Source organism: Callorhinchus milii, unplaced genomic scaffold, assembly GCF_018977255.1.
Source record: "Callorhinchus milii isolate IMCB2004 unplaced genomic scaffold, IMCB_Cmil_1.0 Scaffold6, whole genome shotgun sequence".
Classification (NCBI taxonomy): Eukaryota; Metazoa; Chordata; class Chondrichthyes; order Chimaeriformes; family Callorhinchidae; genus Callorhinchus; species Callorhinchus milii.
The window spans coordinates 12,352,053-12,413,000 of NW_024704747.1; the positions used below are offsets into that span (position 1 = coordinate 12,352,053).

The 60,948-nt window shown below is 48.7% G+C and overlaps 1 protein-coding gene across 1 annotated transcript; it reads right to left on the reverse strand.

Annotated features, from left to right (window-relative positions):
• Positions 1-5,194: 5,194 nt before the first annotated feature.
• On the reverse strand, positions 5,195-54,505 carry LOC103191164 (aryl hydrocarbon receptor). Its single transcript, XM_042336302.1, has 11 exons — positions 53,972-54,505; positions 53,378-53,565; positions 23,655-23,764; positions 21,890-21,979; positions 18,106-18,229; positions 16,441-16,575; positions 15,184-15,385; positions 14,541-14,650; positions 12,981-13,122; positions 9,316-11,323; positions 5,195-6,144 (listed from the first exon to the last, which is right to left on the reverse strand). The coding sequence occupies exons 1-11, from the start codon at positions 54,028-54,030 to the stop codon at positions 6,034-6,036; spliced, it is 3,279 nt and encodes a 1,092-aa protein (XP_042192236.1). The 5' UTR covers positions 54,031-54,505; the 3' UTR covers positions 5,195-6,033.
• Between the last annotated feature and the right edge of the window lie 6,443 nt (positions 54,506-60,948).

The window sequence follows — 60,948 nt, forward strand, 5'->3', positions numbered from 1 at the left end:
TCTCTCTCTCACTGTGTCACACACTGTCTCTCTCTCACTGTGTCACACACTGTCTCTCTCTCACTGTGTCACACACTGTCTCTCTCTCACTGTGTCACACACTGTCTCTCTCACTGTGTCACACACTGTCTCTCTCTCACTGTGTCACACACTGTCTCTCTCTCACTGTGTCACACACTGTCTCTCTCACTGTGTCACACACTGTCTCTCTCTCACTGTGTCACACACTTCTCTCTCTCTCACTGTGTCACACACTGTCTCTCTCTCACTGTGTCACACACTGTCTCTCTCTCACTGTGTCACACACTGTCTCTCCTCACTGTGTCCACACTATCTCTCTCTCACTGTGTCACACACTGTCTCTCTCTCACTGTGTCACACACTGTCTCTCTCTCACTGTGTCACACACTGTCTCTCTCTCACTGTGTCACACACTGTCTCTCTCTCACTGTGTCACACACTGTCTCTCTCACTGTGTCACACACTGTCTCTCTCTCTCACTGTGTCACACACTGTCTCTCTCTCACTGTGTCACACACTGTCTCTCTCTCACTGTGTCACACACTGTCTCTCTCACTGTGTCACACACTGTCTCTCCTCACTGTGTCACACACTGTCTCTCTCTCACTGTGTCACACACTGTCTCTCTCTCATTGTGTCACACACTGTCTCTCACTGCACACTGTCTCTCTCTCACTGTGTCACACACTGTCTCTCTCTCACTGTGTCACACACTGTCTCTCTCTCACTGTGTCACACACTGTCTCTCTCTCACTGTGTCACACACTGTCTCTCTCTCACTGTGTCACACTGTCTCTCTCTCACTGTGTCACACACTGTCTCTCCTCAATGTGTCACACACTGTCTCTCTCTCACTGTGTCACACACTGTCTCTCTCTCACTGTGTCACACACTGTCTCTCTCTCACTGTGTCACACACTGTCTCTCTCTCACTGTGTCACACACTGTCTCTCTCTCACTGTGTCACACACTGTCTCTCTCTCACTGTATCACACACTGTCTCTCTCTCACTGTGTCGCACACTGTCTCCCTCACTGTGTCGCACACTGTCTCTCTCCCTCACTGTGTCACACACTGTCTCTCTCTCTCACTGTGTCACACACTGTCTCTCTCTCACTGTGTCACACACTGTCTCTCTCTCACTGTGTCACACACTGTCTCTCTCTCACTGTGTCACACACTGTCTCCCTCACTGTGTCACACACTGTCTCTCTCTCACTGTGTCACACACTGTCTCTCTCTCACTGTGTCACACACTGTCTCTCTCTCACTGTGTCACACACTGTCTCTCTCTCACTGTGTCACACACTGTCTCTCTCACTGTGTCACACACTGTCTCTCTCTCACTGTGTCACACACTGTCTCTCTCTCACTGTGTCACACACTGTCTCTCTCTCACTGTGTCACACACTGTCTCTCTCTCACTGTGTCACACACTGTCTCTCTCTCACTGTGTCACACACTGTCTCTCTCTCACTGTGTCACACACTGTCTCTCTCTCACTGTGTCACACACTGTCTCTCTCTCACTGTGTCACACACTGTCTCTCTCTCACTGTGTCACACACTGTCACACACTGTCTCTCTCTCACTGTGTCACACACTGTCTCTCTCTCACTGTGTCACACACTGTCTCTCTCTCACTGTGTCACACACTGTCTCCCTCACTGTGTCACACACTGTCTCTCTCTCACTGTGTCACACACTGTCTCTCTCTCACTGTGTCACACACTGTCTCTCTCTCACTGTGTCACACACTCTCCTCACTGTGTCACACTTCTCTCTCACTGTGTCACACACTGTCTCTCTCTCACTGTGTCACACACTGTCTCTCTCTCACTGTGTCACACACTGTCTCTCTCTCACTGTGTCACACACTGTCTCTCTCTCACTGTGTCACACACTGTCTCTCTCTCACTGTGTCACACACTGTCTCTCTCTCACTGTGTCACACACTGTCTCTCTCCCACTGTGTCACACACTGTCTCTCTCACTCACTGTGTCACACACTGTCTCTCTCTCACTGTGTCACACACTGTCTCTCTCTCACTGTGTCACACACTGTCTCTCTCTCACTGTGTCACACACTGTCTCTCTCTCACTGTGTCACACACTGTCTCTCCTCACTGTGTCACACACTGTCTCTCTCACTGTGTCACACACTGTCTCTCTCTCACTGTGTCACACACTGTCTCTCTCACTGTGTCCACTCTCTTCACTGTGTCACACACTGTCTCTCTCTCACTGTGTCACACACTGTCTCTCTCTCACTGTGTCACACACTGTCTCTCTCTCACTGTGTCACACACTGTCTCTCTCTCACTGTGTCACACACTGTCTCTCTCTCACTGTGTCACACACTGTCTCTCCATCACTGTGTCACACACTGTCTCTCTCTCACTGTGTCACACACTGTCTCTCTCCTCACTGTGTCACACACTGTCTCTCTCTCACTGTGTCACACACTGTCTCTCTCTCACTGTGTCACACACTGTCTCTCTCTCACTGTGTCACACACTCTCTCTCTCTCACTGTGTCACACACTGTCTCTCTCTCTGTGTCACACACTGTCTCTCTTTCACTGTGTCCACACTATCTCTCTCTCACTGTGTCACACACTGTCTCTCTCTCACTGTGTCACACACTGTCTCTCTCTCACTGTGTCACACACTGTCTCTCTCTCACTGTGTCACACACTGTCTCTCTCTCACTGTGTCACACACTGTCTCTCTCTCACTGTGTCACACACTGTCTCTCTCTCACTGTGTCACACACTGTCTCTCTCTCACTGTGTCACACACTGTCTCTCTCACTGTGTCACACACTGTCTCTCTCTCACTGTGTCACACACTGTCTCTCTCTCACTGTGTCACACACTGTCTCTCACTGTGTCACACACTGTCTCTCTCTCACTGTGTCACACACTGTCTCTCTCTCACTGTGTCACACACTGTCTCTCTCTCACTGTGTCACACACTGTCTCTCTCTCACTGTGTCACACACTGTCTCTCTCTCACTGTGTCACACACTGTCTCTCTCACTGTGTCACACACTGTCTCTCTCTCACTGTGTCACACACTGTCTCTCTCTCACTGTGTCACACACTGTCTCTCTCTCACTGTGTCACACACTGTCTCTCTCTCACTGTGTCACACACTGTCTCTCTCTCACTGTGTCACACACTGTCTCTCTCTCACTGTGTCACACACTGTCTCTCTCTCACTGTGTCACACACTGTCTCTCTCTCACTGTGTCACACACTGTCTCTCTCACTGTCACACACTCTCTCTCTCTCACTGTGTCACACACTGTCTCTCTCTCACTGTGTCACACACTGTCTCTCTCTCACTGTGTCACACTGTCTCTCTCACTGTGTCACACACTGTCTCTCTCCACTGTGTCACACGTCTCTCTCTCACTGTGTCACACACTGTCTCTCTCTCACTGTGTCACACACTGTCTCTCTCTCACTGTGTCCACAGTCTCCACTGTGTCACACACTGTTCCTCTCACACTGTGTCACAACTGTCTCTCTCTCACTGTGTCACACACTGTCTCTCTCTCACTGTGTCACACACTGTCTCTCTCTCACTGTGTCACACACTGTCTCTCTCTCACTGTGTCACACACTGTCTCTCTCTCACTGTGTCACACACTGTCTCTCTCTCACTGTGTCACACACTGTCTCTCTCTCACTGTGTCACACACTGTCTCTCTCTCACTGTGTCACACACTGTCTCTCTCTCACTGTGTCACACACTGTCTCTCTCTCACTGTGTCACACACTGTCTCTCTCTCACTGTGTCACACACTGTCTCTCTCTCACTGTGTCACACACTGTCTCTCTCTCACTGTGTCACACACTGTCTCTCTCTCACTGTGTCACACACTGTCTCTCTCTCACTGTGTCACACACTGTCTCTCTCTCACTGTGTCACACACTGTCTCTCTCACTGTGTCACACACTGTCTCTCTCTCACTGTGTCACACACTGTCTCTCTCTCACTGTGTCACACACTGTCTCTCTCTCACTGTGTCACACACTGTCTCTCTCTCACTGTGTCACACACTGTCTCTCTCTCACTGTGTCACACACTGTCTCTCTCTCACTGTGTCACACACTGTCTCTCTCTCACTGTGTCACACACTGTCTCTCTCTCACTGTGTCACACACTGTCTCTCTCTCACTGTGTCACACACTGTCTCTCTCTCACTGTGTCACACACTGTCTCTCTCTCACTGTGTCACACACTGTCTCTCTCTCACTGTGTCACACACTGTCTCTCTCTCACTGTGTCACACACTGTCTCTCTCTCACTGTGTCACACACTGTCTCTCTCTCACTGTGTCACACACTGTCTCTCTCTCACTGTGTCACACACTGTCTCTCTCTCACTGTGTCACACACTGTCTCTCTCACTGTGTCACACACTGTCTCTCTCTCACTGTGTCACACACTGTCTCTCCCTCACTGTGTCACACACTGTCTCTCTCTCACTGTGTCACACACTGTCTCTCTCTCACTGTGTCACACACTGTCTCTCTCTCACTGTGTCACACACTGTCTCTCTCTCACTGTGTCACACACTGTCTCTCTCTCACTGTGTCACACACTGTCTCTCTCTCACTGTGTCACACACTGTCTCTCTCACTGTGTCACACACTGTCTCTCTCTCACTGTGTCACACACTGTCTCTCTCTCTCACTGTGTCACACACTGTCTCCTTCACTGTGTCACACACTGTCTCTCTCTCTCACTGTGTCACACACTGTCTCTCTCTCACTGTGTCACACACTGTCTCCCTCACTGTGTCACACACTGTCTCTCTCTCACTGTGTCACACACTGTCTCTCTCTCACTGTGTCACACACTGTCTCTCTCTCACTGTGTCACACACTGTCTCTCTCTCACTGTGTCACACACTGTCTCTCCTCACTGTGTCCACACTGTCTCTCCTCTCACTGTATCACACACTGTCTCTCTCTCACTGTCTCACACTGTCTCTCTCTCACTGTGTCACACACTGTCTCTCTCTCACTGTGTCACACACTGTCTCTCTCTCACTGTGTCACACACTGTCTCTCTCTCACTGTGTCACACACTGTCTCTCTCTCACTGTGTCACACACTGTCTCTCTCTCACTGTGTCACACACTGTCTCTTCTCTACATAGTTTGCCATTGATATCACTGTCTGGCAAGTTTCCCGCTGCTTGTTCAACTTGGACCACCGCATTCATTGGGGCTTTGGCTTGCAGGGTTAACAGTAGCTGAGTGGGAAGCGTCCCTGCCCCCAAGTGCTGCCGATGAGCCAGGCTGGGCTGTCATCAGCAGTGCCCTGGAATACCCCACCGAGCTCAGGAACCAGACCAGAGACTACCAGAGTGTAGGCTCAATTGTGACATTCTGTTACCAAACATGTGACCCTACTTCCCTCACTCCCAAGGAGGATAGGAGGGAGGGAGGAAGGGATACACATTTAAAGGGTAAAGCTTTGACAGTGTGATTCACTGTGATGTAGACACAGACAGCTTGGGGCTGCGTTGATGGTATACCAATTGACTTTTGCAACAACTAGCATAACACAGTATCAGAGTGCTTTACTGTCACTTGCTGAACAATGGTGATTTGGGCGCTGGCGTGGGAAGTGAAAGTCTCTCTATTACCACTTTGCAATGGCTGGATCCCCCCCACAGATGGTCTCTTGCCGATGTAGTCCACCTGACAAAGTGAGAACTGCGATTACTTGGTAAAAAACACACTAAATAATGGCTCATGCATATACCAGTCATAGTGCATAGTGAAAATTATGCTGCATTTGTCTATACAGAAATATAAAGTTGATATATTTTGTACAAATTCAGTTCATGGAAGACCCCCAGCTCGTTTACAATCAGTGCTGTGGTCACGGTTATTTCACAGATGTCCGTGGTTCTGGGTTAGATTTATCCTCCCAGGACACGTGATCGAGACAGTCAGTTCCGGGGCACCTCTGGGTCCATTCTCCAACATTCCTAATATTCATAACAGTTTGCTGTGGCCACAGTCTCAAGAAACAATCCGGCTCTTTTGGGGAGGGTGGAATAGGCCAACAATCCAGTCTCGTCAATCAGAGTATCGGGCTGCTGGAAGAACAGAACGTCAGAGATTGGGGCTCACCAAAATACAATCCGTCCATGTTAAAAGATCCCGCGGCACTATTTGAAATGAGAAGGGAGCTTCTCTCTCTCTCTCCTGGTGTGCTGGACAACAATCTCCCAAATAAAATTGGTTATGTTGTATTGATTGGATTGTGGTTTCCATGATACAAAGATGTGTATGACTTTGTTCAGTGTCTCAAGATACTGAAAGAAGTAAGTCATTCACATCTTCGCTCATATCACGGAAACTATAATGCAATCAATACAACACAATTTACATTTACACAGCTCTTTCATGTTGGGAGGCGTCTCAAAGTACCTAATACTGCTGGCTGGGCACCCGAACTGGGGGTGGGAGTTGAGGGGGAGAAAATGACAGAAAGTGTGGTCAAGGAGGATATAGGTCTTGAGATGGACCTTGAATGCACTCCGGATGCTAGCCCATGTAAAGGGCATTATATAAATGCAAGTTGTATAGTGAAGTCCTGTAGCTCAGTGTCTGTTAGGGCGCTCGCCTCGCATGCGAGAGGGTTCAATTCCCAACAGGGCGAGACCTTGGGCAAGTTTCCTTACTCCACATGCCTGAAGTATTTTTTTGAATTCCTCAAAAGAAAAAATAATTTGGTCACTTAATCCACAACTGTTTGTAGGACACTGCCGTGGGCAATTGGCTGCCGCGTTTTTCACTTTGCAGTATATTCTGTGAAGCATTTTGAGACATCACAAAGACGTGAAAAGCGCTTCATCAAATGCAAGGATTATTATTTATTATGTTGTCACATAGGCATCTTGTTTGACCCTCAACTCTCTTTTCTCCCCCACATCCATGCTATGATCTGCGCTACCTTCCCGCACCTAACACAACTCCGCCACTGCCTCACCCCTCAGGCCGCTGAAACCCTCATTCACGCGGTCATCACATCTAGGCTAAACTACGCCAACTCCCTGCAGCTTCTTCCCTCCATAAGCTACAGATCATCCAGAACTCTTTAGCTCGTGTCCTTTCCCACACCAGGCACTGTGACCCCATCATCCCCACCCTCGCCCGGCTCCCATCCCTCAGAGGATAGAGTTCAAAATCCTCGGCCTCACCTGCAAGGCCCGCCATGGCCTCGCCCTTTCCTACCTCTCTGGCTTGCTAACTCTTTATCAACCCGTCTGCTCCATCTGCTCAGCAGGCTCTGGCGTGCTCCACTTCCCCACCTGGCCCACCCTACCATCAGCAATCGGCCCTTCAGCCTCTCTGCTCCCACCCTCTGGAACTCCATCCCACATTCTCTCCACCTCACTCCCTCCCTTGCCTCCCTCAAGGTATGTCTCAAGACCCTCCTCTTCGACCATGCCTTCAGCCATCCTCCTACTCTCCCTGCCCTCCACCTTCCACCCTCCCTTATCCCAACCCCACCACACCCCCCCCCCAGCTCAGGTCCAAACCCCCTGACTGTCCAGCGCTTTGGGACATCCTCCTGACGTGAAAAGCATTTTACAAATGTAATTTCGTATTGTATTCTTGTTGAATGAGGGGAGAAAGGGAGGGAGGTGGTCAGAGGGACTCCAGGATGAAGATCCAGACGATGGGGGCAGAATGGATGAAAGCCTGACTGACGACGATGAGGTGGGCAGGGCGGAAAACGTGAAGCAGGCAGGTTCGTCAAGTATAGGGTGCGGGGGGGAGGGGGAAGGGAGAGTTGGGGGAGGTAGGGTTTGAGGAAGTTGTTGTGTGGGGCCAGATTGTGAAAGGATTTAAAGGTGAGAACAAGGCAATGATAACAGGAGATGATGGCACTGTTTCAGTGCACCAATGTGCACTGAAACAGTGCCTTTCACATAAAGGGAACATCTTAGAGCGCTTTACACAGTCAGAGTTTGGTGTGAGATCAGCGGGGGTGGGGGGGGAGAAGAGTAAGATTTTGAGGTACTTTTTAATAGATTTCTTAAGTAGGGAATCTGATTGGGGATTTATCTCTCTCTGGATGCATGCCACACATGTGACTCCAATAGGAAATGTTCATGTTTCAGTGGCATGCGTGTGCCAAATTCTCAAACATGGTGATGGGTATATGTGGTGATGGGTCAGTCACCCAGCGGACGACAATAGAATCTCTGTCCAGCTAACAGTAGATCCCTTCAAAAATAAATCAAAGTGGAGTGGCTTCGTCCTTGAGCACCGTAACGCTCAGTGACAGTCATTGTTAATCAATTTGTAGATTGTGACCAATTCCCCATTTATTTAGTGTCTTGTAGTGTATTGGTAAGAGTACTTGCCTTGCAAGTGAGAGGACCCAAGGTCAATTCCCAGGCGAGGCAGAGGGAGGGAGGGAGGGAGGGAGGGAATTTGGTCAAAGTAATGTCCTACAAACAGCCATGGAGTGAGCGACCAATTTTATCTGGGGATTGGTGGCCAGGACACTGGAAAAGAGAAACTGCCTTCTTTTTTCAAACAGTGCGGTGGGATCTTTAACATCCACTGAACGGGCAGACGTCCCTTGGTTTAACGTCTCATCCGAAGAGCGGCACCCCCGATAATGCAACACTCCACCCAGCACTCCATTGGAATCTCACCCTAAGCTGAGCTCAAAGTCCAGACGTGGGTCTTGAACCCACAATCTCTGATTGAGAGGCTAGAGTGCTACTGACCTAGCTGGTTATGTTACTAAAGTAAAACTCACATAAGGCATATCAGTCAGGACCATAACATTTAATATGATTTACGCAAAGTCCAAGTTGCAGACAAATTGTAGAAGTTGTATAAAATCCAATTTAATCAATAATCTTCAATGTGCATGTGTAATTTAATGCAGCCAGTAAGTGCGGATGTTGTGATGGGTCAAGACTACATTTCCTGCAATTCAAAGCATTTTGACCCCTTCGTCGAATGCGCACTTACCGACAGACGGAATCACTTCGACTTGCGGGAAAATAAGTTCTTCTGCACATGGGTCAACAGATCAAGACAGTTTCCCGCGATTGAATGCAGCCGGTAAGTGCAGCAGTAATGGAAGGTAGGGGAGCAGCATTATGAGCTAATACGACTAGTGCAAAGAAAGCTAAGTGGTTTTGATTGTAAACTGAATAGTGACTACGATGAAAGGAATTATAAAGATAAGACTAATGCAAGTTTTACTGTATATAACTGACAGGTTGTGGTCTCCTTACCCTTTCGTTGTACTGTCCATTGTAATCCCACGATACTGGGTCGGTCGCATTCCCACAGGCAGACTCTGCGGTGAAAGGTAAGGGCGGGAAACCTGTCTTGAACTGGCAGGAAGGCTGCTGCGCATTGACCTCACCGTTGGGGAAAGGCGAGGAGTGCAACAAAAGGTTGACGGCGTTCTTCTCAAAATAGCAGGACGCCTTCAGGGGGCTGTGATCAGGTGACTGTTTCATTTTGGAGCACCGGGGCAGAGCAGCAATGGGGCTGGTGTCCGGGAACGACAACCCATTCCTGGGGAGAGACCCACCCCTCACGTACTTGCATGACGGCAGCTGGAAGCCGTTGCTCACCGAGGGGCACTGCCCTGCCTGAGGCTGGCCTGCCACAGCACTGTGCGGAGATGCCATGCTACAACTGTACTGCAGGCATGATCCATTGCCCTGAGAGGCAGTGGACAAGTGTTCCTGGACCGACCTGCACGGTGCCTGGGGGATGTGAAGCTGCCGGCACCCTTGGCCTTGGAGAGGCTGTGTGAGATCGGGCTGCCCGTTCTGCCAGGTCGGCATGCGCTGAAGCTGCATTGGCTGCAAGTCGGCTGCGGAATGCAACCTCGCCTGTCCCTTCTCCCCCAGGTGCCAAGGTCCCTGCGGATCATCACTGAGTGCTTGTTGTGACGGAGTTGGCTGTGTGTTGAGTTGCTCCGTCTGTGGAGCAGGTCTGGCTCGGTTCTGAGACATATGCAACGGATTATGCGGGCTGTGAGACAATGGGATTTGTGGATCAGTCCAAGAGCCAAGTGGATTATGAACCCTAGCTTCCATGCTGTTCTGTGGTCTGGCTTCCGTTGTGCCCTGGAGTCTAAGTGCTATTTGCTTCTGTTGTACATCCATCATCGAGTTCATTGGGGCAAAGACCATTGAGTCCTGTGGACCAAGTATCATTACAGTGTGTAGACTAGGCATTACTTTGCTCTGGTCTCGAAACACAGTTGGATTCTGGAGACAAGATGACATAGAGTGGCAGAGACCAGATGTCATTGAGTTCTGTAGATTACATGCTGTTGGGTTCTGGAGCCCAGATTCCATTGGGGTCTGGAGATTAGGTGTCACTGGGGTCTGGAGACAGGATGACATTGGAGATTGGAGACCAGGGGTTATAATGGCTTTGGATCCAGACTTCATTGAAGTTTGATGGCAGAGCAGCATTGCATTCTGTTGACCCATCATTGAGTTCTGGGCACTATGTGCTATTGAGTTTTGACAGCTTGGCCTCATTGGTTTCTGCCGGTTGAATCCCAGCCCATTTTGTGTATGTCCAAACCAGTTCTGCTGGGGAGTTTCTGGTAAGTTTTCTTCTCCAGAATCCAACCTGCCCTGCTGGAAAGTACCAACACTTGGACCATCCTTTGTGGCCAGCACGTCCTCAACATAGGACAATAGAAAATCATTGCTGATAATGTTGTTCAGGTCATCTGGGAGGTTTGGGCCGATATCCATTTTAAGTAAAGTCTCTTCCCATTGTTCCAACTCCATGTTCTCCACATCAACATCCAGTTTTTGGAGCGTTTTGCAGAGCTCTTTCTCATCATCATTCTTTTGGGATAGAATATCCATTAGAGCCGACAGCGAATCATCTTGATCCAGGTCTGACTCCTGTTTAGGTGCAGTCACTCCATTGCTAGCCGACTGCCAGCAATCTTCCTGTAAACCGAAAACCTCAATGTCATTTTCAAGAGTGTTACTGAGTGAAGGATTGGAGTGTGAATCCGCTTGAGACGCATATATATGAGACGCACTCTGAGAAATGATGGCACCCAGGATCGAATTGGGATCAACACCGTTTATCTCCAGTGAAGTGTTCTTGATCTTCACCCCTTTCCCTTTGGCCTGGAACAGATCCTGAAGTCCAGAGGTGAACAAATTATTCTCGTACAGAACCGCTTCACCCGTGGCAAAGTTGAACGGCAGCTGCATTGTTCTCTTCCGCAAATGTTCTTCACCTTCCTCATTCCTGAGAGAGATGGGTAGGGAGACCATTGGTTAACTTGGGTGTTGTTCATACATGCTCATATAAAGCACACTTTGTGGCCACGGACAAGCAATCACACAATTTTGACACTGGGACGAGAGACATAAGTACTTATATCGGAGATAGCGGTAGAGTCATAGGAGGTCGCAGAGGTAAGGTGAGGCGAGACTTTGGAGGGATTTCTAATAGTAATACTCATGCATTTGGTATTGCTCCTTATCTCATCACCAAGACATTCCAAAGTGCTTACAGGATTTACTGTGAAATGGAGTGACTGTGTATTTGTAGGCAAACATGTCAGCACAATTGTGCATAGTAATGTCCCACAAACACCCATGCAATGAGTGACCAATTTTATTTGGGGGTTTGTTGGCCAGGACACTGGAGAGAGAAACTCCCTTCTCTTTTCCAAATAGTGCCATGGGATCTTTATTGTCCACCTGAACAGGCAGACGGGACAGGACCTTGGTTTAATATCTCATCCAAAGGATAGTACCTCCGATAATGCAAAACCCCACCCACTGCTGCATTGGAGTGCCAGCTTAGACTATGCAAGTTCAAGTGCTGATGTGGGATATAGGCAAGAACGAGGATTTTAAATTTGAGATATTCAGTACAAAACAAAGTCTGGTTGAGGTCAGGATGCTGGACGTGTTTAAATAAACTACTAAATACTGTATTTTTGGGGGGATAGTCAGCCGGGTGTCTGACACATGCGCAAACCCATCATCGTGCTTGAGGCTGGACTTTGCAATGGCTTCCTCTGACCCATTTGATGCTGTTCTGGGACAGTGGAATGAGTATTTAGGAAGGTGCAATCAGATGAGCTGAAGGCTTTCTTCATCGCTGCTATTAGAATCCTATATGAAATGGGACATTGACACACAGCTCTCAGTGAGTGCAAACCACTTTTAGTGACTTGTCCTGACCCAACTGTACAGCGCCTTGGGACGTCCTCCCGACGTGAAAGGCGCTCAATAAATGGAATCTTGTTGTTGTTGTTGTCCTTAATTTAACGCCAAATTGTTTTTTTCCATGTAACAGTTTACATCTAGCTCATACAGTAAAATTTTCATAAGTATTTGTAAGTAAAATAAGTAAAATTTGCCTAAGTCATAAATGTTTAAAGCGCTTCACAGGGATACAGTAAAGTGGAGTGACTGTTTTTTTGGTGAACTTGGCAGCCAATTTGTACTCAGCAATGTCCCACAAGCAGCCAATTGGTCAATTGACCAATATTTTTATCAAGGATTGTTGGTCAGGGACAAGGAGAGACTATGCTCTCTTTCACCTTGGGATCTTTAACGTCCACCTGAACAAGAAGATGGGACCTTGGTTTAACGTCTCATTCGAACGACCGCATCTTCAACGACATCCCAATTGGGACTGTGTCCAATATTGGAGTTAGCTTATATTATATGGGTCCCATGTCCCAAGTTGGTTTGAGTCCACAACCTTATGACTCACTAATAAGAGTGCTACCAACCAAGCTGGGCTGACCCACTCCAAGCCGGGCTGACCCACTCCGAGCCGGGCTGACCCACTCCGAGCCGGGCTGACCCACTCCGAGCCGGGCTGACACATACTGCGCTGGGCTGACCCCACGAGATACGGTAAGTAAATGAGCAGCTTTACTTACGTTAAGGCTCTTTGCCTGGCAATGATGCAGTCAGGTTGGCCACCCTTGTAAACCAAGCGAGCGTTAGCCTGGACCCAGACCCAGCCACTCTGCTTGGTCAGCAATCTGAAGACAGTCATCCCAGTCTCCCCAGTCTTAATCACTGAAAGCAAACAAGTTCCCATTGAGCACGGAAGAGCCTGACATGAGAAGGAGTCATTGGCAACCCATCCAGCTCATCGCTTCTACTGACCATGTCCACCCACCCATTGATTCTATCCAACCCACTCTGAGCTTTTTCAAGGCAAAGTTCCGTGACGATTCCAGTGAAGTCTCCCTTGGGCAAATATCAATGATTAATCCTTGCCTTTCATATAGCCTCTTATCACGTCGTCACAACATCTCAAAGATCTTACCATGATTTATTGTAACATGCAGTGACTGTGTGTTTTGTAGAACGTGGCAGTCAATTTGCACACAATAACCTCCCACATACAGCTATGAAGCGAATGACCGATTTTAACTGGATAGCCAGGACTCCGGGAAAGAGAAACTTCCTTCTCTTTTCGATAAGTGCCACGCGACCTTTAACGTCCACCTAAACAGGCAGACGGGACCTCGTGCTAATGTCTCGCCTGAAGAATAGTACGTTTCTGTTTTAGAAGATCCTCAGTGAGCCTTAACAGCCTCAGCCTTGATAGCATGGCTGCTAAATGTCACCAATTTAACAAAAGATAATAGAGTGGACTTTGGAGTGCCAAACCAGAGACCAGAAGGACCCAGGGATATGTCCAATCTCCATTCACCACTTATTCTCAATCTGATTGAAAGGGAAATGCAGAGTGGAGGGCAGTTCTCTCTTTCAGCCTAGAAAAAAGACACAAAGATGTGTCAGCTCCTGCCTCTGAGTCAGAAGGTTGCGGGTTCAAGCCTCATGTCAGGACTTGGTATCACATAGTCTAAAATGACAGCCCAGTGCAGTGCTGGGGGTGTTGCATTGTTGGAGGTGTTGTCCTTCAGATGAGACATTAAACCAAGGTCCCATCTGTCTGTTTAGGTGGATGTTAAAGATCCCATGGCACTAGTAAAGAGAAGAGAGTTTCACTCTCCTGATGTCCTGGCCAACAATCCCCAAATAAAATTGGTCACTCACTCCATAACTGTTTGTTGTTGTTGTGCACATTGTTGTGCACAAACTGTCTGCCGCATTTCACCCACAAAACAGTCACTATACTTTACAGTATAATCTGTAAGGAGCTTTGAAATGTTTCAACGACGTGATAAGCCATAGCGAGGATTATTATTATAAGATGTCACCAATTTATATCTGGCTAAAAGGGCCAGAGTCATTCCTTTCACCCCTTGCCATGGTGTAAGATACCTGGAGCATGAAAGACACTATATTACTTGTAAGGATTATTATGACTGTTATTTAACTGCTCAGAGTTTCGAATCAAGTGTAAGACTGGCTTTGTGACATAAAGGGATCTGAATTGCACACAGCATTAAAATGCTAACATGTCAGTTTAATCTGCTGCAGTCTTTGTTGAAGATGTTACCCCAGTGTTCGGTTCTACTCACTCCTGACGTGATTGTCAGCGCAGTTCATCATATCCGCGGCGTGGATGAACTGGTAGCCTGACCCTCGCATACACAGTTCTGAATCCGTGTAGCCCAGCACAAACTTCCCTCTGTAACAGGGAACACACCCAGTCACTAAAAAATCCCAATATTTCCCAATCACCGGAAATTCCCTACATTCCTGAGTCTTTGGAAAATCCCGATGATTCCCAGTTACTGGACAGTTCCAACAATTCCAAGCTATAGGATATTCTTAAGTTTCCCAGCAACCCTCCACGCACACACCTTCACACACACACATCCACACACACCCCTCCACAAACATCCCTCACACACATCCCTCACGCACACCCATCTTCACACATACACCCACCCCTCCACACACACACACATGCACACACACACGCGCGCCCACACCCCTCTGCGCGAGCGCCCACCGACAGCCCTCGTGCAAACACAACCCTCCGCACTCGCACACACACACCACTCCACGCGCATACAACCTCTCCACACGCCTGCGGCACACACACCCCTCCACGCGGGTACACACCCCTCCACGCGCACACACCCCTCGCGCACTTGCACACACACACACCCCTCTGCACTCACGCACACACATACATCTCCACACAGACGTACATACTTGTTGTCACAGGCCGTGGGGGTGAAGTCCAACTTGTGCTTTGTCTGAAAGATGAGGGTCTTGGTGCGGATCTCCAGGATGGATGGGGGCTGGAGAGGTGTAGCCACCGCGAACAGTGCCAGCTGGGGTGGTATGGCGCTGCCGTCATCAGCCTTCTTATTCTGCCCGTGCAGGAACTTCAGACGCCCCTGGAACTCAGTGTCTGCAGAGAGACCATAGGCAGTCAATGGTGAGCAATCGTGGCCAACTTGTGACCCGCGTGGGCATCAGGGAGTGCTTCCTCAAACATTTGCATTGATGGCGTACAGCAAGAAATATTCAATCAAGAACGTTTATTTTGTTGGCCGACCACAAAGGTTGACAAAGGCTGGTGTAGAGTGTACACACAACGCTATGGTGTACTCATGCTCTTCACATACAGGAACGCACACGCTCATTTTCATTGTGAGGTGCTTACAGAGATGGCGGTAATTATTTGAGAATATCAACTTATAAACATATGAAAAACCCACACCTCAAAGCTCCTTACACATTACACTATAAAGTGCAGTGACTATGTGTTTTGTGGGTGACACTGCTGTTAATGGTTATAATAATTATCCTTGCATTTGATATAGCGCATTATCACGTCGTTAAACTGTTTCAAAGGGCTTCACAAAATATATTATAACGCAGATTGACTGTATTTTGTGGCCGAAACACGGAAGCCAATTGCACGCAGCAGTATCCCACAAACCATCGTGGATTGAGTGACCATATTTTTTTGGAAGGATTATTACCCCAGAAATTGATCTGCCAATCGACTGCCACCCAAGTTCTTACTTACTGTTAGGTAAACAAGAGGCATATGGAGTAAGGAAACTTGCCTACGGTTGCGCCCCACCCGGAATCAAACCTGGGTCCTCTTGCTTGTGAGGCAAGCGCACTAACCACTATGCTATAGGACTCCCAAGGTCGGGTCCATGTCTCAGACCCTTCCCAGAGAGAAACATCCCCCATTCCCAGCTTGCCTCCCAGTCGACTCTGGGAAGCGCTCTTGAGACACCATAAGCTTCGGAACCTGGTTGAACTTACAACAGCAACAACGGAAGGGAGGCTCTGGACATCAGTCAGGGAAAGTGGGGGCATGACAAACAACAACAACAACAAGATTCCATTTATCTTGTTGTTGTTGTTTGTCATGCCCCCACTTTCCCTGGCTGATGTCCAGAGCCTCCCCTCCGTTGTTGCTGTTGTAAGTTCAACCAGCTGAGGAACTCACCAGGAAGCCAGAGGAGTTGTCCAACAGGCACCGAAAGCGGCATATGAAGCTTCGTTCCATAAAGGAAGAATTCTCGAGGGGCAGCCGTTGGGGATCGTACGTGATCATGTTACAGGGGCTGTCTGAGGACCCTGAGCCAGAGACAGTGAGGCAGATGGTGAGATAGAGGCGGACAGAGATAACAATTTACACAGACTGTGAAACTCAGAAACCAGACTATCTTATGCCCCCTGGCTATGGACTCCCCAAGCAGTGGAAACAGCCTATTTTTGTTAATCATATTATAACTCTTTATAATTTAAAACACCTGTAATAGGTCCCCCACTTAAACATCTCTTCTCTAGTAAAAAAAGACGCAACCTATACAGTCTGTCTGGATAGCAGCACCTATCAGCCGTGGTATCATCCTCGTACATAGTTGCTATATCCTTTATAATGTGAAGACCAGAACTGGGCACAATATGGCCGCAGGGTGAGAGGAGGGAGCAGTGATCCATTGTTGATTGATAGATTGTCCCTTGATTAGTCAGCTATCATAGAACATTTACAGTTTAGGAGGAAACCATTCACCCCATCGTGACTGTGCTCGCTCCCTACTGGAGCTCTCTAATCTCATTCCCTCCTCTCTCCCGATTCTGTCTATTCTGGTGCTTGTTTCCTACTGGAGCTCTCTCCTCCAATCCCCATTGTGTCTGTGCTGGTGCTCACTTTCCTACTGGTGTGCACTGCTCTGATCAGGCTCTTTCTCCTTTTATCTAATTGTCTTTTTAATGCTGTTGAGGTATCTGTACACTAAATCTTGATGCCTAAAGACTGTGACCTTTCCCTGACATCTCCTCCTGTATTGCAGGCCAGTCACTGACTCTAGAGAATGTCATTCTCTGCAGTGGTCAGGTGGCATACACACACCACACACATTGACCAGCAAGGTGCTCTGTGCAATGTTGAGAAGCAATGAGGCCAAAGGAGGCCCCTTAAACCAGACGCACTCAAGCCAACTTAAGTGTCTCCATGCCTCGTCTGAGGACGGGAGTGGTCTTCATCGGGACAATAAATAAAAGGACACTGGGATAGCACTTTCTGGACACCTCTCATACACTTCCTGTTAGCTTCCTTCAGGCTGCTGACCACATTACAACTTCTGATAGCCTTGGAGCCCAGGGTCTCCTTGGAACTGAACTTACTCTAAGGTGATGTGCCTGGCAATAGAATGATGGGAGTCGATTCCACCATCTGTCACTGTCTAAACCAGTTCCTGAGCAAGGTGGGTCTGCAGTACTCCAGGACACTGCTGTTGTCAGCCCAGACAGCCTGGCTCATCAGCAGGATAGACCAGTCACTAAAGGCAGGGTCTCTTCCCATTCAGCACCCATTAAACCTGCAAGCCAAAGCCCTAACACGTAGGAAAGTCCTAGCCAGACAAGCAGCGAGAAAGCTTGCCATACAGTGCTCTCAATGGCAAACTTTGCAGGTTTGGCTGATTAGACTCAATTTGATTTGGATACTCTTAAGCATGATGATGGGTTTTCGCTTTGACAAGACACCTGGCTGACCAAAATAAAAATACTCAGTGACAGATGGATTTAGTGGAGTGCCCATCCCACCCACCAGGGGAGCTATGCAGAGCAGTGTTTTGATGTGAAATTGCCCAGTTGACTTACCATCCCCCAGTGGATTGGATTCATGGAAGGCAGGCGGATTGAGGGCCCAGTGGAGCTGCTGATGAAACATTGGACGGTCGTCCGTGTGGATCAACTGAAACACACTCTGGTGCACCACATCCGACTACAAACAAACACAACAATAAATTACATTTGTATGGCACCTTTGGACAGCCCAAGCCACTGGACAGTCAAGGATTTGGACCCAAGCTGTGAGATCAAGAGGGTAGGGATAGGAGGGTGACCAAAAGCATGGACAAAGAGAAGGGTCTTGAGATGGGCCTTGAAGGAGACAAGGGACCGGGCAAGGCAAAGGGACTGTGGGATGGAGTTCCAAAAGTTGGGGGCAGGCCCGACCAGCGATGGTGGGGCAGGCAGAGCATGAAGCAGGCTGGAGGCCCCTGAGCGGAGGGAGCAGACAGGAAGGTTTTGAGCAAAGAGTCAACAGATACCAAAGAACCAAGTGCTAGGGAATGAGTGCGGCAACTACAGGACATCCCTTTATGAAGTAAAGGCAATTAAGAAAGAGCCAATGAGATGAAGACTGGAAGTACAAAAGCGGGCCAAATGGTGTGGTTATGGTTTGGAGTGTACCAAGTTGAGAATAAAAAATATTACTGAAACACATAGGCCTTTGGAATGGAGAATTGACAACAACAATTGCATTTATGCAGTGCCTTTCATGTCAGGAAGACATCTCAAGGTGCTGGAGTTCTTTGAGGATGTAACTAACAGGTTAGACTGCGGGAAACAAATAGATGTAGTGTATTTAGATTTTCAGAAGGCATTTGACAAGGTGCCACATAAAAGGCTTTTACACAAGATTAGAGCCCATGGAATTAAAGGCAATATATTAGCATGGATCGAAGAGTGGCTAACGGGAAGAAAATAAGAGAGTAGGAATAAACGGGTCCTTCTCAGATTGGCAAGATGTGACTAGTGAAGTACCACAAGGATCAGTGCTTGTGCCTCAACTATTTACAATCTATATCAATGATCTAGATGAGGACCTAGAACTTAAAATATCTAAATTCACTGATGATACTATGCTAGGTGTGAGAGTAACCTCTGAGGTACACCAGTCACAAAAAGTTAATATGCAGGTACAGCAAGCAACTCGGAAGGCTAATGGCATGTTGGCATTTATTGCAAAAGGGTCAGAATACAAGAGTAGGGAAGTCTTGCTGCAATTGTATAGGGCCTTGGTGAGACGGCACCTAGAATATTGTATGCAGTTTTGGTCTCCTTATTTAAGAAAGGACATACGCGCCCTAGAGGGGGTGCAACATAGATAAGTTGGTTCCTGGGATGAGTGGGGTTGACCTACGAGACGAGGTTGAGTAGACTAGACCTATATTCTCTAGAACATAGAAGAATTAGGGGTGATCTTATAGAAATATATAAGATTGTTATGTGGCTTGACAGGGTAGACAGTGGGAGACTGTTTTTCCTGGTAGGAGAATCTATAACTAGGGGTCACAGTCTTAAGATTAAGGGTCAGCCTTTTTGAACAGAGTTGAGGTCACTCAGAGGGTAGTGAATTTATGGAATTCTCTACCCCAGAAGGCTGTAGATGCTCAGTCCTTGAACATATTCAAGACTGAGATTGATAGACTTCTAAAAAATAGAGGGATTAAGGGATATGGGGATATGGCGGGCAGATGGAGTTAGGTTAGAAGATCAGCCATGATCTTATTGAATGGAGGGGCAGGCTCGAGGGGCTGAATGGCCTACTCCTGTTCCTATGTTCCTATGTTTCTAGAATGAAGACTGAAGGCCCAACCACCAATGGCAGAGCAGACATGGCGTGGGATTTGGAGCAGGCCAGTCAGTGCCTGCAGAGCAAAAGGAACAGACATGTTGGTAAGAGTTTTGTAGGTCGCAGCGGTAGGGAGGAGCAATAGCATGAAAGACTTTAAAGGCGAGGACAAAGATCTTGAACTTGATCCTTTGTGCGACAGAGAGCCAATGAAGTGTATGACTAACTAAATATGTTTTAGGAAAAAACAGCACGGCAGCCACCTGTAAGTGCTGATGGCAACTCACCAAAAAAAATTGCTTATCCATATACTATTTGACTGCTATAAACTGTACAGCCTGTGTGCTAGATGAGGGTTGGGGGTGATCAGCTCACGGAGTTTAATGCAGGAGGATACAAGCTACAGTGTTCTACTATATCTGGCGGGTGGGTCAGTAACCTGAGGACACCGATTTAAAATAGTTGTTAAAAGAAACAGAGGGAAGGTGAGAAGAAATGTTTTCACACAGCGAGTTGTTCGGATCTGGAATGCGTTGCCTGAAAAGGTGGTGGAAGCCAATTCCATAACAAAGTTATTCCATCTGAATAGCTCTTTTCAAAGATCCAGCACAGACATGATGGGCTGAATGGCCTCCTTCTGTGCTATATAATTCTATGATATTGTCAATCCTCAATCACAACTGTACTGCCAATTCCGTCCCTATTAACAATAATTTTATGCACATCTCAAATGCTTTTCATTTACTGTGCCTTTTGAATCTTGTTATTGTGCAAGGTTTTGTGCAAAAAATGTGTTTTCTCAAATGTGGTTTGTCAACTGTACAGAAATAAATTAAAACCATTTCAGATGTGCATTTATTTTTTGTAACTAAGTATTTTTTTACGAAAAGCTAGCACAGCAGCCACCAGTAATTGTTATAATAATATATTGAAATGTTTTTATTTGAGAACCACTGCTAACAGACTGTGATTCCAAGTCCCGATATGGGGCTCGAACCTACAATCTTCTGACTCTGAGGAGAGAGTGGCCAGGCTGACACAATTTCCACGGGTTGCTGAGATCAGACTGCTTCAGTCTTCCCAAAATCTGGAATGTTAAGCAGTCTGAAAACAACAGACTTGCCAGAGTGTGGAACAGACCTGGCACTGAGGGAACATCTCCCACAGAGAGCACAAATTCCCAACCAAGTTCTTGTGACCCTATGAATTCCCCCGCCCTCAATCTACATGGCTGCTGACCTGTCACACAGAATGCTAAGCACCCGTTTCTCCATTAACAATGGATTCACTGATGGTTGACCCAACAGCGAGCAGACCTCATTTCCTGTTTTGGTCACAGTTTTGAAGGTGTTGTGGAGAAGAGCATGTGGCAACAGCAGGTAGCTGGGCAGTCTGATCACGGCACACGCTAGACACAGCTTTCAGCCAACGCTCGCTCAGTGTTTGATTTCACCACCTCTGCAATGTCCTTCCTCCCTAATAGGCAATCCCCCCATAATCCAGTAAGATTGTTCCTCAGTTTTTTTAAAAAATGGGATGGAATTTGAGTTTTAAGATTGGCCTGGCCTTTGGTGGCATTAAGTTGGCAGTAGACCAATCCTAGTGATAGTTTTCACCACAAATAAGATAGAAGTGAGATCCAGTTGATGCTCTGGACACAGCAGACTAATGCTCCTTCCTCTATCTCCGTTTCTCTTCTTGCTTGGCAATCCTAGCTTGTTCAAAATCATTAACTCCCTACCTGCATCGGATCACCACAGTTTGTGGTCTTTGGAGGTTTCCTCCAAAGATTTGTGTAACAAACACTATGTATTAGTGTCAATATGGCTCCTCCCAGCCGAGCCAGCCTGTTTCACTGGCCTGTTGTTCAGCCATTCTACCTCCACTTGCTCGAACTCTGTCCATGAGGCCCTCCACACCCCCACCCCTCCTCTGAGTCCCTCTGTCTCACCCCCTCCACAGGTTAGGGCCGCGGGGAGTGGGAGTCATTGATTGCCACCATACCTTGGGTGCACTGACACTGACCTGCTGAAAGCCAAGGTAGTCCAGGATGGTTGGGGAGGCATAGAAGACAAATCCCTCAGCCGTCACCACCAGGATAAATCCGTTCAGAGCCTGAAACACACGAGAGGCCTCCTGTAACCCCAGCTCCGAAACACACCACCCACACGTCAGCAACACACTACCCACAGGCTACCCACATGCCACCAACATACCAGCAACACGCGCTAGCAGCATGCCATCCATACGATAGCAGCATGCCCCCCCCCCACACACACTAGCAACACACTAACCACACACCAGCAACATGCCACCCACACACCAGCCACACGTCACCTATACAACTACAACACACCAACCACACTCCAGCAACAACCCACAAACACAGAAAACATCAGAATTAGATCCCACCCCCCACCGAGCTCTATCAGTCACCGTCTCTCCCCCTCCAACCATCTCCTATGGTGTCTATCTTTGCCTTATGCTGGTAGATTCTCCAAACACTGTCTTTTAATTTAGTGTTAAGAGCTCTGAGACGCTACCGTGTGGAGGGCGCTATATAAGTGCAAGTTGTTTTTGTTGTTAATCTGGCACCACCTCACTGATGCTGACACGTGTTATAACAGGCTGTTTGGGATACATAAACTACCAGCCCAGGTTACAGTCAGGGCACAGCAGGGACTTTGAGCTCACAGATTATTAATGATAATAATTCTTGCATTTGATATTGCACCTTATTTAGTCGTTAAGCGTCTCAAAACACTTCACAGAATATACTGTAAAGAGGATTGACTATATATTTTTGGGGCAAAGTGCGACAGCCAATTGCACACAGTAGTGTCCCATAAACAGCCGTGGAATGAGACACACCACTGCATCTAATACAAGGACAATTATTGTAATTATTATTCATAATAAAGAACATTCCTTTCACATCTTATCTTTTTGGACCTACAACCACCCCTGCAGTCTCTCGTTCTCTCATATTAAGGATTAAAAATAATGATAATGATCCTTACATTTGTAATAGCACCTTATCACGTTGTTGAGACATCTCAAAGCGTTTCACAGAATAATAAATGACTGTATTTTGTTCTGGCGAAATATGACAGGCAATTGCTCACAGCAATACCCAAAATCAGCTATGGGTTGAGTGACCAAATTATTATTATTTTTGAAGGGATTGTGATCTGCCAATTGACTGACAACTAGGTTCATAAGTACTGCTGGGTAAACAAAGGTACGTGGAGTAAGGAAACTTGCCTAAGGTTTCAGCTTCAGGATTTCTCTAAAAGCTGAATACTTTTAGGGTAATGTGGAGGGGGGGGGTGGGGGTTGTGGAGGGCGTGTTGGAGGAGAGAGGCGAGGATTTAAATACTGAGGCCAGTATTGCCTGTAAATAATAGGTTCCAAGCTCTGTGTGAGGCCCCACCCACACAAACCTGACTCATGCCAAGATCCCTAGCCTCTCTGGAGCCCGATTTGGATTACATTACATTACAGGCTGCTCTCAGCTCAGCAATGGACTCCAACACTGACCTCAGGCTCCTGCTTCCCCCACCCATCCACTCTTCCTCGATGACTCAGGTCTGCCACAAGAGGTTCCCCCCCGTTGTACTCTCTTCCCCCCTCTCCTCCCAGGGTGCTCTATCTCCCCTCTTTCGGGGGGCTCTCCAGTCTTGTTCACTCGGCCTCCCCCATTCTCAGGCCCCCGCCTTTTTGGAGTCCCGCTGCTCTCTACAAAGCTCTGCAATGCTGCCCTCATAGCTCTCTTTCGCCCCCTCCTGACCTGCAGCAGTAAGTCCCCCTCAGGAAACGTGGTTGGGTTGCAGATCCCGTTACTGCGGAAACCCTCCGCTTTCTCCGCCAACCAGGAAGAGCGCTTCTTCTTCATGGTCGCTGTGAGAGAAAGGAGCAAAGGAAAAAGGTCACAGGGCATCCAGCACACAGGAACCTACCACCGTGCTCAAACTGTCCAAACCAAACTATGTTCATCACCTACACACAGGAATACACTTCTCGCTCTCTCTCTAGAGGGACACATCATCCTTACCCAATTGCAGAAAGTATTAGGCACATCTTGGCAAGATCCAAGGCTTGGAGACCCCAGTGTGTACCTTGGGGTAACTGCTGGGAGTCTAACCAGATAAAACCACGTAGCCTAACGGGTAGAGTGGTCCTCGCTGGACAAGGAGCAGGAAAGCTTGCCAGCAGTAGTCACAATGGCAAGCTTGCAGGGTTAACAGGAACTGAATGGGAAGAGTCCCTGTCCCCAGTGATTAGTTTACAATATTCTGCAGTACACAACTCCTGCCTCGTACTGCTCCACCCAGTAGTACTCTGCCTTCCCCTGTGCCCCTCCCCAAGTGCGCCTTTGAGATGTTGCTTTGGATGAAACGGGAATTTTTATTTCTGAACTCTTTCTCCCTGTGTCGGGGGGAGCAGGGGGAGCTGAGCAGGGGGGAGCCTTTGTCAAGGGGGGCGGGGGAGGCTGAGCGGTAGGGACCTGTGTCAGGGTGGGGGAGGCTGAGCAGAGGGGCCTGTGTCTGGGATGGGTGGTAGGTTGAGCAGGAGGGCCTTTGGCGGTGAGGGAGGCTGAGCGGGGGGCCTGTATCTGTGGGTGGGGCGGGGGTGGCTGAGCAGGGGGGCCTGGTTGGGGCGGAAGTTGTGAATAGGCAGACGGGACCCCAGCTCAACATCTCATTTAAAGGATGGCACCTCCAACAATGCAGCACCCCCGGCCCCAGTATCGCACTGGAGGGTCAGCCTAGACTGTAGTACCAAAGTACCAACTTGGAGCTTGAACCCAACCTCCTGACTCGGAGGCAAGAGCGCTATCAACTGAGCTGGGTTGACTGCAAGTTAAAGTAAAGATATACCTCCAGTGAATGAGGTGCTCAGAGCATAAGGTTGCAGCAGATCCCGGAACATCACATTCACCTGAAAGTTTCAGCTACCAGCTATAATAATAATAATAATAATAATCCTTGCATTTGATATAGCGCTTTTCACATCGGGAGGACGACCCAAAGCGCTTCACAGAACACACTGTAAAGTGAATTGACTGTATATTTGTGGGCGAACGCGGTAGCCAATTGCGCACAACAATGTCCCACAAAGAGTCGTAGATTGAAAATGACCAATTTATTATTGTTTTTTGTTTTGGAGGGATTATTATTAGGCTCTGTGTGGAGTAAGGAAACTTGCCCAAGGTTTCGCCCTCTGCGGGAATTGAACTCAGGTCTCTCACTTGCAAAGCGAGTGCTCTAACCACTGAGCTACAGGACTCCACAATGGTTGAGGTGAAGAAAAGAGTCCGATTGTGGATTGAGACTAAGGCCCTCCCTCCCTGGCCTGAGTGACTCGACCTCACACACACTCAGCAAATCGTCACTCAATGTCAGGGAAGGGGTTAAAATTGGGCAAGAGAATGGAGCACCGGTGGGGGGAGGGGATGGGCGGTGTACGAATGTAGGAAGTGAGACAAACCTCTCTCCACCCCCTCGCCAACCACCTCCAGCCCTGATCAATGGAGTATTCCACTCAAAATTAACATCCGCTTTGAATCAGTGGATGCAGCGGCCCTGAGGCAGAACAGGTGTGACCGTGAGGCAGATCCTGACAATGGAGATCAGTCTGTGTGTAGGAATGGGGGGGGTTCGAGGCAAGATCAAACACACCACAGCTATAAATGAAGAGCTTTTATCTTCACACAATGACGCTGCTGAGGTCTGACAGCAGCACCCCTGCACACAAACCAGACACAGTGAGGGGTGGGGAGCTCTACCCAGTGATGTGCCTACGGTCACCTCCCTTCCCCTAGCTCTGAGTCTCTACCCCACGTGAAGCCTCGTGCAATGGTAGCACTTATGCCTCTGAGTCAGAAGGTTGTGGGTTCGAGCCCCATGTCGGGAATTGGAATCACATAGTCTAAACTGACTATGTGATTCCAATTCCCGATGCAATGCTGGGGGAGCGCTGAATTGTCGGAGGTGCCGTCCTTCAGTTCAGGTGGATGTTAAATAGCCCATGGCACTATTTGAAAATAGAAGGGAATTTCTCTTTCCCGGGGTTCTGGTCAACAATCCCTCAGATAAAATTGGTCACTCATTCCTTGATTGTTTGTGGAACATTGTTGTGTGTAACTGGCTGCCGTGTTTCGCCCACAAAATAGTCACTTCACTTTACAGGATATCCTGTGAAGCACTTTGAGACGTCTCAATGACGTGATTAGGCACTATTTCAAATGTAAGTATTATTATAATAATGGAATCTACTTTAGCTGGATGCTGGTTAACCCCGGTCACTAGGTAAAGGATTATAATTATTATTATATAAACACAAGCTGTTGTTGATGTGAGGCTGTGCCAATATTCCCCACAAAATGGACCTCCCTATACTGCGCGGCGTTTTGAGACTTCCTCATGCGTACTATCAAATGCAAATTATCTGTTCGATTGGATGTTAAAAGAACCTTTGGTGCTGTTCGAAAAGAGAAGGGAGTTTCTCTCTGCCGATGTCCTGGCCAACAATCTCCCAAATAAAATCGGTCACTCACTCCATGGCTGTTGTGCGCAAACAGGCTTCTGAGTTCGCCCACAAAATGCAGTGCTTTGAGACATCTCAATGACCTGATAAGGCACTATATGAAATCAGAGATTATTTATTACTATTATTTTAAAGTATCGTCACTATATTCAAGAGCACAAGAGCCAATTTGCACATAGCAGCCACGGAGTGTGTGACCAAATTTATTTAGGGATCTTTCCCCATTCTCTATTCGAATAGTGATGTCAGGCTCCACCACTGTAAAGCGCTATGAGACACTATCCTGCTTGAAGGCCGTATAAACACAAGGTGTTGTTGTGTTGGTGAAAGGGGGGTCTCTAAATGTGAAAACATGGGGAGGTGAGAGCTTGGCCAAGAAGGAGGCGAGGGCGATGAGAGAGGAGTCTCTCTTCCTGCCCTCACAGTGCTCATCATGCTCATCTCAGCAACAGGTCCAGTCATGAGTCTAGACTTCCCCCTGGTGGAGTCCTGTGGTGTAGTGGTTAGTGCACTTGCCTCACGAACCCGGTTGTTAGTTGATTGGCTGATTGCTTTCTGGGGGTAATAATCTCTTCAAAAAACAATTTTGGTCACTGAATCCCTAACTGTACACAATTGGCAGCCACATTTCGCCCACAAAATACACAGCCAATCCACTTTACAGTATATCTTTGAGATGTCTCAAACAATATAAGAGCTATATCAAATCCAAGGATTATTATTATTGTTGTTGTTGTTGTTGCAATGCTGTGTGGAAATCCTAACATGTTTAACCAGAGAATATCAGGTGGCAGCAGCCAGTCTCCTTGTGTGCAAAGCTCACTGCGGCCTTGGAGCTATGGCCTGGACATCCATAGTAGGGCTGTTTGTTTCAGAATGGGGCTGTTTCAGAGTGTGTGGTGGGGGTGGGGCGGGTTGGAAGGAGGGTAGCATAGTTGAGGGTGGAGGGGGGTTATCTCATCAGTGATAGGAACATGCTCAAAACACTGAGCAACGAGCGAGGTAGGTTTGATTAGAATTACTATGACAGCAGGAAGGTCTATAACCTGGGGAGTTGCAGAGAGAGAGAGGTCGGAATAATGGAGGGTTTGCTGTTTAACACAGTTTAGCAATCGCACACTGAGGTAAGGTTAAAGCTGTAACCATGTTAGTGATGCTTCGTAGAGCCCCTCATGCGCTCCTCTCACACAGCATAGTCAGGGCTCTCAGCTCACGCTCTAGGTGACGCCCCAATGTCGTGCTGGGGGAGCGCTGCATTATCAGAGATGCGTCATCTTTAAACTTTGCATTTGTTACCCCCCCTTATCATGTCGAAATGTATCAAAGGGCTTCACAGGATTAACTGTAAAGTGCAGGGTTGTGTATTTTGTGGATGAACGCAGCAGCACAATAGCACACAGCAATGTCCCACAAACAGCTATAGAATGAGTGATCATTCTTATTTTGGGAATGGTTGGCCAGGACACCAGGAAAGAGAAACTCCCTTCAACACGATCTTTAATAACCCCTGAATAGGCAGACGGGACCCCAGCTCAACATCTCATTTAAAGGATGGCACCTCCAACAATGCAGCACCCCCGGCCCCAGTATCGCACTGGAGGGTCAGCCTAGACTGTGAGCTCAAAGTACCAACTTGGAGCTTGAACCCAACCTCCTGACTCGGAGGCAAGAGCGCTATCAACTGAGCTGGGTTGACTGCAAGTTAAAGTAAAGATAAACCTCCAGTGAATGAGGTGCTCAGAGCATAAGGTTGCAGCAGATCCCAGAACATCACATTCACCTGAAAGTTTCAGCTACCAGCTATAATAATAATAATAATAATAATAATAATAATCCTTGCATTTGATATAGCGCTTTTCACGTCGGGAGGACGACCCAAAGCGCTTCACAGAACACACTGTAAAGTGAATTGACTGTATATTTGTGGGCGAACGCGGCAGCCAATTGCGCACAGCAATGTCCCACAAACAGTCGTAGATTGAAAATGACCAATTTAATTATTGTTTTTTGATTTTTGGAGGCATTATTATTATTATTAGGCTCTGTGTGGAGTAAGGAAACTTGCCCAAGGTTTCGCCCTCTGCCTGGAATTGAACTCAGGTCTCTCACTTGCAAAGCGAGTGCTCTAACCACTGAGCTACAGGACTCCACAACGAGCTATGGGCTCATTGCAATCCACACCCCTCCCCTCTCTCTCTCCTCCACCCCCGTTTTGATATCTGTTGCCAAAGTCAAAGTTCACAAATTCGACCAAGGGCAAACTCAGTCTGTCAGTCAATCTCACACACACTCCCGACAGGCTCCTGAACGTCAAGGTAATAACACAGCCAAACCAGAGGGGAGATAAAGTGGCCTATTGTGCTGAAGCTTGTGTGTGCACTCTGTACAAAAAAACTGTTGTCCTTGTTGGAAAGCTGCACGAAATGAGCTCGTCAACAGGCCTGCTCCGCCCAGCGAAATACCAATAAACAATCGCTCGGCTCCAGAAGGGGCCCCACAGTATATAAAAAAGGAAGGCGTGACTTCCCTCTCCTTGAAATGACTCAAGTTATCTGCCCCCAGAGGAAATTTACATGGCTTGTATAATTTGCTTGAGGCACGCATAGCCCCTGCTTGGAGCTGCTGCCCAAGAGTCCCACAGTCAGGTTTTCCTGCACCTCACAGGCCTCGCTGGGAATCAATACACCTCATTGAAGTGCATTTCGCCTGTCACTCCGACAGATCGCTATCTCAGAATGCAGTTTAGTGGCTTTAGCAGACAGTTTCTCCCCCTCACCCCTTCCTTTCCTCTCTCGGGGTCTGTACACAAATAGCACACGCTAGCCAGGCCCGCATGCATGTTAAAAGATTACAACCTATTTCTCAATAAGGGCTTCACACACAATACATTGGCAGGAGGAGAGATTCCGAGCCACATCTGTCAAGAGCTTGAAGCCAACATTTAGAGGGGGTGGGGAATGGTTGTGTTAGCACACAGGGCTCCGAAACTTTGGAAGGAAAAGTTCTGTTTATGAAAGGTTTTGGCATTAACCCTGTGACTGCTGGTCAGGGGGAAACTAAGAGGAAGAGCAGACACATGCACACATAAACACACGCACACCTAAATACACAAAGCACAACTTGCATTTATATAGCGTCCCGCATGCAGGGTAGTGTCCCAGAGCGCTTGACAGTGACGGAGCACAACAGCAAGCCGGGTGGAAGGGGAGGTTATCTTAGGCAAGATCGAAGAAGAAGATCATCGGGCACTATCTGCAGATGGGGCAGGAAGGGGCAAGGCGGAGGGATAGAGGAAGAGTGTTAAGAGTTTCTGGTGTAGTGGCTGAAAACGCAACCACCTATAGTGGAATGGAGGACACAAGAGACATGCAGGAGGCCGGGGCCAGTCGAGCGTAGGCAGTGGGTAGCAGGTTGGGGGGTAAGCAGGTCGGAGAGGTAGGGCATGAATGGATTTCAAAACGAGTGTGAGGATCTTGAAATTGATCCATTCGGTGATAGGAAGCCAAGGGAGCCTGGCGAGAACTGGTATGATAGGGGTACGGAGTTAAATGCGGGTGAGTATGTGGCCAGCGGAGTTTTGGATCAGCTGGATCTTGTGGATGGTGGAGTTGGGGAGACCGGTGAGGAGGGCATTTGAAAAGTTGTATCTGGAGGTAACAAATGCATGGATATTTCAGCTGCGTCCAGGGTAAGGTAAGACCAAACACCGCACACATGTACAGGCACACCCACGTGCACATACACACAAATACAGACAAACACACAGCACACAAACAACAGTACACATACACACACCACACTTTTATAACAAACACCAATAAATGTGCTGAGGAGAGGACTGACTGACAACACCAGAGTGTGCAGCCTAGAGGGCAGGATATCAACAATCAGACCATTATTGTCAGTAATCAGTCAGAAGATAAGGAGAGCTCTGACCACAGACCTAGACAGCTGATTCATATACTGCCACATTCCTTGGCTCTTGCTGACACAACATTGCTCTCTTAAACAGCCCATTGCATTCATCAGTAATTCCCTGGGCTTCAGTGACATTACAAGCCTGGGGGAGGCTGACACTGAGCTGCGGCCTGCGTGAGAGTTTGAGGGGGAGGGGAACATGTCTATCAAGGTTATGATTTGCATCGTAATCTTACTCACATCAAAGCGCAGCTCAGACACCGGGGCGCTGTCTGAACACGCAGCGGCTTGGCAGCTCCCAGCAAGAAGCCTCTCTATCAGCAGAGAGGAGGCCTTGCTGAGAGCTCGCTCCACACTGCCGGCCCTGCTGAGGGAGGGAAGAGGAGGACATTGAGGTTCAGGCCCCAGACAGTGTTGTCCCCCCCCACCCCAGACCAAAGACAAGCATAGCACATACCAGTGCTGCCCAAGAAGTGGCCCCCCTGAACATTCACACAAGCCTGAGTAATTGGTCATGTGTTTTCAGTTTTTTCTTAATTTGCGTATTTCTTGATTGATGGCACAAATCAAGAAATATTCAATTCAGAACATGTATTTTGTTAGCTAACCATAAAGGTTGGGCGTGGAGAGGGGCAGTGTGGGCAGGATGAGAGCTGGTGTGGATGTGTTGATGGGGGAGGTGGGGGGGGGAGAAGAGAGCTGGGTAAGGGAGAAGAGACTGAACCATAAGATTATTGCATGTGAACTGCTCATCTGGCGTCCGGGCGGGAGTCAGAGCCAGATGTTATCACGGGCAAATTCATTTTAGTCGGGGAAAGGAAATCTGAATGTCGAGCGATGTTATCTGAACGTGAAAACATTTAGTTCCAGCAAATCATGCAAGTTGAGTCCAGCTCACACGCGGTGCCCACCGTGCTCACACGCGGTGCCCATCCTGCTCACGTGCAGTAACCCTCCCAAGAGTCAAATGATCACTGTCAACACATGGACAACATGTTAAAAACCCTTCTCATTTCTGCTCATCCTCCCCCAGCACTCACTGGCTGGGTTGCACTCCTGGCGTCACTATGTATCAGCTCAAACACAGAATGCAGAGGCTATTTTTTCCTATTGCGATTGGTGTTGTGCCTTTCATGTCAGGAGGACATCTCAAAGAGCTTCCTTCACAGGATATACTATAGGTTGTGGATGCACACGGCATCCAATTTGTGCACAGCAATATCCTACGAATAGCCTCAGAGTGAGTGACTAATCTTATTGTATTATTAATAACATAATATTAATAATATCCTCCTTCAACCTCCAATCTCAAGCTCGAGGGCCCTTTGATGCGAAGGGGAACCCTGGCTGATTCTCTCCTAAAAACTGGGACTGACTGTAACCACCCACTGGACAGAGATGCAAGTAAGCTCAACTGATCTGACAATATTGCCCAGCAACATGTTTGCCTTGTTTATTGCTGTCTCGCACTGTTTTGACATAGTGAATGATAAGTCAACTAACAGCCTTAAATCTCGTTCAGCTTGCCCCTTGGCAAGTTCTGTGACAACCTGCGTTTCCTATTCTAACTCCTTCCATGCAGTACTTTTACTGCATGTTTTACTGTATTTACTGCAAAAGGCATCAGTCTGGCTCAGTCGGTAGCGCTCTTGCCTTGAGTCAGAAGGTTGTCGGTTCAAGCCCTATATCAGGACTTTGAACTCACAGCCTAAACTGACACTCCAATGCAGTGTTGTGGGTAGCGCTTCATTGTCAGAGGTTTCGTCCTTTGGATGAGACGTTAAACCGAGGCTCGGTCTGCCTGTGCAGGTGGACATTACAGAACCCGTGGCACTATTCAAAAAGTGAAGGGAGTTTCTCTCACCCGATGTCCTGGCCAACAATCCCCCAAATAAAATTGGACACTCACTTCATCACTGTTAGGTGGGACATTGCTGTGCGCAAAACAGTCACTACAGTTTACAGTAAATGCTATGATGTGCTAGAGACATCTAGAGGATAAGGCTTTGCTGCATCACTTGCAAGGATTATTATTATTATTCATGAAGTGAATCTTAGCTGGTGGCCTGTTTGGTCAGTCCCTTGGCCACAAGTGGCTAGAGTTCTGTGTGCGTTCTATCCAGAGCCAATGTAAAAAGGAACATGTGTTTTTATAGCAGGTTATATCAGAACATCTCAAAGTTCTTTATTGTAATTAACATCAACTGTAGTGGCTGTATTTTAATGTTCCCCAAATAGCTATACCCAATCGTATTTGGGGAACTGTTGGCCAGGACATAGGGCGAACCTCTCATCTCTTTTCGATTTTTTAATGTCCACCTGAACAGGCAGATGGGAGCTCAGTTTAACATCTTATCTGAAGGATGGCACCGCTGCCAATTCAACAACTATAACAATAACAAGATTCCTTTTATAGAGCGCCTTTCACGTCAGGAGGACGTCCCAAGGCGCTGTACAGTTGGGTCAGGACCCGAGCAGGGGGGAAATGGTCAGGGTGAGGGGACGGAAGGGAGGGAGCAAGCGAGGAGGGGGTAGAGAGTCGAGAGGTGAGCCGAAGGCACGGTCAAAGAGAAAGGTCTTGAGACCGGCCTTGAAGGAGGAAAGGGAGGAGGCGGCGAAGGCACTGGGGGATAGAGTTCCAAAGCCTAGGGACTGAGTGGCTGAAGGTCCGACCACCGATGGTAGGGCGGTTGGGGCGGGGGATGTGGAGCAGACCGGAGCCAGAGGAACGGAGGGTACGGGCAGGTAAGTAGGGGGATAGTAGTCAGAGAGGTAGGAGGGAGCAAGGCCATGAATGGCCTTGTAGGTGAGGATGAGGATCTTGAATTCGATCCTCTGGGGGATGGGGAGCCAGTGGAGGTGAGCGAGGGTGGGAGTGATGTGGTCGCGGTGTCTGGTGCGGGACAGTACACGAGCTGCAGAGTTCTGAATGACCTGCAGCTTGTGGAGGGAGGTGCCGGGAAGGCCGGCGAGGAGAGAGTTTCCATAGTCCAGCCTTGAGGTGATAAAGGCGTGGACCAGAGTTTCAGCAGCGTGAGGGGTGAGGTAGTGCCGTAGTCTGGCGATATTCCGGAGGTGATGGAAGGCAGTGCCAGTTGTGGCGCGGATATGAGGGAGAAAGGACAGCTCAGGGTTGAAAAGAACACCGAGGTTCCTGATGGCTTTGAGAGGTGGAGAGTGCAGCCTTGGATGCTGATGGTGTCAGCGCCTGAGGTGCGGAGGCGCTGACGTGAGCCAATCAGGAGGGCCTCAGTTTTGCGCACGTTGAGCTGAAGAAAGTTGTCTCTCGTCCAGGACTCGATGTCGGACAGGCAGCTGTCAGGACATCGGTGGTCGTGGAGTTGAGGGTAGAGGAGGAAAGGTAGAGTTGGGTGTCATCCGCATACATGTGGAAGTTAACCCCATGTCTGCGGATGATGTCACCAAGGGGGAGCATATAGAGGGTGAAGAGGAGGGGACCGAGGACAGAGCCCTGAGGGACACCGCACGAGACAGTGCGGGGGGTGGAGGAAAAGCCATTTGTGGAAGCATAGTGAAGACGGTGGGAGAGGTACGACTTAAACCACTCAAGGAAGGGGTTCGAATAGTGAATGGGTGGAGAGGAAAGAGCGCAGCTGGGAGGCGACAACTCGTTCCAGGACCTTGGACAAAAAGGGGAGGTTGGAGATGGGCCGGTAGCTTGATAGCTGCGACGCATCAAGGGAGGGTTTTTTCAAGGTGGGAGTGATGGTGGCAGTTTTTAAGGGAATGGGAAGAGCCAGAGGAGAGGGACAGGTTGACGATGTCTGTGATATGTGGGGCAAGGAGGTGGAGCTGGGAGATAAGGAGTGGAGTGGGGATGGGGTCAAGGGAGCAGGTGGTGGGTTTCAGGGATAGGATGAGTTTGGTGACAGAGGGTGGGGAAACGGGTACAAAGTGTGTAGGGGAGGATGGGTAGGAGTCGGAGTGTGGGAGGGAGGGGGTGGGGGGGTGGGTGGATATTGGAGGGGAAGTGACCGCGGAGCGAATTCCCTTGATTTTGGATTCAAGGAAATCCAGCATCTCCTCGCAGTGAAGGTTGGAGGAGATGACCTGCGCGGGGTGGTGGGGGGGACGGAGGAGTCGGGATGTGGTAGAAAACAGTAGCCTGTTCTTCGCCTCCAGGATTATCCTGGAGTAGAAGGACGACTTGGCCGAGGCTAGAGTGGAGCAGTAGATTTTGAGGAGGTCCAGCCAGATTTGTCTGTGGACCGTTAGGCCAGATTTGACGCAGGTGCGTTCAGCGGCCCGCACCTGGCTTTTCAGTGAGCGGAGGTGGGTGGTGAACCAGGGGGAGGAGCGAGAGTAGGAGACAGTATGGGAGGTGATGGGGGCAAGAGTATCAAGTGTGGAGGAGAAGGTGTTGTGGAGGAGGGTGAGAGGAGAAGAGGGGTCAGTGAGGGTTGAAGGCCAGAGGGAGAGGAGTTCAGAGGACTCCAAGGCAGCGGTTAGGGATTGTGGGGGTAACTTCTTCCAGGGGCGGTAGAAGATGGTGGTGGGTCTGGTGGAGGTGGGGAGGGGGTGGAGGTGGTGAAGGAGATGAAGTGGTGGTCGGAGACGGCCTTGTCGGTAATAGTGACATCCGAGACACTGAGGCCCCGGGTGATCACCAAGTCGAGTGGGTGGCCGTGACTGTGAGTGGGGGAGTTGATGTGGAGGGAGAGGTTGAGCGAGGAGAGCAGGGAAGAGAAGTCTGAGGAGATGGAGGAGGAGGGGGTGAAGTGCAGGTTAAAGTCGCCCAGGATGATGAGGCGATCAGAGCAGAGGCAGAGTGGGAGAGGTTTTAGGGGGCCGGTAGAGGAGGAGGATTTTAAGTGAGAGGAAGGAGGGGTGGGAGAGGGTGAGGTGCTCAAAAGAGGGGAAAGAGCCAGAGGAGTAGGGGGATAGGGCAAGTGGTGTCCTTGAGATAAGGGCTACACCACCGCCACGGCGGTTGGGGCGAGGGATGTGGTGGGAGGTGTAGCCGGGTGGTGTGGCCTCCGTGAGGGGGAAGGTGTCGCCTGGGGTGAGCCAGGTTTCCGTTAAGGCCATGATGTCAACGCTCTCATCAAGGATGAGATCGTTGATGACCAGGGCCTTGTTACAGAGGGAGCGGACGTTTTGTAGTCCGATGTGGAGGGAGCGGTTGACAGAAGGGTGTGTGGGAGGGGAGGGGGGTCCAGGTTGTGAAGCAGGGGTGGGGGAGATGGGGATAAGGGAGGAGAGGTTGGCTCCCCGGGTCTGTGTCCGGGGTGGCTGGCGAGTGTGGTGGGGAATGGGGCAGTCGGTGTGGCTGCTGCTGGACAGCCAACGCCGAGTGCCACGGTGAGCCCGGCGGAGGATTCCCAGGCTGGAACAGAGGGAGGTTGTGGGAGGGTCAAGTGGGGATAGAAGGCGAGAGGGACGGAGAAAGAGGAGGACAGAGCGGGAGAGATGCAGAGGGGGGAGGTTTTGGGGGAAGAGAGGAGGGGGGAGGGAGGGAGGGGGTGAGGGGGCTCGGGTCAAAGCGGCAGCCATAGTGCGCACGCGGGGACCGGGAGCGAGCGGTCAGGTTGATGGCATTATCCTGTAGGCTGGGGCTGGGGCTGCCAACCCAACAGGACAATGGTGGGCTCTGAGCGCTCAGCGCTCAGCACTCCCCCAGCACTGCACTGGGACCATGAGCTCCCGACGTTAGGCTTGAACACTCAACCTTGTGACCTAGAGGCGACTCCTGAGAGCAGCGAGTCTGTGCCCTCCTTTCAATGTAATACACTAATTTCCCACCTTCCTCTCGGACATCTCCACCCTCCTAACTTCCCTCTCTCTCTGCTCCAAACACCTCCTCATCCTAGGCGACTTCAACCTCAGGTTCACTCCCTCTTGCTCTACCTCTGCTGACTTCTCCCTCCTCTCCTCCCACAATCTCTCCCTCCACATCAACTCTGCCACTCACATCCACGGTCACTCCCTTGATCTAGTGATCATGTGGGACCTCACCATCTCAAATATCACTATCACTGACAAAGCCATTTTGGATCACTGCTTCAACTCCCTTAACTCCTCCACCCCCCCTTCCCCCTACTCAACCCAAGTCTATCTCCTACTACCCTTGGAAAAATATCTCCACCCACTCCCTATACCCTTGAATCATAGAATCGTACAGCACAAAAAGAGGCCATTCGGCCCATCGAGTGTGTGCTGGCTCTTTGAAAAGAGCAATGTAACTTCAATCCCACTCCCCAGCCCTTTCCCCATAACTCTGCAAACCCGTCCTCCTCAAATACCCATCCACCGCGTTTTTAAAAGTTGTTATTCAATCGGCCTCCACTACCCTTTCAGATTCCCGATTTGAACAACTCGCGGCTTGAAAAAAAAAATTCTCACCTCCCCTCTGCTTCTTTTAGAGATTATTTTAAATCTGTGACCTCGAGTCACCGACACACCCACCAATGGGAACAGTTTTTCCCTTTCTAACCTATCAAATCCCCTCATGATTTTGAAAACCTCTATTAGGTCTCCTCATAACCTTCTCTGCTCCAATGAGAATAATCCTAACCTCTCTTGCCTTTCCTCATAATCAAGGTCCCTCATTCCTGGTACCATCCTCGTAAATCTCCTCTGTACCCTTTCCAATGCCTTAATATCCTTCCGATAGTGTGGGGCCCAGAACTGGGCGCAGTATTCTAACTGAGGCCTAACCAGTGTTTTATATAGGTTAATCATAACCTCCTGACTCTTGTACTCTATGACCCTATTTATAAAGCCTAGTATCCCATATGGCCTTTTTACAGCTTTATGTACCTGTCCTGCCACCTTCAAGGATTCATTTACCTGAACCCCCAGGTCTCTCTGTTCCTTCACTCCCCTTAAGATTGTATTACCAGCCTATATTGCCTCCCCTCATTCTTCCAAAATGCAATACCTCACATTGCTCCACATTGAAACTCATCTCCATGTGTCTGCCCATTTTACCATTCTGTCTATGTCTTCCTGCAGTTGGCTACTATCCTTCTCACTGTTTACTACCCTATCTAACTTTGTGTCATCCGCAAACTTGGAAATGGTACTTGCTATACCCAAGTCCAGACCATTTATGTATATTAAGAGTCATCCAAACTCCTCCCTCTCTGGGCTTCCTCTCACAACAATCTACGCTTCTTGCTCTCTCTTCTCCACACCTCCCTCTCCTCCATCCTTGACTCCCTTGTCTCCCTCACCTCCCGAACCGCCTCCTACTCCCATAAATCCGCCTCGTACACAAGCCACATCCGATCCCTCAAGGCACAAGTGTGTGCCTCTAAACACACCCAGCTCAAAACAAACCTAACAGTCCATCTGGCTGCAGCATACCGACCCTATCGCTCCGCCCCCGCCTCCACCAAATCATCCTTTTACTCCAAGATAATCTTTGAGGTCAAGGACAACCCCAGGCTCCACTTCTCCACCACTAACCGCTTCCTCAGTGCATCTTCCTGCACCTCACCCATCCTCTCCTCAAATTCCAACTGCGAGGAGATGTTGGACTTCCTCGAGTCATTGTGTCCATCTACGACCCGGGCTCTCTCTGCTTCCTCATCCTCCTTGATCTATCTACTGCTTTCGACACTGTCGACCATTCTATCCTCCTCCACCGCCTCTCCTCTCAGCTCAACCTTCATGGAACTGCCCTTGCCTGGTTCAAACCCTACCTTTCCCACCGTCTGTACTTTGTCTCCACTAACAGCTTCTCCTCCAGCCCCCGAATAGTCATATGTGGCATCTCTCAGGGCTCTGTCTTCTTTTTCAACATCTACATGCTCCCCCTTGGTGATATCATCCGTAGACATGGGGTCAACTTCCACATGTTACTTCCACAGGTGATATCGATAGTGATGGGAAGGTTTTTTGAGGATGGTGGTGACAGCTGTTTTTAGAGGGGTAGGAACAGTGTGGATGACACCCTTGACTCCAGGATCACTGCTGTCCTCACAGACTGCCTGTCAGACATCAAGTCCTGGATGAGAGCTAACTTTCTCCAGTTGAATGTCAACAAGACCGAGGGCTTCCTGCTTAGCTCCCATCAGGGCCTCCGTACCTCGGGCGCTGACAGCATTACCCTTCATGGATCCACTATACCTCAAGAAGCCAATATGGAACCTCGGCATTCTGTTCGACCTCAACTGTCCTTCATATCCCACATTCGTGCCATGACCCGCTCCGCCTTTCCCCACCTCCGCAACATTGCTTGGCTCCACCATTTTCTCTCACCAAAGGACGCTGAGACTCTCATCCATGCATTCATCACATCCAGGCTCGACTACACAAACTCCCTGCTTGTCAGCCTCCCCAGCTCCTTCCTCTGATCCCCAAACCAGCTTGGGTGCGAATCCTTGATTGTCCAGCGCCTTGGGACGTCCTCCTGACGTGAAAGGCGCTATACAAATGTAATTTGTTGTTTGAATCACATGCACGTAGATTTCCTCCTAACAATCTAAGGCTGTGTGGGGAACAAGTCTCTGTTAAGGCCCATTTTGCCCACAAATTATACAGTCAATTCACTTTACAGTATATTCTGTGAACTGCTTTGAGACATCTCGAAGACGTGATAAGATGCTATATCAAATGCAAGGATTATTATTATTAAGAGTTGACAACAAACCAAGAGGCCACATAGAGAGGGGCAGCAGAGGAAGAGAGTCAGATATGAGCATTCAATTCTGGGTGAGGCCAAAATTATTAAACGTTATTGAGGGTGGGGGGAGGGGAGGTTGGGCAGGTGACTCGCAACTGTTCATTGTAGGTATATTTACATAAACAAACATTAGTAGGAACTGCACCTAAAGCATTTATCAGCTGCCCAGAGATCATCTGAGGGAACTAAGTATAACCTGCAATAGTAATAATAATCCTTACATTCAATACAGCACCTTATAATGTCGTTGAGACGCCTCAAAGCACTTCACAGGATTTTCACAAACAACACTTGTAATTGCAAAGTGTACTTCACGCGGAGCACAGTCCAACTACGCTACACAATGGCATAGTTTGACCCCGAGCCAGGGAGAGAGGAGGTGAGCATAGACAGGAAACAGAAAAATCTTTCAGATTTTACTGTAGAGTGTGTGCTAGTCTGGCGCAGATGTAGCTCTCCCGCCTCTGAGTCAAAAGATTGTGCGTTTCAGTGCCACGTCAGGACTTGGAATTACATCGTCTAAACTGACATTCCAGTGCAGAGCTGAGGGTGTTGCATTGTTGGAGGTGCCATCCTTCAGATGAGACATTAAACCAAGGTCCCATCGGGCTATTTGAAGCTCGCAGTGTAAACAGACTCTGAAGCCTTCTATAAAATCAGTGCCTTCTGCACACGCATATGGGCCCACTTTACAGCGATGTTGTAATCAGCCATTAAAACAAATCCTTAAGGCACTGAATCATTTCTTTAAAATGTTCAGAGGGTTTTTTTTATTATTGAAGGAAACTTTGACAAAAGCAACCTTGTGTCATCTGCTCAGCTAGTGAACAGTAGCAGAGCCCATTAATGCCACCCTCTCCAGTCAGGTTGGTCATTAACAGTATTAATAATCCTTGCATTTGATATAGTGCCTTATCATGTCGTTGAGATGAATAAAGAGCTTCATAGAATATGCTGTAAAGTGCAGTGACTGTGTATTTTGTGGGCAAAACATGGCAACCAGTTGTGCACAGCAATGTCCCACTAACACCCTTGGAGTGAGTGAGTGATCAATTTTATTTGGGGATTCTTGGCCAGGACACCGGGAGGAAGAAACTCCCTTCCCTTTTCATGGGATTTTTAATGACTCAGACTCAGCGAACCAGTGCGCAAACTGGGAGTCCAGTTCAACCCTCAGCTGTCCTTCCTCCCCCACATCCAGTCTCTGACCTGGACTGCCTTCTTCCACCTCAGCCACATTGCCCACCTCTGACCGTACCTTACCCCAAATGCAGCCGAAACCTTTGTGCATGTGTTTGTCACCTCCCGCTTGGATTACTCCATCGCAATCCTTGCTGGTCTCCCCAGCTCCACTCGTCAAAAGATCCAGTTCATTCAAAACTCTGCCGCCTGCATAGTGACCCAGACCAAACTCCATACCCACCAGTTCTCATCTCACCAGTTCTGGCCAGGCTCCACTGGCCCCCCATCACCGAATGGATCGACTTCAAGATCCTCACACTTGTGTTCAAATCCATTCACTCTCTGGCACTTCCTTAACTCGAAAACCTCCTTGCTCCCCAATTCATCACCCGCGTCTCCACTTGACTGGCACCAGCCTCCTGCTCGTCCATCGCACCCTCTAACCCACCATCGGAGGTCGCGCTTTCAGCCACTGAGTCCCAAAACTGTGGAACACTCTCCCTCAATCCCTCCGCCTTGCCCCCTCTCTGCCCTCTTTCTAGTCCCACCTGAAACTTTCCTCTTCGACTGTGCTTACTGCCACGTCTCCCCTTCCCCTGGCTCGGAGTCAGTCTCCACCGCTGCTAAGCGCTCTGATACGCTACCCTGCATGGAGGGTGCTATATAAGTGCAAGTCCAAACGGGACCTCAGTTTAATGTCTCATTGAAGGATCGCACTTCCGACAATGCAACCACCCCCATTGAAGTGTCATGTGATTCCAGGTCCCCATTTGGGGCTTGAACCCACAACCTTCTGACTCAGAAGTGAGAGCGCTACCACTGGGCCAGGCTGATTGTGGACTGAGGGAGCTCTTGCCAACCTTTGCAGCCCAGGAGAAGGGTGGGATGAAAGTGGCTAAATTTTCAATGCACATTGCTATTCAGGGGCTTGTGTTGGAATGTGTGTTTTTTGGGATAGCGACGGAGAGGTGGATTAGCTAGGGCCGCTGGTTATCCTCCACACCCGCACTATTACCCAACAAGGTATTTGGGCAAACCAAGAAATTGATTCCCAAAATTTAACATCTCTCGCAGTCTCTCTCTCTCACACACACATACACACAGTCTCTCACTCACTCTCACAGTCTCTTGTTCTCTCTCTCTCTCACACACACACACACACAGTCTCTCATTTCTTCTCACTCACTCTCAGTCTCTCTCTCTCACACACACACACACACAGTCTCTCACTCACTCTCACAATCTCTCACTCTCAGTCTCTGTCTCTCACTCACTCTCGCAGTCTCTCACTCGCTCTCACTTTCACAGTTTCTCTGTCTCTAACTCACTCACTGACTTAGAGTCTCTCACAATCTCACTCTCACAATCTCATTCACTCTCACTCTCTCACTCTCAGACTCTCACTCACTCTCACAGTCTCACTCACTCTCACAGTCTCACTCAACCTCAGTTTCTCACTCACTCTCAGTCTCTCACTTACTCACTCTCACAAACACACACACAGTCTCCACACTCTCTCTTTCTCTCAGACACATACAATCGTTCCATTGTTCTCCAGTCCATACATCGCAACCATCTGAACCCAAGAGATCTGTAATCTCGATCTCACTGCACACACCGACCCTGAGGCTCAGACACTCACAGGCTGATGCTGTGCTTAGCACCAGATCCCAGAGACTGTTACTGAAGGGAGGGAGAGGAAAGGCAGAGAGAGGGAGCGAGGGGAGGGTCCCTGGCCATTGGGATAGGGAGATGGATGTAAAAAACTGTCTCACTGAGAGATTGCTGCCAGTGTGGTTGGTCGAAGGGAAATTAATAAAAATAATAATCCTTGCATTTGATACAGCGTTTCATCACGTCGTTGAGACGTCTCAAAGCGCTTCATGGAATATACTGTAAAGTGGATTGACTGTGTACTTTGAGGATGGAAATAAATAAAAATAATAATCCTCATATTTTGTGTATCATCGTTCATGCTAGGAAGGCACTCCCCTCCTTCACCCAGAATAGTGCACGCCAGCTATACATTCAACTGTGTCACTCAGTGTAAGCTTGGCTCAGCTGGTCACACTTATGCCTCTGACGCAGAAGGTGGTGGGTTCAAGCCCCATGTCAGGACTTGGAAACACATAATCTACATTGACACTCCAATGCAGGGCTGGGGGGGTGGGGAGTGGGTGTTGCATTGTTGGAGGTTCCAACCTTCAGATGAGACATTAAACCAAGGCCCCGTCTGCCTGTTCAGGTGGATGTTAAGGTTCCCATGGCACGATTCGAAAAGAGAAGGGACTTTCTCTCTCCTGATATCTTGGCAAACAAACCCCCAAATAAAATTGATCAATGACTTCATGGATGTTTGTTGGACATTGCTGTGTGCAAACTGGCTGCCAAATTTCACCCATAAAACACAACAGTAAAACACACACTTTACAGTAAATCCTATGAAGCACATTGAAATGCGCACCTGACATAAAAAGTGCTACAACAAATTCAAGTATTATTATTTATGTTATAAAATAGAGACTATCACTATGCAAAATAGACCTTCAGCTCCCCCCACCCCCGTCCCCCCATCTCATCATATAATCAATAATCAATAATCTACAATGCGCATTCGTAATTCAATGCACATGTGATGACAGGTCAAGACTATGTTTCCTGCAATTCAATGCACCTGGTAAGTGCAGGAGTAATGGAGAGTAGGGGAGTGGCATTATGATTAAAACAACTGGTGCAAAGAAATCTAAGCGGTTTGATAGGAAACTGAATGGGACTCGGGTGAATGTACGATTTGGGTGATTATATGATTTATAAAGATGAGACTTATGTATCTTTTACTGTATAAAAAATATAGAGACTGTCATTGAGTAAAACAGAGATGGGATGAGTGCCTATTGATCCTTCCCATTGATGACTCAGACACACCCACGATACTCAGACTCAGTACATGTTAATGCAAAGCCAACATTTAAAATTTAATGCTCCCCAACGTGAGCTCATTAAATATTCATCACGGGGCCACTCCTATTCACTCTCTGGGTAAGCAGAACATTTAAAGAGCAGTGACGAGGCCGAGATAACAGATGATACACAAGACCTATACCTCCCACCCACCCCACCCCCTCCCCAAGCTGTCTCAGTGTCGTTCCAATCCAAGGCCAATACAAATACTCAATCTAATAAATTCTAGATTTCCGCTAAGCAAAGCGCCATATCGGTCATTCAGTTCATGGCTGCATGCTAATTGGTCACTGCGTCTGCCCACAAAATACACAGTCATTACACTTTGGATTGCTGCCCACCCACCCTGGAGATAGAGCATACCTATGCCCAGTACAGTCACCACCTCCAGGACTGTTCCCCCCCACAAACACACTTAGCACCTCCCACACTATATCAAATGTCAGGGTTATTACAGCAACAACTAATAAACAACAAATTGCATTTAAATAGCGACTTTCACGTTTGGAGGATGCCCCAAGGTGCTGGACACTGAGGGAGTAGCACCCAAGTTTCAGATTGGGATCAGAGAGGCATGGAGGGCAAGGGGGTGGGGGTAGTAGGATGACCGAAGCAGTTGAAGAGGAAGGCCTTGAAGGAGGCAAGGGAGCAGGTGAGGTGGAGGAGCTCTGGGAAAGAGTTCCAGAGAGTGGGGGCAGAAAGGCTGAATGCCTGACCGCCAATGGTTGAGTGGGCAGGCAGGAATGTGGAACAGGCAAGTGCCCACCGAAGCGGAGGGAAGAGACAGATTGGTAAAGCTTAAGGAGGTTGCAAAGGTAAGGGGGAGCAAGGCCTTGTGGGGGTGGGGGGTGGAGGGGCTTTAAAGTTGAGGATGAGGATCTTGAACAAACTGGATCCTCTAGGGGATGGGGAGCCAGTGAAGCCGGGCGAAGATTGGAGTGATTGGCTCACGAAGCTTAGTGTGAATAATCTGCAGCTTGTGGAGGGAAAAGCTGGGAAATCCGGCGATATTATTATTTCTGTGATATAATTTATTCTTCTCAGATTTTGAAGCATTTCACAGAGACACTGTGAGAGGTGGGGGTGTGGTGGGCGGTGAATGAAGGCAAGATGCCAGAGTGGGAGGGTTGAGGGTTGGAGTTTTTTGGGGGGGAACCTGCACCGGGCAGAGTCTGAGAAGGGGAAGGCGCAGTGAAGAGACCGACCTGGCTTCTCGTTACAAGGAAACCTTCTCTGTAATTTCCTTCCTTGTAAATCTTTCTGGGAGTTTGTTAACATCAGTGTGACAAGAACTCTGGTGTCTCAGATGGGCTCCGGCCTTCAACAAAATGGCAGCAGTGGAGAGCCTTAGGCCCGAGCCTCAGCCACTGAAACTCACCCCTGCCCCCACCCACAGAGATAAACAGAAAACAATTTAACCCGGCACACTAGGAATTCTTTAGGTATGAGTCAACAGTCACAAGCTTATTTGGTGGAAAGGTATGTGAGACAGCGTCGCATTACCAGCAGCATTCCGATCAAATTCACCGCTCCAGATCAACTACAGCAAACAGGACAGACAGGCGCACACAACAACAATCGGGGTCGGGGAGGGTTAGGAGTGGGGAAGGAAGGTGACTGAAGGCATGGTCAAAGACGAGGGTCTTGAGATGGGTCTTGAAGGAAGTAAAGGAGGAGGTGATGCAGAGGGACTGCAGAATGGAGTTCCAGACGGTGGGGGCAGAGTGACTGAAGTCATGCCCGCGGGTGAGGTGGGGGACTTGAAGCTGACCGGAGTCCGCTGAGCAGAGGGAGCGGGCAGGTTGGTAGGTGGTTAGGAGGTGGCAGAGGTAAGGGGGAGCAAGGCCATGGAGGGCTTTGATGGTGAGGACCAGAATCTTGAACTGTACCCTCTGTGTGATGGGAAACCAGTGGAGTCGGGCAAGGATGGGGGTGATGGCGTCATGGAGCCTGGTGCGAGAGAGGTCACAGGCTCCAGAGTTTTGGATGATCTGCAGCCTATGGAGGGAGGAGTTGGGAAAGCTGACAAGCAATGAGTTTGTGTTGTCGAGCCTGGACGTTATGAATATGTGTATGAGGTTCTCGGCGGCCTGCGGTGTGAGACAGTGGTGGAGCCAAGCGATGTTGCAGAGGTGGGGGAAGGCAGAGCGGAATATGGCACGAATGTGATGTAGAAAGGACAGTTAAGGGTCAAACAAGATGCCAAGGTTCCAGACTGGCTCACTGAGGTGGAGTGTGCATCCTTGGATGGTGATGCTGTCAGTGCCTGAGGTGTGGAGGCGCTGACGGGAGCCAATCAGGAGAGCCTCAGTCTTATGGACATTCAACTGTAGAAAGTTAGCTCTCCTCCAGGACTTGATGTCTGACAGACATTCTGTCATCACAGCAGTGGTCCTGGAGTTGAGGGTGGAGACAGAGAGATAAAGTTGGTGTCATCTGCATACATGTGGAAATTGACCCAATGTCTGCGAATGCTGTCACCAGGAGGGAGATGGTGGGTACAATTTCTCATCCAAAGGATGGCACCTCTGACAATTCAACACACCCCAACACCTCATTAGAGTGTCAGCTTAGACTATGTCATCCCAAGTCCCGACGTGGGGCTTGAACCCACAACCTTCTGACTCATGATCTGAGAGTGCTACCGACTGAATCAAGCTGATGCACCTCCATTGCATTCACCCTCAAAACAAACAGCAGTCACTGCACAAGACAGTAAATCCTCGACGAACAGTTTCTAGACATCCTCCCCTCGTGAAAAGTGGAGTTAAATGCAAGGATTCTTATTATTATTATCTTCACCCTTCACACGTGAAACAAGCCAATCTCATGTCACAAGGAACCTTACATTTAAAATAATAATAATCTTTGCATTGCTATAGCATCTTACCAAGTTCAGAAGGACGTTACAAAGCGTTTCACAGGATTTACTGTGAAATGAAGTGACTGTGTATTTGTAGGCGAATGTGTCCGCACAATTGCACATAACAATGTCCCACAAATAACTACGAAACAGGTGACCATTTTATTTCATTGGGGTATTGTTGGCCAAGACACCAGGAGAGAGAAACTCACTTCTCACTTCATTTGGGATCTTTAACATCACCTGGACAAGCAGACAGGACCTTAGTTTAACTTCTCATCCAAAGGAAGAAAAAAACAACACTGTGCATTTATATAGCACCCATCATGCAGTGTAGAATTTCAAAGCACTTGAGGAAAGGCAGGTGAGAATTGGGACAGTAGTTTGAGAGGTTAGAGGGGTCACATGTATGTGTTTATCGGGGATGTGTAGTGTGTTTGTATGTTTATTGGGAGGAAGTGGTGTGTGTATGTGTTTATTGGGGGGGGGGGGGGAGTGGTGTGTATGTGTTTATTGGGGAGGGAGTGGTCTGTGTTTATTGGGTGGGGGTGTATCTGTTTATTGGAGGGAGTGGTGTGTGCGTTTATTGGTGGGGGGGGGGGGAGTGGTGTGTATCTGTTTATTGGGGAGTGGTGGGGAGAGGTTAGAGGGTTCATGTGTATTTGTTTATTGGGGGGTGTATGTTTATTGGGGGGGAATGGTGTTTGTGTGTGTTTATTGGGGGGGGGTGGTGTGTATGTTTTTATTGGGGAGTTGTGTGTGTGTGTTTATTGGGGGGGGGGGGGGGGAGTGATGTGTGCATGTTTCAGGGAAACCAAACACAGCTCCGGAGCCTTCTCACGATTCCGATAGATAAACCTTTAACATGTCTGGATGTGTTTTAGCCTGAATTAAAACTCAATAAATTGTCCAAATAAGGATCGTGGTTGACACTTTATTTTACACACACTATCTGCAAACATCAGCGTCTTTCTCTAGAATGAGCAGCAAAACAACCGCCCCCACTCCATAAACATGTACACACCCTCCCAATAAGCACATACACCCCCCCAGTAAACACATACACACACACCTCAATAACTACATACACACACACCCCCACTAAACACATACACCTCCCCCAATAAACCATACACATACGCCCCCAATAAACTCATACACACACACCACCCCAATAAACACACATACCACTCTCCCAATAAATACACATGCACCATTCCCCCTCCAATAAACACATAAACATACCCCTTTCATTAATAAACGCATACACACACCACTTCCCCCAAAAAAACACACCATATCTGCCCAATAAACACAAACACATCACTCCCCCCAATAAAGACAGACACATACACCCCCAATAAACTCATACACACACACACCACCCCAATAAACACACACACCACTCTCCCAATAAATACACATGCACCACTCCCCCCCCCCATAAACATACCCCTTTCCTCAATAAACGCATACACACACCACTTCCCCCCCAAAAAACACACACACATCTGCCCAATAAACACATGCACACACCACTCGCCCCCCCATAAACACACACACTACACCCGCTCAATAAACACACACACACCACTCCCCCACAATAAATGCACACGCACCACTCCCCCAATAAATACACACACACACACACTGCTCCCCCCGTGCCCCAATAAACACATACACACACACACCACTCCCCCAGGAAACACATACACACACCACCCCCCCAATAAATATACACACTCCCCTCCCCCCCCCAATATGCACATGCACAAGGCGCCTTCTTGGTAAATTACAGAGATTTCTGCTAGAAAATAATATCTCAGGATACAGTATATAGTTGGGTCATGACATGTCAAGTGACTGCCAGGATGGTGGAAGGCAAACTAGATGGGACTGTGGTTTTTGGCCTAGCAAATTTTTATGTTCTGATGTAAATGCTAGTAAATGCATATAAAGCCCCCTGCGCCCGCCACCCTCCCCCACCACCAACAAACAACAGTCATTGTTCCCAGAGAAACAATGCGTCAGCCTGGCTCAGTGGCAGCCCTCTCGTCTGAGTCAGAAGGTTATGGGATCAAATCCCACATAGGGACTTGGAGTCACATAGTCTAAGCTGACACTCCAGTCCAATGCTGGGGGGGTGTTGCACTGTCAGAGGTACTGTCCTTTGGTCCCATCTGCCTGTTAAAGATCCCATGGTGCTCTTCGAAAAGAAAAGGGAGTTTCTCCTTCCAGGTTTCTTGGCCAACAATCCCCCAAATAAAATTGGTCACTCACTCCATGGCTGTATGCGAAACATTGCTGCACAAAACTGTCTGTGTTTCCACAAAATACAGTAGTCACAACACTTTACAGTATATCCTGTGAAGTACTTTGAGACACCTCGACAAAATGAATAATCCTTACCAAATGCAAGGATTATTTTCATTGTTATTTCATTATTATTATTTTATTACAGTTTAAATTACTCTGTAGATGTAATTTCTAAGTAGTTTCAGTAATAGCACTGAACTTTACATATGACTAGATGTTATTTTTCTTAATATATTTGAGCTTCCTAAAATAGTTACTTTTTGCAGGAGGTTGATATTTTGTGCACCAGGTATTTTGTCAAGTCATTTCTGAATAGTCTTATTAACGGTCCCATTTGCACCAATGATTATAGGAACTATGTTTGTTGTACATTGCCACATAAATTCAATTTGACGATTGATCTATTTCCTGATTTTCTCTGGTTCTTTATTTCTTACCTCGTAATCACTTGGGATGATACCCACATCAATACTATTACATGTACAATCGACTTGGTTCTTTATGATAATATTTGGCTTGTTATCATTTATTATTATCAGGTCCCCTCTCAGCCCTCTCTGCTTAGCTGGTGACAACAACAACAACAACAACTTGCATTTATATAGCGCCCTTCATGCAGGGTAGCGTCCTGGAGCGCTTGACAGTGATGGGAGTCTGACCCCGAGCCAGGGCGAAAGCGAGGGGGGAAGTGACCATAAGTACAATCAAAAAGAAAGGTCTTTAGGTGGGATTTGAAGGTGGGGAGGGAGGGGGCAGGGTGGAGGGTTTGAGGGAGAGAGTTACAGAGTTTCAGGGCGTAGTGGCTGAAGACACGGCCACCGATGGTGAAGCAGAGGGGGTTAGGGACAAACCGGAGGCTGGAACCGGCTGAGCAGAGGCAGCAGGTGGGAGACTGGGGTGGTAAACAAATCGGATAAGTAGGGAGGTGTGAGGGCATGAAAGGATACCAAAACAAGTGCGAGGATCTTGAAATCAATCCATTCAGTAATTGGGAGCCAGTGGAGCCTGGCAAGGACTGGTGGGATGGGGGTACTGAGTTTTGTGCGGGTGACACAACTGGCTCCGCAGTTTTTCTAGCCAGGATTTGTTACAAAGTGAGACCACAACCACACACGCACACCCCACCACACCACACACACCACACCACACACACCACAAGTACACACTCCACCACACCACACACCACACCTACACCACATGTACACATCCCACCACACCACACCACACACACCACACCCCACCACACACACATCACATGTACGCCACACGTGCACCAACCCCCACCACATGTACACACCCCACCACATGTACACACCCCACCACACCACACGTACACCACACCCCACCATATCACACATACACACCCCACCACACACACACCACACATACACCACACCATACATACACCACACGTACACCACACCCCACCACACGTACACACACACCACATGTACACACACCTACACACCACGTACGCACACATCACACGTACGTACACACCACACCACACTTACACATACACCACACATACACACACACCACACACACATGTACACACTCACACCACATGTACACACTCACACCACATGTACACACACTCACACCACACCTACACACACACACCACACGTACACACACACAACACACATACACACCACACGTACACACACGCACCACACGCACACACACGCACCACACGCACACACACATGCACAGACACACACCACACGTGAGTACACGGACACACGCACTACACGCGCACACACACGCACCACGCGCGAGCACACGCGAGTACACACGTGCGTACACGCACCACATGTGCTTACACCCAACACATGTACCCACACGCACCACACGTACCCACACGCACCACACGTACCCACACAAACCACACGTACCCACACGCACCACAAGTACACACACACACCACACATACACACACACACCACACGTACACACACACCACACGTACACACACACCACACGTACACACACACCACACGTACACACACCACATGTACACATACACACACACCCCATATGTTTACACACACACCTACACACACAACACACGTACACACACACCACACACGTACACACACACACACCACACGCACACACACACACCATACGTACACACACCACACGTACACACACACCACACGTACACACACACACGTACACACACCGCACGTACCACACACAATGCACGTACACACAAACACCACACGTACACACACCACATGTACACATACACACACACCCCATATGTACACACACACACCTACACACACAACACACGTACACACACACCACACACGTACACACACACACCACACGCACACACACACCACACGTACACACACCACACGTACACACACACACCACACGTACACACACACACGTACACACACCGCACGTACACACACACAATGCACGTACACACAAACACCACACGCGCACACAAACTCCACACGTGCACACAAACACCACATGCGCACACACCACACATACACACACCACACGTACACACACATGTACACACACCATACGTACACACACACACCATACGTACACACACACCATACGTACACACACACACCATACGTACACACACACATACACCATACGCACAACATACAAACACACAACACACAAAAATAAACGCACAACATACATGCACACAAAATACATACCAGACATGCCACAAGTACACACATGCTACATAGACACACACACACCATGTACACACATATATTCACACACACCACATATAGACATACACATCACATACACATATGCACCACATACACACACACCACACACACATACACACCTAGGAACCACATACATACACAACATACACTTAGTATACACATACACATACAACATGCACACTGTAGACCTACACACAATGTACACAGAATGTATGCACGCACAATATACACACAATATTTGTGCACAATATCAAACAACATACACATTATACACACAACATACACACACAATACACACACAGTATGCACACACCCACACATGCAACATACACACACATGTGCACGCACAACATACACACACACAAAATACATACCAGACACGCCACAAGTACACACATGCTACATAGACACACACACACCATGTACACACATATATTCACACACACCACATATAGACATACACACCACATACACATATGCACCACATACACACACACCACACACACATACACACCTAGGAACCACATACATACACAACATACACCCACTGACACATCACATATTCTTATACAACACATACACACATATCACATATACAACAACAAAATTACATTGGTATAGCATCTTTCATGTCAGGAGGACATCCCAAGGTGCTGGTTATTTAGTGTTTCGGATCCGAGCTAGGGGTTGGGATTGGGGAGAGGGGAGGGCGAGGGGGAAGCAGGGTGATCGAAAGAACGAATGAAGAGGAGGGTCTTGAGATGAATCTTGAAGGAGGCAAGGGAGGGGCATGGCGGAGGGCCTGCGGGATGGAGTTCCAGAGGGTGGGGGCAGAGTGGCTGAAGGCGTACTTGCCAATGGTGGGGCGGGCGAGGTGGGGGACATGAAGCAGGCTGGAGCCCACTGAGCGGAGGGAGTAGGCAGAATGGTAGGGGTTTAGGAGGTCCCAGAGATAGGGGAGAGCAAGGCCATGGAGGGCTTTGAAGGTGAGGACCAGGATTTTGAACTGTATGATGGGAAGCCAGTGGAGTCGAGCGAGGATGGGGGGTAATAAATAGGGTGATGAAGCCTGGAGGACACAGGCTGCAGCGTTCTGGATGATCTGCAGCCTATGAAGGGAGTAGTTGGGGAGGCCAACAAGAAAGGAGTTTGCTTAGACAAGTCTGGATGTTATGAATGCGTGTATGAGGGTTTCGGTGGCCTACGGTCTGAGACAGTGGCGGAGCCGGGCGATGTTGCAGAAGTGGAGGAAAGCAGAGCGGATCATGGCACGGATGTGAGATAGAAAGGATAGTTGAGGGTCAAACAAGTCCCCAAGGTTCCGGACTGGCTTAGCAGGATGGAGTGTGCGACCATGGCTGGTGATGCTGTCAGCGCCTGAGGTGTGGAGGCGCTGATGGGAGCCGATCAGGAGAGCCTCGGTCCTACACATTTAGGCACCACATACACACACACGCGTGCATCACACACACACACGCACACATCACATACACACCACGCACGCACGCACACACCACACACACACACCACACGCACCACACACACACGTGCACGCGTACACACACGCGCGCGCGCACGCACGCACACACCACACGCGCACACCACACGCGCACACCACACGCGCACACACCACACGCGCACAACACACGCGCACACAACACACGCGCACACAACACACGCGCACACGCACATGTACGCACACCACACGCACGCACACCACACGCACGCACACCACACGCATGCACACCACACGCAAACCACACGCACGCACACCACACGCACGCACAACCGCACGCACACCACACGCACGCACACCGCACGCACACCACACGCACGCACACCACACGCACGCACACCACACGCATGCACACCGCACGCACACCACACGCACACACACCACACGCACGTACCACACACACGCACACACACCACATGCACACACACCACATGCACACACACCACATGCACACAAAAGCACATGCACACGTACTCGCGCACAACACACACACACCACATATACAGATAAGCTACATACACTTACACAAACCACATACACAAGCCACATACACACACACAAGTCACACATACACACACACACACAAGTCACACACACACACAGACACATACAAACCACACAGGCACATACAAACCACACAGGCACGCACACGAGCCACGTACACAAGCCACATACACACACAAGCAACACACGCACGCAACACACACACACACCACATGTACACACACACACACAAACCACATACACACACCACATACACAGGCATCACTGGGTTATCTCTGGGTTATCACAGTTACTGCACTTTACGGGTTATCCCAGGGTTATCATGGATTACACTCACCACCGAAGAAGTTCTTGACCTTGAGGTAGGCCACACTGAGCCGTAACACAGAGAGCTTGTCCAGCCGGCCGCGCACATCCTCGTTGAAGGGCAGCAGACCGGTCAGCTTGTCCAGCTCGCAGTTCAGCCGGTCCCGGTGCCGCTTGGACGGGTTTGACTTGATGGCATCCACAGGCCGGAGCTTCGGGCTGTTATATTTTCGTGAAATAAAAGGCAGGAAAGAGGAAGAGAAAGTAAAGAGTAAAAGTGTCACAGAGAGAAAGGAGTGCGTCAATTTCCCACAAATTCATTTCGTCCACAAAACACAGTCACTCCACTTTACAGAAAAATCCTGCAAAGTACTTTTGAGACATCTGAACGACACGACAAAGTGTCACATCAAACCCAAAGATTATCTAATTCATTTCATTATTGAATGTCGCACAAAAGACAAGTCATTCCACTTTACAGTGTATCCCGTGAAGCGCTTTGAGATATCTCTGTGACCGCCATCAGCGCTGTGTCAAAGGTACGGATTATTGTTATTGATTGGAGTAAATCTGACCCCTCCGCAGTGCAGTGTCACTGACACCTCATCTCAGCAAAACTTCTCACCTCTTCTGCACCGGTTTCTTTCGCTTTTTCACGGCGTAAGTCCCCGCGGAGCTCAGCATTATGCACAAACCCGGGTCCGCGGCATCTCTCCGTCTCTGTGTCTGTCTCTCTGTCTCTGTGTCTCTGTGTCTGTCTCTGTGTCTCTGTCTCTGTCGAGTTTGGAGTCACCAAAACACCACCATCTCCCCTTCAGATCAGCGGCCCCGGGACAGCGGGACAGGAGCGCCCGATCCACTCGCCAACTCCATCCCGGTGTTCAATCCCCCAAATTCCAGCAATTTTGAAACCAAAAGCGCAGCAAAGATTCCGCAAGTCCTGGACTACTGCGATCTGATCACTGAGCGATCTCTCTCTCTCTCTCTCTCTCCAGAAAATCCCCCCTTTGCTCCTGTTTTAATCCATCTCTGAGCCTCCGGCAGGAAAGAGGTCCTCTGTCCCTCCGCGGCCACACAAACAGCTCTCACACCACAGTCTGTCCCGATCTCTCACCCTCAAATCTCTCTCTCTCTCTGATCTCCACACCCCCCCCCTTTCTCTCTCTCTCTGATCTCCACCCCTCTCCCTCCCTCTCTCTGATCTCCACCCCCTCTCTCTCTCTCTGATCTCCACCCCCACCCCTCTCTCTCTCTCTCTGATCTCCACCCCCACCCCTCTCTCTCTCTCTGATCTCCACCCCCACCCCTCTCTCTCTCCCTGATCTCCACGCCTCTCCCTCTCTCTCTCTCTCTCTGATCTCCACCCCTCTCCCTCTCTCTCTCTCTCTCTCCCTGATCTCCACCCCCCTCTCTCTCTCTCTGATCTCCACCCCACCCCCCTTCTCTCTCTCTCTCTGATCTCCCCCCCCCCCCTTCTCTCTCTCTCTCTGATCTCCACCCCTCTCCCTCCCTCTCTCTCTCTCTCTGATCTCCACCCCCCTCTCTCTCTCTCTCTGATCTCCACCCCTCTCCCTCTCTCTCTCTCTCTCTCCCTGATCTCCACCCCCCTCTCTCTCTCTCTGATCTCCACCCCACCCCCCTTCTCTCTCTCTCTCTGATCTCCACCCCCCCCTTCTCTCTCTCTCTCTGATCTCCACCCCCCCCCTTCTCTCTCTCTGATCTCCACCCCTCTCCCTCCCTCTCTCTTTCTCTCTGATCTCCACCCCCCTCTCTCTCTCTCTGATCTCCACCCCTCTCCCTCTCTCTCTCTGGAGCCCTGCACTGGGCTCAGCCCAACTCGCCTCATGTTATTGGCTACAACTCACATAACTCCCGGAAAACAACCCACAGCCCAACCCTTCCCTTAAGGTGGATCCCAAACCACTCGAGAGAAAGAGATGCACAACACTCACTCACATACACACAATCAAATACACACAAAATCCCTCACTCTTCCATCATATACTCAATCACATACAAACTCACTCACATAAGCACTGGTTCACTCAATCACATACACACTTCCTCATCGGACCAGGCGGCCAGAACCTCAGGTTAACATCTCATCTGAAGGACAGCATTTCAGAAACTGCAACACCCCTCCCTCCCCCCCCAGCACTGAGTCGGAGTGTTACTGAGCCAGTCTGGAAACCTTGGCATCTTGTTTGACCCTCAACTATCCTTTCTACCCCACAGTCATGCCATGACCCACTCTGCCTTCCCCCACAACAACAAAAACAACAAAATTACATTTGTATAGACCTCCACAATATCGCCCGGTTCCGCCGCTGTCTCAGACCGCAGACCACCGAAACTCTCATACATGCATTCATACCTTGACTTGCTTCATAGCTTGACTATGCAAACTCCTTGCTTGTCGATCTCCCCAACTCCTCCCTCCATAGGTTGCAGATCATCCAGAACTCTGCAGCCCATGTCCTCTCTCGTGCCAGGCTCCGTAACCCTATCACTCCCATCCTCACCCAACTCCACTGGCTTCCCATCACACAGAGGATACAGTTCAAGTTCCTGCTCCTCAAAACCCTCCATGGCCTTGTTCCCCACTACCACTGCGACCTCCTAACCCCTTGACAACCTGGCTGCTCCCTCTACTCAGCTGGCTCCAGCCTACTTCATGTCCCCTCTCGCTTGCCCCACCATTGGTGGGGGGGCTATCAGCCAATCTGTCCCCACCCTCTGGAACTCCATTTCGCAGTCCCTCCACCTCGCTCCTCCCTTGCCTCCTTCAAGACCAACCTCAAGACCCTCCTCTTCAACCTTGCTTTTGAACATCCTCCTTCGCCCCTTGTTCTCCACCCTCCCCAATCTCAACCCCCAGCTCGGGTCCGAAACAATGATTGTCCAGTGCCTTGGGATGTCCTCCCGACGTGAAAGGTGCTATATAAATGTAATTTTGTTGTTTATGTTGTTGTTTCCCGTAGCTCGTCCAGCTAGGACCACCCTACCCCTTACGGCTTTCGCTTACAGGATTAACAGGAGTTAAGTGGGATGACTCCCTGACCCCAGTGAATGGTTTGCCCTTGCTCCTGCCGAACAAGGCTGGCTGCCATCAGCAGTGTCCTGGAATATTGCATACCTGCCTGGTTCAGGAACCGGACTACTGAGACTGCTACAGAGGGCATGTCACCTTGGAGCCAGTTCAGTTCCAAGGAGACCCCGCTTCCCTCCCCCACAAGGAGGATCTTAGACTACGTGTGCGCTTCCAACAATAAACAAACCACAGACACCAGTGAAAGTGATTGTTTTATTATTAAAGTGAACCCACACAACGGATCTGATGTGACCATAGACAAACAGGCAATGATTTAGCATCAGAAGAGGGAAGATGAATGATTTAATTTTTATTTTAGTTTTGGTGGGTATAAGCAGTCCTACCTGCAATCGTTCAAATGTGACTAGAGTCCAATGCTATGTGTTGTCAGCCAATGGCTCAGTCAATCGCCCTCTCATCTTCAAGTTAGAAGTTTGTGGGTTTAAGCCCCACATAGGGACAGTCTAGGCTGGCACTCCACTGCTGTGCTGGAGGAGAGTGGCATTGTCAGAGTTGCCATCTTTTGGATGAGACCTTAAACCGAGATCCCATCTGTCTTTTCAGGTGGATATTAAAGATGCTATTGCACCATTCGAAAAGAGAAGGGGATTTCTCTCTCCCGATGTCCTGGTCAACAATCACCCAAATAAAAATTCTGTCACTCACTCCACGGCTGTTTGAGGGACATTGCTGTGTGGAAAACTGGCTGTTGCGTTTTGCCCCACAAAATACACTTAACAGTATATTCTTTGAAGCGCTTTATGACATCTCAACGACGTGATAAGGTGTTTTATCAGCTGCAAGGATAATTATTATTATTACTTGCAGTGAGTTGGCGAAAGGCATCAAATGACCTCCCACCCCCAAACCCAGGCGACCTTGACCCCAATCCCCAATCTGTGAAGGTGAGCAACCATTTGAAGCAGGAGGGTTGTGTGTATAAAATCAAATCGGCCATTCTCAAATTATCTCGGGAGATACTGTCAGATGCGGTGTCAATGGAGAAAGCTGAATGAACTGAGGCCATTCATAAAACCAGGTCCATTCTGGGGTTTGTGGTTGGTCCACCTTAAGTGGGTATGTGTCAGCTCTGGAGACAGAAAGTCAGGCCCAGGTTGATGGATGATCCTGGGCTGTCCTATTACTGGAATTGTGAGCCCAGTGAATCATGCTGTCAAGAGACAGTGAGGAGACAGCAACAGGCAACAAATGCATTACTTTCTGAGTTAGTCTGTAACCTGCTACATCAATGTGATTGCTGATCACAAGCTCACATGGCAGATTCGAAATGTAGAAGCCCCCTTCAGCCCATCCGATCTCGTCCCTCCAGAAAGCCCAGCCTACCTCCCACCCCCATCACATCAAACTGCTTTTTAAATGAGTCTCAGTGTCCTGGCCTCAACCATCCTTCCTAGTAACCCTGTTCCAATAGTTGATTACTCTTTCTCTCTCTCATCAAGAGCTCTCTGGAAACCTCTGAATTCCCACTTTCATCCCTGTCCCTCCCAATTACACTTGTTTTTTAAAAAATCTCATCCAATTTTCTCTACTCTCCTCAAGGGGCTGACTTGCACTGGGGTCTCATTCTCTAAACCCCACACCCCCAGTCTCCAATCTTTGTTCTGATCTATCGCTGATCTCAATCAGAGTAGAACTGACTTCAGTGTCCCCTGAGATGGGGGAGGCTATCAGCCAGGGTAACCCTCTCCTGATCGCTGGGAGGTGAGTGGATGGAGTCTCAAGTCAGCGGGTGGTCGGAATTTGACCAACGTCTGGCTGACAGGTGTTAGACCCTCTGCCCCACTCCTGTCACTGCAGGGCCCCTGTTCCCCCCACCCCATCCCACCCACCAACCCAGTCTGGACATTTAAACAAATATGTGTTCTGTTATTTCCCCCAACTGGGGGACAAAACTGGCACAACTTAACTGAAACAACCAGTGTTACAGAGTCACATGACAGGAAGGGCAATGTGTTACCAGGAAGCCATTTGCCGTGCGCTGCTATATCTCAGTGTTCAAATCTGTTTCAGGAAGTTGGGAGGTTGTGACCTAATCAGTGGCTTCAGATAACATTCAGCTGATGATGATAATAATAATAATAATCCTTGCATTTGATATAGCGCCTTATCGAATCTTCGAGATGTCTCAAATATACAGAATATATTGTAAAGTGTATATTCTCTATTTTGGCAGCCAATTGCACACAGCAGTGTCCCACAAACAATCGTGGATTGAGTAACCAATTTTTTTAAGGAATCATTACCTCCGAAAAGCAATCTGCCAATCAACTAACAATCGGGTTCCTACTTACTGCTAGGTGAACAGAGGCTTGTGATGCAAGGAAACTTGTCCAACGTCTTGCCCTGCCAGGAATAAAACCCAGATTTCTCTTTTGCGAGCCGAATGCTCTGACCACTGAACTACAGCACTCACGGTGGCCTGGGGGTTACAACAACAACAAGATTGTTAGAGAGAGAGAGAGACACGTATGATTTGACAGCATATCCTGGTGCTCAAATTTGCACGCAAAGCTGAGATGGCGTGAGACAGGAGAAAGAGCAGTACAAGCGAGTATGACATTGAGACAGAACGATTAGAGGATTACATCCCCTGTGGGTGGTGTGTTCTTACAAACTGGCTTCTCTTGTTTATATTTAACCATTGCTTCTGTACAAAGTCTTCACAAAGTCCTGTTACCCTCCCCTGTGTGTTTCTTTCTTACAAAGAATTTTTATTTTCTCTTGCAGATGAGTTGAGTGTAACAATGCTCCTCACGCCATACAGTTTATGGAAGATGTCCATGGCAACGGATCATTTTCTGCCATGAAAATGATGGATGTTTAAATACAACAATAACTTGCACTTACAGAGTGCCCTCCACGCAGGGTAGTGTCTCAGAGCACTTAACAGTGGCGGAGCCTGACTCTGAGTTGAGGGGGAAGGGGGAGGTGGTCTTAAGCACGATCGAAGAGGAAGGTCTTCAGACAGGACTTGAAAAAGGGGAGAGAGGGGTCAAGGCGGCGGGATTGAGGGAGAGTGTTTCAGAGTTTCGGGGCCTAGTGGCTGAAAGCGCGACCTCCGATGGTGGGGCGGAGGGTTCAAGGAACGAGCAAGAGGCCGGTGCCAGTTGAGCGGGGGGGCCGGGTGGTGGATTGGGGAGTGAGGAGGTCGGAGAAGAAATACAGTTAAACATTTGTACTGAATAAAATTGAGTATTTGTAAATACAATTATCACTATTCGTCCACATGTTTCACATGTTGGACAGTGCGCTGTAGAGAAAAAAAGGGGGTAACAGGTGGACACCCAGCACACAGATAACTTGTTCCTTCGATTATCAGCATGGGTTCTGGCACTGTACGGGGAAACTGGCTGCCGCTTTGCCAGCTAGTATATAGTCACTACACCAGCCAACAATTCCCTGCAAAAAGTTTGGCGATGTCTCCACATGTGACTATAGCAGAATGATTATAATAATAACAATAATATTCTTTGCATTTTATGTCCTTTCATTTGATATAGCGCCTTATCACGTCATTGAGACATCTCAAACGCTTCACATTTTATACTAAAATCCTGTGAAGCGCTTTGAGACGTCTCACTGATGTGATAAAGCACTATAGCAAATGCAAGGAAATCAAATGCAAGGAATATTATTATTATAATGATTCTCCTGAGAGGCAAAGAGGCGCACAGCTGAGCCCGACTCAACTTCCCCTTCCTTGTGTGTGCACTTTACAGACTGGGGACCAATGGTCACTGGTATATGCATCCCACCTACACATGGAAATTTCCCTGTGTCTGAAATGGAATGTGCACTCTCCCCCTGGAGGGGTGCACCCTGCTTACCTAATTCCAGAGTGTATTAGGCGCAGGTTGGCAAGAGACAAGGTTTGGGGACCCCAGAGCCATACATTGGAGTATTGCAGACGCGCCTGCTCAGAGACATGGCTGAGTCACCAGGCCTGGATGTCGGGACCACCAAAGTGTAATAAAAGTAATAATCCTTGTGTTTGATATAGCTCTTTATCGGGTCCTTGACACTTCTTATAGCACTCACAGAATATACTGTAAAGTGGAGTGACTGTGTATTTTGTGGGCGAAACGCAGCAGCCAATTCCACACAGCAATGTCTCACAAGTAGTCGTGGATTGTATAGTGACCGAATTAATTTCTTTGAAGGGGTTATCACCCCCGGAAACTAATTCAGCTAACAACCGGGGGCCTACTTACTGCTGTGCAAACAGGAAGCTTTTCTAAGGAAAACTCGCCTGCCCGGGCATGGAATCGCAGGTTCGATGTAAAAGAAAGTAGTTTTGCAGCTCAGAGAGAAGCTCGTGGCTGATAGCGCTCATGATTTGTGAGTGATTGTGCGTCATCCAGCGGCTGAGAGAGGTACTGCACCAGAGAACTTCATGGAAATAACCTCCAACAATGTATATTTGATATAATGTTTTGTCCAAGCATTTCACTGAGTTTTTCTGTCGAGTATAAACTTTCTGATTTTATACT

What these genes read in the sequence shown, in the direction of transcription:
- LOC103191164 (XM_042336302.1), bottom strand. Translation starts at nt 54,030, where the DNA reads ATGCTGAGCTCCGCGGGGACTTACGCCGTGAAAAAGCGAAAGAAACCG. An exon ending in CTCCTCTGGCTTCCTGGTGA is followed by an intron (nt 15,386 to 16,440) that starts GTTCCTCAGCTG and finishes GTCTCTCTGCAG; the next exon opens with ACACTGAGTTCCAGGGGCGT. An exon ending in GCCAGGCAAAGAGCCTTAAC is followed by an intron (nt 11,324 to 12,980) that starts GTAAGTAAAGCT and finishes CATCTCTCTCAG; the next exon opens with GAATGAGGAAGGTGAAGAAC.